Source organism: Lethenteron reissneri, chromosome 64, assembly GCF_015708825.2.
Source record: "Lethenteron reissneri isolate LAM-NWPU_2019-01 chromosome 64, ASM1570882v1, whole genome shotgun sequence".
In the NCBI taxonomy this organism is placed as follows: Eukaryota; Metazoa; Chordata; class Hyperoartia; order Petromyzontiformes; family Petromyzontidae; genus Lethenteron; species Lethenteron reissneri.
The window spans coordinates 11186693-11246213 of NC_083842.1; the positions used below are offsets into that span (position 1 = coordinate 11186693).

A 59521-nucleotide genomic window follows, 5' to 3' on the forward strand; every position below is an offset into this window, starting at 1 on the left:
CATTACACACTACACTATACACTACATTGTACACTACATTATACACCACACTATATACTACATTACACACTACACTATACACTACACTATACACTACATTATACACTACATTATATACTACACTATACACTACACTATACACTACACTATACACTACATTATACACTACACTATACACTACACTATACACTACATTATATACTACACTATACACTACACTATACACTACATTATACACTACACTATACACTACATTATACACTATACACTACACTATACACTACATTACACACTACACTATACACTACACTATACACTACATTATACACTACATTATACACTATACACTACATTATACACTACACTATACACTACACTATACACTACATTATACACTATACACTACACTATACACTACATTATACACTATACACTACATTATACACTACACTATACACTACACTACATTATACACTACACTACATTATACACTACATTATACACTATACACTACATTATACACTATACACTACACTATACACTACATTATATATTCGTTACTAGTTCAGCACACCGGTGCGTTGGAGAAAAAAACCTCATTAATTAGCTGTCGGGTGGTGGCGGGTTTAATGACACATTCATATTTACGCGATCTAAAAAGAAAAACACTTATGGATAATATCGGTAGCGAAAGTCATAATGCATTAAACCCAAAAAGCAATCGTGTTAGCACTAGACAAGCCGGAAGGCAGCAGTAGCAGCCATCCGATGGTGGCGAGGAGATGTTAACTACCTCGCCTGGGATGCAGGAGGTCGTGGGTTCGATCCCGATCCTGACGATGCCTGCTGCTGTATATTTGGAGTTTGCGGTGTCTCTCTCTCTCGCGTGGTCACGCGGATTTTTCTCCGGGTCCTCCGCCTTTCTCCTCCACATTTAGAATCAACATCACGCGTTTAGGGTTATTTTTAAATCCTTTATATTAAGTTCGCTTGCTTGCTTGCGCGCTTACGACCGTGCAACTCTTTCGGTCGTTTTTTATTTAAATCCTTTATATTAAGTTCGCTTGCTTGCTTGTGCGCTTACAACCGTGCAAATCTTTCGGTCGTTTTTTAACCCACTTCCCGTGATCCAATCGAGCTGGCATTTTCCACACAAACTCGTTGTGCGTGACAATTAATTTTCGTGAAATTTTTTTCCCAAAATGTTACACTTTTTAGGAACAAAAAATTATATGTAATTACCAATTGCTTAATGGTGGCAGACAATCATCTGACCCATAGGTGGCAGCCATCTCAAGCCAGAGGACGAGAGGACTCTAGCCGCCACGCATATAAAGGATTTATAGTGAAAAACTTTGTTTTTACGGGTTATACTTGTTCTGCTGTGCGTTTCCACGTGGCGATAAGCTCCACTTCGTTGAGCCATCATTTGCAAGGCCAGGTCGCTTCTTAAAAATTAACCCGTAAAAACAAAGTTTTTCACTATAAATCCTTTATATGCGTGGCGGCGAGAGTCCTCTCGTCCTCTGGCTTGAGATGGCTGCCACCTATGGGTCAGATGATTGTCTGCCACCATTAAGCAATTGGTAATTAAATATTTTTAAAAAATCCTAAAAGGTGTAAAATTTTGGAAAAATTTTTTCACGAAAATACATTGTCACGCACAACGAGTCTGTGTGCAAAATGTCAGCTCGATTGGATCACGGGAAGCGGGTTAAAAAAACGACCAAAAGATTTGCACGGTCGTAAGCAAGCAAGCGAACTTAATATAAAGGATTTAAAAAGAGCTACGTCGCTCTGTGGCCTTAAAAATTATAATATTCCGACTGATGCTCCTGCTGTTGTGGGGTGACTCATGCAGCCAGCTATGGCTGCAGGGTTTTGGTGGTACATGTTGTTTATGTCGTTTATTGTGAAAATTCCGTCACAGTTCCTATGATCACTGTTTCATTGCTTTCATGGCTTTATTTTGGTGATTTCGAAAAGTGTATTGGTTTGGCCATGTTTGTTTGTTGTAGTACAGAGTTAGACTGATGGCCTTAATCTAAGTTGTCTTGTGGTTGTTGTTGTTGTTTGACTTGCATCCCGCTGGGATTTGTGCACACAGCGTTGGTGTACGGTGTTTTTTTCTGCAATATTTTTCTGTCTTTTCTTGGATTTTCTGTTTGCACATATTCACTTTAAGATGTTTTTTTTGTTCATGTTTTTGTTTTTTGTTTGTTGCGGTTGCACCCGATTCAAGAGCCGAATGGCTCACAGGGCTCTATACCTAATAAGTGAACATGAACTTGAACTTACCTTGTGAAATAAAAGAGTTTAGATTAGCAGGTGCCAACAATCGCCAAAAGCTCTGCGGTCCTCTATATATATCAATTCGTCGTCGGCCAATTGATGAGTATATGTACATGTGGGAGGAAACCGGAGCACCCGGTCAAAAAACTAAATCACGCGTGCGAGGGGGAAGCACTCGATCCCACACAGATGGAACACGTGGAGGCCACGCATCTTGCTGCGCTGACTTCTCCTGGCATGCCTCGGGGTTACGGCCACCTTCTCGGCGCTCATGCGAGTTTCACAGCAACGTCCGTGTGCGGTGATCCATCAACCACCCTCGCTGCTTGCTTGCCTCCACATTGCGCTGGATTGCGGGCAGCAACGTGGAGCAATCACAGCCCCGCTCTACCCACCAGCGCCCGGTTACACTGCCGCTTCAGTACTCTTAGGTTTTTTCGGTAAAGTCACGTCGGTCAAAAATTTAAATTAATACAAGTAAAATAAAATAAAATTCACGACGTTTCGGAAGCAACACAAGCCTCCGTCTTCAGGTGGAACCATCACAGCCACGACAGCTGTATCAAGTAAATGAGAGATCACAAGAAATACCACCCCGTATATATAATGGTTAAGGGGGGAAGGGTCAGGTAAGGTGAGGCTTAAGACCAATTTTTTAATTTGTTTTATTTTACTTTTATTAATTCAAATTTTTTACCTACGTGACTTTACCGAAAAAACCTAAGAGTATGAATCCTTGCAGTCACGAAAGCTTCAAATCTAGAATTGCTGCTTCAGTGCCATCAACATCGAAAACGGACGATGGGCAAACACGCCGGCAGGAGGCAGTAGAACACAGCACGGAGGACGCAGACTCGTACCACTGATCAGTTTAACGCGTCGGCTTTTGCGATCAGAACTATTCAATACACTGGTCAACAAAAAGAAAACATTTTTTTCTGGCCTGGACTTTTGCAGCTGTTTTAGACTAATTTCACAGCGTGCCGATTCCAAATCGGATCTCAGATTTGCTCCATCACATCTCATTTTGATGCTATCGGCATACCCCATTTTCATTGATTTTACCCGAAATTAACTCTGTCGCTTACGATTGCAAGTTGTTGCGAGTCAGTGACTGCTTTAGTGTTAAAATATGGTGCTGTATTTTTAGGATAGTGTGTTTATAATATAATTTTATGTAGATATCCACATTTATTTAATATTTTTCTTCTGCGGTTTTGATTGAAAATGCAATATTTGATATCTCAAAAACCTGATGTGATAGACAAAAACTGATGCCATATTTGGAATGAGCACCCCAAAATTACCTTATAACCGTTGGAATACCTTATGCCAGAAAAAAAGTGTATTGACCAGTGTAATAAAGGTGTTTGGGTCAGATCGCGTTATTTATAAATGTGTCGTAACCCTCCACCACCCGACACGGCCAAACAGCAAAAAAGTGTCACGTTTTTCAAAGAACAAAATAATTCACTTATTTAGCCCAACGGTGTGTTGAAGAGAAAAGCTGATGAAGCTGATTGTAATCACCAGCGAAATGTCGTACTACTCAACTTTTTAAAAATGCTGTTGATTCTCTCTTCAACACACCGGTGGGGCTAAAGAAGTGAATTATTTTGTCCTTTGAAAAACGTGACACTTTGTTTTTTTGCTTTGACCTGAGAACCACGTGGTCTTGCTTTGACCTGGGAACCACGTGGTCTTGATTTGTGTGACCTTCTCACTGCAGTGTTCTTTGCTTTCTCTAAGTTGTCCCCACCTGAAGAAGGACGCTTGTGTTGCGCCCGAAACGTCGTGATTTAATTGAGTTGTTTTCATTTATTTTATTAGATTTTTTACCTATACGCGACTTTACCGAAAAAACCAAAGAGTACGTTTCTTCATCTTCATGACATCCATTTCGCCCGTGGAGGCGATGGCAAGCCACCGTTCGTCTGCGCTCTTGCAACGGATGAGTAACAGCAAAACTACACCAACTCTATCTCTCTCTCTCCTGAAGCCATCTCGTCCTGGCTGGCAGAACTTGACATTGGCCACGATAGAGGGTTTTTTTGGGGGGTTAAATCGCGTAAATAGAAATGTCTCGTTAAACACGCCACCACCCTCGACGCAGCCAATGAGTAAGGTTTGTCACGTAAACAGAAGGTGCCAATTCGTTACTAGTTCAGGACACCGGTTGTGTGTTGGAGAGGAAACCCACAACATTTACAATCCGTTTCGCCGGTAATTAATTAACCAGCCTCATCAGGCGACAGCCAGAGGTGTGGAGAAATCCTCCTGTTTCGGAATTTTGCTCCTAAACCATATCGCCATCTTACGCTAGGCTAGAATGAAAAAAAAAGCGGAAATGAATGACGCACGCACATTCTTACAAATTACTCCAAAAGTGCTTTAATTACAGGCATAATATGTAAAAAATTTGAGTCTTCACAAACACAGTAAAGCATGTGTTTAACGCGTTCACAATGACCACCGGCACAAGATTCATAGACAACCCCGCGGGTTTCAGCATCTTCCCCGAGATTCACTCATACGACTTCAGTGTCTTGCCAACCACTGCACCACCGATCCAACCCACGCACCACTTGCTTACGAAGCCCAATTCTCATGGGCAACAAGGAAGGCCCAAGTGGGATGCTACAGTGGTGAGATGTTACTGGTAGGAACCTCTTGGTTACACACAGCCCACAGGGGATTATTGTGTCCGTCCGTCGTGCAGGGAGGGGCTGGGTGGGGAGGGGAGGGTGGGGAGGGGCTGAGTGGGGAGGGTGGGGCTGGGTGGGGGATGGAAGGGGTGGGGCTGGGGAGGGTGGGGCTGGGTGGGGCTGAGTGGGGAGGGGAGGGTCACCCCGTGGTGCCCTTATAAAACTCAAGGTTTAACCTACTCACGCCGGCTTGTGCCCGCCCTCACAGTCGGGCATATTTGCGGAATACACCACGCCGCCGTTGACCCTGGCCATTGACCGAGCAACCCAACGTTCCTACCAGCTCCCTCCGCAGTGTTAACTACCTCGCCTGGTGTACAGGAGGTCGTGGGTTCAATCCCGACCCTGACGCCTGCTGCTGTATATTTGGAGTTTGCGGTGTCTCTCTCTCTCCCCGTGGTCACGTGAATTTTTCTCCGGGTCCTCTGGCTTTTCCCTACACGTTTAGAATCAACATCACGCGTTTAGACAGGATGTGGCTGCTGCTGCTGCTGTAAATGTCCACGTGATAAGCCACTTCCGTTGGGGCTATCATTTGTGGCCAGGTCGCTTTAGAAAAAAGCGCTACGTAGCTTAGCTGATGAAAGAAAAAGTTTAAATAGTTTAAATAGGAGATGGATCGCAGCAGCAGCAGCAGCATTGGAACCGTGAGGAATCTGCAGCACCAGCGCTGGTCTGGCAAAGTCTGCCGATCAGCCGTGATAATCGGATGTTTTTCTTTCGATTTAAAGCTTCTTTCGTGACTGCAGGGATTCATCTTGTTGGTTCTTTCGGTAAAGTCACGTAGAAGGGAAGTAATAAAATAATAAACATAAAACATAATCATAATTTTATTATGTTAAATAAAACATAATAATTATTTTATTATGTTTTATTTTTATTATTTTATTACTTCCCTTCTACGTGACTTTACCGAAAGAACCAAGAAGAAGAGTGGCTATCATCATCATCATCATCATGTGGACATTTATACAACAAACAGTACAAAAACACAACAGTAGTGCCAAGTGACAAGATAAACTAATCAAATTTTGATTTAAAGCTTTCGTGACTGCAGGGATTCATCTTCTTGGTTCTTTCGGTAAAGTCACGTAGAAGGGAAATAATAAAATAATAAACATTTAACATCATAAAATAATTCTCACGACGTTTCGGCCACAACGCAAGCAGCCGTCCTCAGGTGAAACCTCGACAGACCTGGTTTCACCTGAGGACGACGGCTGCTTGCGTTGTGGCCGAAACGTCGTGAGAATTATTTTATTATGTTTTATTTTTTATTATTTTATTACTTCCCTTCTACGTGACTTTACCGAAAGAACCAAGAAGACGGATGTTTTTCGTTGTTGCCGAATATGGCGCGTCATTCATCTTGAACCGATCGATCGATCGATTGCGATTGAGGAATAGAGACAGCGAGGGAAAGCCTTCAACGGGCCCTGGCTGACGACGATCATGAAAAAGATCCAAATGTCATCGTCATAAATTGTAACAAGTAAACCCGTAAAAACAAAGTTTTTCACTATAAATCCTTTATATGCGTGGCGGCTAGAGTCTTCTCGTCCTCTGGCTTGAGATGGCTGCCACCTATGGGTCAGATGATTGTCTGCCACCATTAAGCAATTGGTAATTAAATATTTAATTTGTTTTCCATAAACAGTGTAAAATTTTGGAAAAAAAATTTCACGAACATTAATTGTCACGCACAACGAGTCTGTGTGGAAAATGTCAGCTCGATTGGATCACGGGAAGTGGGTTAAAAAACGACCGAAAGATTTGCACGGTCGCAAGCAAGCAAGCACGCAAGCAAGCGAACTTAATATAAAGGATTTAAAAAGATGCAATAAAGCAGGGGAGAGTTCGTCACGCACCAAGCATCGGAATGACACAATTCACAATAAGAGAAAGCGATTATCCCACGCTACATCGTAGATAAATGTCACTTCTTGCGTGACAGAGTTGCCCGTGGGGGAAATAAAACAATTGCTGAAGTGGGAAAAAAAAATGTTTCTTGCTGCGGTTGTCCCACCCTGATGACGGACGCTTGTGTGTGCGCCCGAAACGTCGTGATTTAATTTATTTAATTTTTTCTACATACGTGACTGTGATATTTGTCTGCTTATATGTCTGTCTATGTTTCTGTTTTATCTCTCTCTCAAATGTAGCATTCTCAGGAAGAACGTAATCAACCAGGTAGGGTGTTGACCGTTATGTTATCCAACTCTCTGTTGTATTACATTACATTTCTAAGTAAACTAGATTTGTGTTTCTATTTCATTTATACCTGATGACGATTGGTTGTGTTGCAATCGAAACGTCGTATGCTAGTATTTAATTTATTATTTTATCTTTATACGTCACTTTACCGAAAGAACCAAAGAGTATGAATCCCTGCAAGTCACGAAACTTCAGATCTAGATGAATACGAAGGGAGCGCTACGAATCAGTGGCACGCACGCACGCACGCCCGCCACCCTATCCGCCACCAAAGAACGAATCGCCCACACCCAGTGCAGTATTTCAAAGTAGCACAGTCTTCATATTCTTAGGTTTTTTTCGGTAAAGTCACGTAGGTAAAACATTAAAATTAATAAAAGTAAAATAAATATTAAATAAAAATCACGACGTTTCGGAGGCAACACAAGCTTCCGTCTTCAGGTGGAACCGTCACAGCCACGGCAGCTGTATCAAGTGAGAGAATGAAAATAATATTCATGGGCTACCTTGGCTCCTCCCACCCTCAACCGGTATATATACGAGGACTGTTTTCTTGGAATTTATCTCACTTGATACAGCTATCGTGCTGTGATGGTTCCACCTGAAGACGGAAGCTTGTGTCGCCTCCGAAACGTCGTGATTTTTATTTTATTTTTATTTTACTTTAATTAATTTTAATTTTTCACCTACGTGACTTTACCGAAAAAAACCTAAGAATATGAACCCTTGCAGTCACGAAAGCTTCAAATCTAGAATCACAGTCTTAATGTCTAAAGCACCGATGAAACAATCCCCCCAACCCCAACGTGAAAAGCACCGTAGTTCACGCTTTGTAAATATATATCCAGTCACGTGCGTTTGTGTTTGTGCGATGGGAAAACTGAAATTTACATGGAATGAGTTTGGAGTGGTTAACGGTACCCTGCGCTACGAACCCGGCGACCCGAGTTCGATTCCCGCTCACGGCCAACACCGCCGGTGACGATTGTCTGAACCGGTCCCGGGCCTCCCCTAGGTCGACTCAGCCTCAACGAGTACCTGGTGCGATGTGTAAACATCGCCGCTAAAGAGACAAAGGCGGCCTGGCGTGGTGCTGGCCACCCACCCCCTAGTGTGCCGTGCCGGCCTTCATAGGCGCTCGCTAACAGCACTTGCGCCAAAAAGGTCTGTTAAGGCTACACGGGGGATCTTTGTAATTTCCATACATGCATGTTCACATGCGTGTGACCTTATAACACATTGCTAGCTCGTTAGCTAAACGTACATCAAGTGCCCGGCGGGTCGGACATGTGCGAAGTTTGTCACTGTGCACATTATTTCCGGCAAATGCGAACGCTGCCACCACCCCCCCCTCCCAACACGATGGGTTTTCTTCACCAAATGCCAACGTGGCATATTTGCTGGGTTGTGGCATTGCCACAACCCAGCAACCCGCTGAGGTTGTGCAAAGTGCGGGGAGTTTTAATTTTCACCGTCGATCAAATTGGGGAGACGCATTTTCGTCTTTCTTCTTCCTCCTCTTTGTCTCCGTCACGTATTGGGCACAAAAACGTAGATTTTTTTTTCAAGTTTGAAAGCGAGATCTATATTTTTTTTACGTAAAAAAAAAAACCACAAAAAATTACGAGTTCAATTTACAACACCACGAGCAAAAAAAGAAAAAAAACAGCAATTTTTTTAAACAAAATTTTTACCCGACATGATGATGATAGCACAAAGAGCTTTTGTGGGAATCTCAAACAGGCGAGGGAGGGAGGGACGGGGGGGGGGAAGCTCATTAAAGCTTCACGCGACCCGTCCGGACCTCTCCACTGCAAAATGAGAATAGAGCCACATTTGGTTACTCTCTTAAAAGTGAAATGAAGGGACATCGTGAACAACCGACGATTACTGTTTGTGTGCTTGGTTCTTTCGGTAAAGTCACGTGGAAGGGAAATGATAAATTGATATAAATATGAAACAATGAAAATTCTCACGTTTCGACTGCAACACAAGCAATCATCATCAGGTGTGAAATCCACGGCAAGAATTTTTTTTAAAAAGTGGCTTTTCAAATTTTTCTAATTTTCTTGCCGTGGATTTAACACCTGATGATGATTGCTTGTGTTGCAGTCAAAACGTCGTGAGAATTGTTATTGTTTTATATTTGTAAATTTGAAAAAACAACATTTTTCAAATTTTCTTGCTGTGGATTTCACACCTGATGATGATTGCTTGTGTTGCAGTCGAAACGTCGTGAGAATTTTATTGTTTTATATTTGTAAATTTGAAAAAAACATTTTTAAAATTTTCTTGCTGTGGATTTCACACCTGATGATGATTGCTTGTGTTGCAGTTGAAACGTCGTGAGAATGTTTATTGTTTTATATTTTTAGTATTTTATTACTTCCCTTCTACGTGACTTTACCGAAAGAACCAAGAATATGAATCCCTGCAGTCACGAAAGCTTTAAGTAAAAAGATTACTATTTGTTTTTAATTTGCGGAGTCTCTCTCTCTCGCTCTCTCTCTCCCCACGGCCGCGTCGATTTTTCTCCGGGTTTTCCCCGGCTCCCCACGCGTTTAGAATCGACATCACGCGTTCGTTCGGGGGGCATTTGGCCACCGCTAGCAATTTCCGCGCGGCGATAAAGCAGCTTCATCGTTCGCGATGGCTTCTGACGAAACAGCTACCGAGCTCATTTGGGCCTTATCTGCTAAAATAAAAAAAAATCGTAGAGTTTAATGGTTTCAGTTTATTGTTATTTGGCTTGCAAAAGCATAACGCGGTACGAGCCAAGATGTACATTCATCACGTTGGTGGGCTACCACGCTATGATGATGGGTCATTGCCCGAGATGTCGCCTGTTTTATGGATATCTTCTTAATTTTTCAGGCCACGCAAACGCACACGCGGCGTTTCTGCAGCTGCCAATCGCAGCTGCAGATTGCCAAAATTATTTTTTTTTAAATCCTAAATAAATTAAACTGAAACTGATCAAAGCTGTGTTGGCACGTGACAGCTTGCAAAAAAAACTCAACGTCGTGGGCCTTAATAGAAATAAATTAAACAAAAAAATATCATCACAGATGTGTCCGAGAAATGCTTACCCCATCTCAAATCTGGCACTTGCCTGGCACACAGGAGGAACGTGGGTTCGATCCCGACCCTGACGATACCTGCTGTGTATTTGGAGTTTGCGCGTTCACTCTCCCCGTGATTTCCCCCCCCCACTCCACATTTAGAATGAACGCGCGGTTAAAGTGCGCGGCCACCGCTATGAATTTCCACGCGATAAGCCGCGTGGAAATCGAGTTACGCAGTTCAAGTGGGGCCCCTTACCTGGTAAAATAGAAACAAGAGTGGAAATATTTCGATTTAAAGCTTTCGTGACTGCAGGGATTCATCTTCTTGGTTCTTTCAGTAAAGTCATCACGTAGAGTGGAAATAATAAAATAATAAAAATTAAACATCATAAAATACAATTCTCACGACGTTTCGGCCACAACGCAAGCAGCCGTCCTCAGGTGGAGAACGGGTCTGTCATTCAGACTGTCTTTTCGACAGATAATAAAAATAAAACAATTTTCACGACGTTTCGGCCACAACGCAAGCAGCCATCCTCAGGTGGAGAACAGGTCTGTGTCATTCAGACTCTGTCTTCTCGACAGACCTGTTCTCCACCTGAGGACGGCTGCTTGCGTTGTGACCGAAACGTCGTGAGAATTATTTAATAGTGTTTTATTTTTATTATTTTATTATTTCCCATTCTACGTGACTTTACCGAAAGAACCAAGAACAAGAGTGGAAATAGTTCGTAGATTCCCAGCAGCACGACCCAAGCGCCGCTAGTGGGGGCTGGATTGTGAGAGAAGTTCAGTGCAAGGGTTCACGAACCCCCATTAGTGCGTTCGCGTTCGCTCGGCACCGTGGCAGGACGCGGCGTCGCACAGCGAGAGAGAGAGAGGGTCGTCAGACCAGACATCTTCATTGACCCGCCGCTGATAGCTAGTTACCGCCGCCGCCACCACCACCCTCTTTAACCTTCCATAAATATTCTCGCAGCCGGGCCGTTTGAGGAGTCTTAGGGACATGTCCCACGGTTCCACGCCAAGAGCCGCCCCCAGTTCGCGATCGACCGATCGCCGCAAAAACTGAACACGACGGGGCGTTTTCCGAGCGACGCCGAAAAAAACAAGGCGATGCGTTCTACTGGCGAGGTCGCGTCCGTCCTCGTCCGTTCACAGTTGCGCGCGACTGTTGGTGGTGTGTGCGCGTCGCAGTGTTTTTCAAAGTACGAAAGAAAAAAAAACGGTACTTTGCTTGAAACAAAAAAAAAAACTCGCGGAAAAAAATACATCGCAAAAATATAAATATATCGATAGAAAACCTCTCTGTCTCGTTTTCACCCGAACGACGCTCACCCACGACGCTCATCCTAACGCAACTCTCCTGTCAGGGTTGACCGTGCGACCGCTCGCGGCGCGCGGGAGGGCACAGCAGGACACGCTCGGACACAATCCCGCGGTCCATCCCTCCAAGCGGAGCAGAACGTCCGACAATGCCGTCATGAACAACGCCTTGTAACCGAGACGTGCTTGTACGCACGTGTGTGTGCGTGTGGGTGTAGATATATGTAGCGTAGGCTAACGTTTCAGGCATCGGCCCCCCTTTTCATAACTCCTAGATTTGCGGAATAGAATTTTTTTAGTTTTTTTACAAAAGAAGGCGGAGAGCCTTGACAACAACAACAACAATAACAACAACAAAGAACACTGTCGTCGTTTTCTTGAGATGGGCGTAGTTCTCCAGACGCAAATGCAAAGACAGCGAGCGGTGGTACGGTGGGTGGGGGGGGCGGCGAAAACGTGAAGCCCCCTTCCCGATCAGCACGGCTTGCTACGTACGGCGCGAAAGAAGCCAAACGCACGTAACGCAAGCCCTGCTCGCGACGCGCTCGTTGACCCCACGGCTCGAGTGGGAGGAGGGTGGAGGTCGTGAAGGGGTCGGGATGATGGAGGTGGGGGGCGAGGGATCTTCCCCGACCCGCGCCAAACTCCGCGTGAATTCTCTCCCGTGGGGGAAAACGACGACCCCACCCCCCCCCAGGGCCCGCTCGTCATTTCACGAACCCCCAAATCCCGCGCCCCACCACCACCCCTCTCACTGTGCGAGAGTCCCTGTCCGCGTATAACGGCGGCAGCAGCAGCAGCAGCGGCGGCCGTCGCGCCCAGCCCGCGGGTCAACGCCTCTCCGCTCTCCTCCGCGTGTCTCGACGTCATCTTCTACTGCATCGTCACCGCCACCGCCACCGTCACATCCTGCGACGTGTCCCCGCTCAAGAGGTGATGGACCCTGAACTCGATCCCTCCTGGCCCGGCCCACCAACCCCACCCCCCCCAACCCCACCGGCCATCATCACATGGGCGGCAGCTCCTCGGCCTTGCCGCCGCAGCGGATGCGGTAGCGCACGTTGCGCCAGCCGATGGTGGACGCGCAGAGCGCCGACACGAAGATGAAGACCGTCATGGACTCGCGGATGAACCAGGCGAGGGTGAAGTCCACCTTGGAGAAGGGCAGCGGTCCGCCCTGCAACGCAACGCGCCGACGGGAACGACGGCACACACACCCCCCCGACCGACCGACCGGTTAGCGTGGGGTGGCTACGTGCGGCGCGCGAAGCAAATTCCGCTCGCGTGTCCTCTGGGTCTTTCGGTAAAAGTCGCGTAGATCGGTTCAAAGAAAATTACAAAAATAAAAACGACGACGTTTCGATCGCAAAGCATCAGGCTGATGATGGCCGCTTGCTTTGCGATCGAAACGTCGTAGTTTTTTTTGTCATTTTCTTTGAACCGATCTACGTGACTTTAACCGAAAGACGTCATCAGGCTGATGACCGCTTGCTTTGCGATCGAAACGTCGTCGTTTTTTTTGTCATTTTCTTTGAATCTATCTACGCGACTTTTACCGAAAGACGTCATCAGGCTGATGACGACCGATTGCGTTGCGACCCATCTAACGTGACTTTACCAAAAGACCCAAAGAATATTAATTCCTGCAGTCACGAAAGCTTCAAGTCGAGATTTAAGTTCTACTTACGTGCGTGCAGTCGTGAGCGTGTGGTGCGACGGAAGAAACGCGTGACGGTGTGCCTGGGAACAGCGCGACGTTGCCTGGCAACGCACAACGGTGTGCCTGGGAACGCGCGACGTTGCCTGGCAACGCGCGACGTTGCCTGGCAACGCGCGACGTTGCCTGGCAACGCGCGACGTTGCCTGGCAACGCGCGACGTTGCCTGGCAACGCGCGACGTTGCCTGGCAACGCGCGACGTTGCCTGGCAACGCATGATGGTGTGCCTGGGAACGTGTGACGTTGCGCGGCAATGCGCGACGTTGCCTGGCAACGCGTGATGGTGTGCCTGGGAACGTGCGACGTTGCGCGGCAATGGTGCGCCCGGCAACGTGCCGCTGCTGCCCAAGCTGCCGCCACCCCTGCTGCCCCCGCCGCCTGCGTTACGGGGGGGGGGGGTTGGGTGTGTCGGGGGGGGGTGTCGGTGGGGAGGGGGGCTGGGTGTGTCGGGGGGGGGGTGTCGGGGGGGAGGGGAGCTGGGTGTGTCGGGGGGGGGGGGCGGCACCTGGATGAGCCGCAGGCGCAAGTAGTCGAGCAGCATCCATGCGAGGCCGTGCGCCGCCAGGAAGACGGGCACGGGCGCGCCCAGCGCCAGGTTCGCCGCGGCGCTGGTGATCATGCCGGCCAAGATGCACTCGGACACGGGCTCCAGCAGCACCGTCTGCGGCAGCATGTGGAAGCGCAGGCGGGCCCACCTGAACGCAAGCACGCACGCGAGACCACGCACGCATCACACCGAGTGCGTGGATGTGTGCATGTGTGTAGAACGTCTTTGGCACCACACGTAATTAGAAAAAAAATTAAAATATATTTTTAAATTTTTTTAATTATTATTTTCTATCTACGCGACTTTACCGAAAGAACCAAGAATATGTAGTTATGAAAATACATTTTTTCATGTAATATATTGTATATATAAAGATATAACTACGGAGAGTTATTATAAATATAAGCCTATTAATATAGTAAAAAAAAATTCAACTTACATCAATGTTTTTTTATAAACGTAGTTTACATATTAATATATATCTTTTTGGTTCTTTCGGTAAAGTCACGTAGAAGGCTGTCTCCTCGACAGACCTGGTCTTCACCTGAGGACGGCTGTACCGGGGGGAGGGGGGGGGGACATCAAACTGAACGCAAAAATGCTGTTCTAAGCGAATGAGTTTGCCAATCCAGATGATGATTTAAACGTTGCACAGCTCCGGTGGGCTTCCAAACATCGGGGGGAAGAGAGCGTTCCAGACGGCTGCGGTAGCGCGGCCTCAAAGCGCCGCGCGATGCGGTGCCCAGGTACTCATTTGAGGCCGAGTCGACCTAGGGGAAGCCCAGGAACCGGTTCAAACGTTCGTCACCGATGTTGGAATCGAACTCGGGTCGCCGGGTTCACAGCGCAGTGCGCTCACCGTCACACGCGCACGCCCCGCGCGAACACGCGTGTGTGTGCTGTGTGCGTTTCGATGACACGCGTGATGGCGTGTGACGTATCGATGACCTGCGAGCGTGCGCGTGAAGTCTGCGCGTCGATGTTATTAATTTTCCCATTGGGCGCGGCGATGTACGTCACGCAGTTAATTAAAAACACAGACGCACACGCAACCGGTTTCCCCGCTGGAATACCGCAGGGACACGCTACCCACCACCCTCATGCGTGCAGGGCGGGGGGCAGGGGTGGGGGGTGGGGGGTCCCCTCTTGTCATCTGCCATCAATAGGGCCTATCCCATATTCACAAGCCTGGCAGGTAGAATTAGAGCGAGGAATTCCATTCTCTCGCCCCGGCCTAATGATGTCACCCTCCCCCAAACCGCAGCCTGCCTCCTCCGCTCCCCCCCAAGTCTCTGGAACACAATGCATTTCTCTAATAATAAATCACACCTCGAAGCTCTGTGGGAGTGATAAAAAAAAACGTATATAAGTGTAAAAAAAACTACTTGGCGCTAAGGTGCCGTGGTGCATGCCGCGAATAGCACCTCCACCAATCAGCGCGGTTTTGCTACGTGCGGTGCGCACTCACGCACCGTCCCATGAACCGCGAGTTTGATTCCTGGGACACGGGCCAACATCAGCGGCGAGAGCAAAATCTCAACCGGTCCCGGTGGTCACCGCACCGCGCGCACTTTCAGATGCGCTCCCGTGGCCTTCTGGAACGCCCTTCCTTCCGATGTCAGGAAGCCGCTGGGTCGACGCACTTTTGAATCCAAATTGAAAACGAATTTCTATAGAACTGCTTTTTTGGCGACCGGCACGGTCGGCTACGTATGACGTGGCGAAATAAGTTACATCCGTAGATACGCGAGGGTTCGTACCTCTATCCCTTGTAAATTTCGATTTGAAGCGTTCGTGACTGCAGGGATTCATCTTCTTGGTTCTTTCGGTAAAGTCGCGTAGAAGGGAAATAATAATAAACTAATAATAATGAATAAAACATAATAAAATACAATTCTCACGACGTTTCGGCCACAACGCAAGCAGCCGTCCTCAGGTGAAGAACATTTCTGTCGGAAAAACAGCGTCTGAATGAAATGTTCTTCACCTGAGGACGGCTGCTTGCGTCGTGGCCGAAACGTCGTGAGAATTAATTTATTATGTTATATTGTTATTATTTTATTATTTCCCTTCTATGTGACTTTACCGAAAGAACCAAGAAGAAATCTATATTTATACATGTATATATAAAAACAGAAAAAAAACACAAAATAACTCGGCGCCCCCCGCCCCCCCCCCCAATTATCAACAGCGTCACATGGGAACCTCCCTGGGGGGGGGGGGGGGGGGGGGGGGGGGGGTTGTCCCCGCGACCGCTCTCCGCTCTCTCCAAGCATGAGCCATCGTCACGCCGGGTGAGTGTCAGAGAGCTAGGGTGTTGGTGTCGTGCTGGGTGGGTGTTTGCCGGATTGGGGCGAGGCGTACCGGATCATGCGGGACTGGAAGAGCGCGATGGAGTGGGTGCCCGCGTTCTGCAGAGCCACGTCGTGCGCCATGGCGAACTTCCAGCCCCTGACGGTGGGATTGGCGCCAAGTCACAACGGGCACGCGGGCACGCCGCGCAACGAACACATGGCGCTCGCTCGCACGCACGGCGCTCGCTCGCACGCACGCACGCTCACACGCAGACACGCACGCACGCACGCAGACACGCACGCACGCACGCAGACACGCACGCACGCACACACACAGACACGCAGGTATGCGATCGTCGCAATCATCACACACCGCCACCGCCGCCACCGTCCAGTCGACGCTCCGTGCCGACGCAGAGAGGGGCCCGGCTGGGAGGAAAACCTCGGACCCGGCGACGCTTCCCGGGAACCAAACCCGGCACGACCTGCACCCTGATCCCGTAACCCCGACCCCGTAACCCCGGCACCGTAACCCCGACACCGTAACCCCGACCCCGTAACCCCGGCCCCGTAACCCCGACACCGTAACCCCGACCCCATAACCCCGACACCGTAACCCCGACACCGTAACCCCGACACCATAACCCCGACACCGTAACCTTTACCCCGTAACCCTGACCCCGTAACCCTGACCCTGCCATGACCCCATGAAGACCCCGTGAAGAACCCGCGTCAACCGCTCGCAACCCGGCGACGACCCCGCGACCCCGTGACGACCCCACGACCTCCCCCCACCACCCCCCCCCCCCCCCGCGGCTCACGTCCTGGCGACGGCGTCAGCGATGAAGTAGTCCTCGGCGAGGTACGGCGAGAAAGCGGCGAGGCCCCCGGCCTGCTGGAGCACGGCGCGGCGCAGCAGGCACGACATCCCCGTCACGCACTTCACGCCGACGGCGTGCGCCGCCACGTAGGAGCGCGCGTGCGCCGTGCCAAAGTACACCTACGGGGGCGGACAGGAGCGCACGCACACAGGAGCGCACGCGCACAGAGAGAGACTCAAGCGGCGTCCTTCTTCAACGCAAGGCCCCGCACGGCCGCCGACGGTCCCTGGTGGCCTTTTTAGTGCGGCCCACTGACGGGCTGCCCGCCCCCCCCCACCCCCCGTCATCATCATCGTCGTCGTTGTCGTGGTGCAGAGGTCGCAAACGGGTTTTGATTCCTTACCCGTACCCGGCCGCACCAGGGTCGCAATCAGGTACCCGATACCCGTACCTTACCCGATACCCGGCCGGGTATCGGGTAGGGTACGGGTATCGGGTAGCCGATTGCGACCTCTGGGATGAAGCCACGTTGCAGGCGCGGGGGTGGGTTGATTCTAGGAACTTGAATTGTGAGAAGAGACAAGACGTTGGGAAATGAGTGACAAACGGCGACTCACCGGTGACTCACGGCCTACCCGTACCCGGCCGCACCAGGGTCGCAAACGGCTACCCCCCGTACCCGGCCGGGTACGGGTAGCCGGGTATCGGGTAGGGTACGGGTATCGGGTACCCGGTTGCGACCTCTGCCGTGCTGTCAAACCCCCAATGGTTGCGAATGTGTGGCGGCCGTCGCGCACCGGTGATGTCTTATCGGCGGAAGTGGACCAGCTCCCTTTGAAAATGTGTGAAGAACTTTACTGGACTAAGCTCTGTAGACTAATGGGGCGCCGTGGTTGCTAGGAGATGTTCACTACCTCGCCTGGTACACAGGAGGTCGTGCGTTCGATCCCGACCCTGACGATGCCTGCTGCTGCTGTATATTTGGAGTTTGCGGTGTCTCTCTCTCTCTCATCATCACGGTGGCTAGGAGATGTTCGCTACCTCGCCTGGTACGCAGGAGGTCGTGCGTTTGATCCCGACCCTGACGATGCCTGCTGCTGTACATTTTGAGTTTGCGTGTCTCTCTCTCTCATCATCATCACGGTGGCTAGGAGATGTTCACTACCTCGCCTGGTACGCGGGAAGTCGTGCGTTCGATCACGACCCTGACGATGCCCGCTGCTGTATATTTGGAGTTTGCGAGTCTCTCTCTCTCTCTCTCCCCGTGGCCGCGTGGATTTTTCTCCGGGTCCTCCAGTTTATCCCCTCGACATTTAGAATCGACATCCACGTGTTCAGAGCATTTGGCCGCTGCTATGAATGTCCACGTGATAAGCCACTTCCGTGGGGGGTTATCATTTGTGTCGCCTCCTGGCAAAGAGCTACACTGCGCAATGGGGCCTTACCTGGGTTACAATAACAAAAATACTTGAGACTAGTTAGTTCATAGAGATGAACGCATAGAGATGCCCCCGAGACTACATTCAACTATCTTCTTGGTTCTTTCGGTAAAGTCACGTAGAAGGGAAGTAATAAAGTAATAAAAATAAAACATAATAAAATAACAATATATAATTTTATATTCTATTATTATATTATTTTATTATATTATTTTATTATGTTTTATTTTTATTATTTTATTACTTCCCTTCTACGTGACTTTACCGAAAGAACCGAGAAGATGAATCCCTGCAGTCCACGAAAGCTTTCAATCGAAAAATACATTCAACTATTTTATTCCACCAGGTATGGCCCACTGAGATATAGGGGGGTAGAGGGGCGGGTCAGGGGAGGGGGGGGGGGGAGGGGGGGGGTGGCCGGGGGGGGGGAGGGGCAAGGGGAGGGGCAAGGGGGGGGGGTGAGGGTCACCTGCTCCAACGTGGCGGAGAATCCGCGTCGGTCCGCTACATACGGCAGTCCGTGCACGAGCCCCACGCGCTCCGTCATGAGCGCGGCCATGCGCTGCAGCGACTTCTCTTCCACTGCGGAAAACGACAAAGGCAAAGATAAAGGTGCCCCCACAACGTACAGCCTCGGCAGTCTGTTGGGGCGAGTGCCGCGAGCGAGCGGCGGCAGCTAGCAAGGGCCCGGTACTGTGGCACACACGAGGCGTGCGGGTGGGTGGGTGGCCAGCGCCGCGTTTGTCGAGCGCTGGTGTTTACCGCACGCCACACCGGGTACTCATTTGAGGCCGAGTCGACCTAGAGGAGGCGGCCCAGGTCACACACAAAGACAAAGATCCCCCGTGTAGCCTTAACAAGTGCTGTTAGCGAGCAGCACCTATGAAGGCTACCGGCACTGTGGCACACGAGGGGGTGGGCGGCCAGCACCACGCCCTGACGCCTTTGTCTCCCCCAGTGGCGATGTTTACACACCGCACCGGGTACTCATTTGAGGCCGAGTCGACCTAGAGGAGGCGGCCCAGGTCACACACAAAGACAAAGATCCCCCGTGTAGCCTTAACAAGTGCTGTTAGCGAGCAGCACCTATGAAGGCTACCGGCACTGTGGCACACGAGGGGGTGGGCGGCCAGCACCACGCCCTGACGCCTTTGTCTCCCCCAGTGGCGATGTTTACACACCGCACCGGGTACTCATTTGAGGCCGAGTCGACCTAGAGGAGGCAGCCCAGGTCACACACAAAGACAAAGATCCCCCCCGTGTAGCCTGTAACAGACTGTTGGGGCGAGCGCTGTTAGCGAGTAGCAGCACCTAGGAAGGGCCCGGCACTGCGGCACACGAGGGGGTGGGCGGCCAGCACCACCACGCCCACGTACTAATTTGAGGCTGAGTCGACCTAGGGGAGGCCCAGGACCGGATAAGATGATCGTCACTGGGTGTTGCGGGAATCGAACTGCACACACGCGCTTCTGTGCCCGTGCCCATCAACGTCACTCGAGGCCGAGACAAATTGACTCCTGGCGAAAAATAAATTGCGGACGGCACCGTGGAGATATTTCCTTGGGTCTTCCGGTAAAGTCACGTAGATAGGTTGAAAGAAAACGAGAAAATGAGAAAATAACAACAAAAAAACGACGACGTTTCGATCGCAACACAGGCGATCGTCATCAGCAACGTGGCAATTCGTCACGAGCACAGCAGCGCACAGGCTGTGCGTTGGAGAGCCAAGCCACAACATTTACAATCGGAGCACGACGTTTCGCCAGTAAATGACAACCAGCTTCACCGGGCGATGTGTCATCACATCGACCCATCTCTGCGTTGCGATCGAAACGCCGTAGTTTTTTGGTTACTTTGTGATTTTCGTCGTGAGAATTGTATTTTATTATGTTTGATTATTTTGTGATTTTCTTTGAACCCATCCACGTGACTTCACCGAAAGAACCAAGAATATGAATTCCTGCAGCCACGAAAGCTTTAACAGTGGAGATATTTATAGCAGCTCGTGGGGGCGGGGGCGGGGGCGCTTGTGCCAAAGGTGAGCGCCAACACCGAAGGTAATAACGCCGTGACCAAGGTCCCCTCCCGCTCCGTGTTTGTTTGCGGCGAAACCAGCTCGGCAATAAACGCCGCAGTAAAAGGGGACGGGGTAGTCTGGGTCACCTGCGTGCGTTCGAGAGAGCGAGCGCGCGTGTCCGTGCGCGACCTGGGGTCAGGTCGCCGCCGCTTAGTGGCTAACGGCGGCTGTAATTGTCGTTGTTGCAGCGCGCGCGTGCGTGTGCCTGCGCGTTGATTTTGCCGACGGTACCAGCGGTGTCAAGGTCGGCTTCTGCGGAGGAGGGCTCGTGAAAGACGCTGCTGCTACTGGGCTGTTGGAGGCGGTCGCCCTCCAACAACAACGGAGGGCGGAGGAGCGACGCTCACAACAACGAGCGGAGCGCCGGGCGGTTAAAGCGCAGAGAGTTGGCACAGTAGGGGGCACAGCTGGTGCATCGGCCAGTCGTCTCAGTCGTCTCAGTCAGTCGACCCAAGGCACCTGGGTCTGTCCCGTGACCTCCTGTCAGCGGAGCCTTTGACACTTCACTTGGCCTCGGAGTGCACCTGGCCTGGCACAAGCGCCGTTGGTGATGTCACCGCCACTTAGTGGCGATGGCGGCTGATGTTGTTGTGCATGTGCAGGTAGAGATGGGCGATGCGGTTCGTGCGCTGCGCTACGAACCTGGCGACCCGAGTTCGATTCCTGCTCATGGTCAACACTAGTGACGATGATCTGAACTGGTCCTTTAAAATTTACACTATGAGACCTCATTTACCAGTGGCAAAATATAGTGATAAGTTTTTACCCTTTCAACTTACAAAAACTGACACCTTTATACAAGGCATCTTGTTTGCAATAACCACAACACAAGCAGTCAAAATGCAAACAAAAAGAAACAACTCTGATGATGATAATGATATGCACTGTCCTTGAAGTTGATTGGTCCACACCCGAGACAGCTTTTCTTAGAGCCGAGTCTCCATTGGTGTTGGACCAAATGACGCCAAAAGGCCAAAAGGCGTCATCTGGTCCAACGCCTTTTGGCGTCATCTGGTCCAACACCATGTGAGACTAGGCTCTAAGAAAAGCTGTCTCGGGTGTGGACCAATCAACTTCAAGGACAGTGCATATCATTATCATTATCAGAGTTATTTCTTTTTGTTTGCATTTTGACTGCTTGTGTTGTGGTTATTGCAAACATGATGCCTTGTATGAAAGTGTCAGTTTTTGTACCAGTTGAAAGGGTAAAAACCTATCACTGGTCCTGTAAAATTTTCAGTAGTGGGGAGGCAAAGGCGGCCGGGCGTGGTGTTGGCCACACACCCCCCTCGTGTGAAGTGCCAGCCTTAATAGGTGCTCGCTAACAGGACTCTGCTCCAAAGCGCTCCTCAAGGCGGAGGAATCTCCGCCTTGCAGCGGGGGCCCCAACTCGTGCGGCACAGGACGACGTGGAGCTGAGCGGACTTGCCGATGACCGGTACCAGCGGTGTCAAGGTCGGCCTCTGTGGGGGCTCGTGAATTCCCGCTAGCGGCCATTCGGAGGCAGCCGCCCCCGAATGCCTCCTCCTCCTCCACGCAAGCGGCGTGGTCGATGGCCGATGATGACGACGATGACGACAATGACGACAATGACGACAATGACGACGACGACGACGACGACGATGACGACAATGACGACAATGACGACGATGACGGCGACGACGACGGCGACGACGATGACGACGGTGGTAGCGACCGACTCAACGCCGGGGGGGGGGGGGGGGTCGGGGGTCACCTCTGATGCCGCTGTCGCAGATCCACACGAGGTCGTACCGCGCTGCCTCGTACGCCGGCATCAGGTTGTTGATCTTGGGGTTGATGCCGACCTTCTTTCCCCCTGAGGGTGCAAAGACAGAGGGCCCCCTGGGCAGCATAGCCTTTAGCAGAACGTTTGGGGGGGGGGGACAAGCGTTGTTTCGCAGCGGACGTAGCAGCCGTGCAGGCCGGCACCGTGACGCACGCCGCTGTTGGTGGGCGGCGGTTACTACGCGCCGCACCGGGCACTCATTCGAGGCCGAGTCGACCTAGGGGACGCCCAGGACCGGTTCAGATGATCGTCACCGGTGTTGTGCCGTGAGCGGGAATTGAACTCGGGTTGCCAGGTTGGTAGCGCAGCGCAATAACTGCTACACCACCGCGCACACACAATATGCACGCACGTGTACACACGCACACGTGTAACAACAACAACCGCCATTCGCCACTAAGTGGCGGTGACGTCACCACGATGCTTGTGCCAGGCCAAGTGCACCTTGAGGCCACGTGAAGTGTCGAACGCCCGCTGGCAGGAGGTCACGGGGCAGACCCAGCAGGTGCCACGGGTCGACTGACCGAGATGACCGAGATGACTGGCTGATGCACCACCTGTGCCCCCTACTGTACCAACTTGCTGTGCTTTAGCCACCCGGCGCTCCGCTCGTTGTTGTGAGCGTTGCTCCTCCGCCCTCCGTTGTTGTTGGAGGGCGACTGCCTCCAACTGCCCAGTAGCGTCCTTCACGAGCCTCCTCCACTGAGGCCGATCTTGACACCGCTGGTACCAGTCATCGGCAAGTCCACTCAGCTCCACGTCCTCCTGTACCACATCACTCCATCTCTTCTCCAGCCCGTGCCGCGCCCGTCTAGCCCCCTCGATCCGGCCGAACAAAAGCTGTTTAGGCATGCGGTGGCTGGGCATGCGGGCTACATGACCCAGCCAACGTAGCCTTGCCTGCCGGAGGAGCTCACTGATGGGACTTTGCCCAGATCTTTCAAGGATTTGTGAGCTCCTCACACAATCCAGCCTGGTTAAACCCAAGATGGATCGTAGGCAGGCCAGCCTAAATGTTTCCAACCGGCGAAGATGCTCCACTAGGGGGGTCCACGTTTCGCAAGCGTAGAGAAGGGAGGGAATGACCGTGGCCGAGAAGACCTGAAGCTTCGTGCGGAGCGACAGATCAGGTAGCTTCCACACAGCGTTACGCAACCGATGAAAAGATATTGCCGCTCGACTGATTCGGAGTGAGACCTCTGCTGATAAACTGGAGCCGGTCATAAGCACACTGCCCAGGTATGGGAAACTCTCCACTCTCTCCACAACTGCCCCATCACCAATTGGGAGTTGTGGGGGTGGAGTGTCCGATGGTACAAAATACCCAGGCAGGTGCTTAGTTTTGGTGGGGCTGATGGTAAGGCCCCACCTCTTAGTGGCACGCTCCAGTCTCAGCAGCAGCGTCTCCAACTCCTCTTCTGAATGAGCAGCTATTACCAAATCATCGGCATACATAACGTGGTTGACCAATAGGGAGCCATCCCTTGATCGCACCCGGGCATCGATCAGCCTCCCATTATATCTGTACCAAATGGAAATTCCCCCGGTACAGCTATTGAAGGCTTCACGAACTACGCGGTCAAAATAGATGTTAAATAATGTGGGAGCCAGAGGACATCCCTGTCGCACCCCAAGGTGTACAGGGAAAGGCTCCGACTCCCGGCCACGTAGTTTTACCCGGGCCCGCTCACCATCATGAAGGTCTTTAATGATCGTGAGCAGAGGGTCAGGGACTCCGAAAGCACGAAGAACAACCCAGAGCCCAGTCCTACTGATGGTATCATAGGCCTTGACCAGGTCAATAAAGCAGAGATGTAGGTCTTTTTGGAATTCCCTACACCTCTGCTGTAGCAGACGGACAGAAAATATGGCATCTGTGCAGGACCGCCCTTTCCTGAAACCGCATTGGGGCTCCCCAAGCCTCTCCTCAGCGTGCCTAGCAAGGCGATGTTGAATAATCCTTGCCAGGACCTTACCCGGCACACTGAGGAGTGAGATGCCCCTGTAGTTGTTACAGTCGGTACGGTCCCCCTTCTTAAAGAGGGGGACCACCAGGGCATCCTTCCAGTCCTGCGGAACCCGTCCAGTGGTCCAGACTGTTGTTATGATGTCATATAGGGCAGTCTGTGCACAAACGCCACCCTCCCTCAGCATTTCACTTGGGAGATCATCTCTGCCCGGTGCCTTCGCTGGTCTCAGACTCCGGATCGCCCTCAGTACTTCCTCAACAGCTGGCACCTCAGCCAGCCACTCACAGGGGGTGACCTCTTCCAATATTTGAGGCACCGCAGCCTCAGCAGGGTTATCACCACTTTGTGCCATGATGTTTTCCTGGCTGAGAGAATTTCCCTCCCCCAGGACCTCACAGAAATGCTCAGCAAATCTGCAAACCTGTTCCTGGGGGTCGGAGATTGGATCACCGATTTTTCCTCTAATGATGGTAATAGGTGTGGCGCTGCAGGTTACACACACACTCACGTGTACAAACGCACATGTACACACACACGCGCACACACACACACACGCACGTGTACACACACACGCGCACACACAATACACACTCACATGTACACACACACACGCACATCTACACACACGCGCACACGCACACACACAATACACACGCACGTGTACACACACACACGCACATCTACACACACGCGCACACGCACACACACAATACACACGCACGTGTACACACACACGCGCACACACACACAACACGCACGCATGTGTACACACACACGCGCACACACACACAACACGCACACACGTGTACACACACGTGTACACACACGCGCACGCACAACACGCACGTACCTATGAAGAGGCGAGCGTCAACGTGGGGATATTTGTTGATGAGCTTTTTGCAGACGTCAATGGCCGGGTCGTCCGAGTCTTGAACGCAGAGCAAAATCTCATACTGTACACAGAGACAAAGGCCGCCCGTTTAGCCTCAACAGACTGTTGGGGCAAGTGCTGTTAGCGAGCAGCGCCTATGAAGGCCGACGTGAGAAGGTTGGGGATGGGTTTGGTTGGGTGGGTGGGATGAGAGTGGTTGGGCGAGTGATTGTGTGGATGAGTAAGTTGAGTAAGTGGGTGAATGAGTGAGTGAGTGAGCGTGCGAGTGAGCGGGTGAGTGAGTGAGTGAGTGGACAGGCAAGTGAGTGAGCGGGTGAGTGAGCGGGTGGGCGAGCGGGTGGCCGAGCGAGCAAGTGGGGGAGTGAGTGAGTGGGGGAGTGAGTGAGTGGATGGGCGAGTGGACAGGCAAGTGAGTGGGCGGGTGAGCGAGCGGGTGAGCGAGCGAGTGGGCGAGTGTGTGAGTGGATGGGCGAGTGGACAGGCAAGTGAGTGAGTGGGTGGGCGAGCGAGCGAGTGGGGGAGTGAGCGAGGAGTAGGTGGCTGAGTGACTGAGGAGTGGGTGAGCGAGTGGGCGAATGACAAGCGGGTGAACTAGTGGGTGAGTGAGGAGCGAGCGAGCGGTTGACCGTGCGTGCGAGGAGCAAGTGAGTAAGCGAGCGAGTGAGTGGGTGGGCGAGCGAGCGAGTGGGGGAGTGAGCGAGGAGTGGGTGGCTGAGTGACTGAGGAGTGGGTGAGCGAGTGGGCGAGTGAGAAGCGGGCGAACTAGTGGGTGAGTGAGGAGCGAGCGAGCGAGTGGTTGAGCGTGCGAGTGAGGAGCAAGTGAGTGAGCGAGCGAGTGAGCGGTCAGAGCCCCGGTCGACAGGTGGGGGTGGAAGAGCCGAGGGGGGCGAGCTTGGCGGGCGGGGGGAGGCAGAACACGGCGTTCGAACCTCCGGGTAGTCGACCTCAAAGAACGTCTCGAGGTTGTCCTCCAGGTTGGGGTCGACGTCGCACAGCGGCTTGAGCAGCGAGACGCCGACAAGCGGCGGCTTCCCGTGCGCGGGCGCAGCCTCGGCGGCGGTGCGGCGCCTCAACCAGAACCAGCTGCACGCGGCGCACGGAGACAGACAGACGGGCGGAGAGACACGTGAGGACGAGGACGGGGGGGGGGGCGGTGCGGCGCCTCAACCAGAACCAGCTGCACACGGCGCGCGCAGACAGACGCGCGGAGACAGACAGACGCGCGGAGACAGACAGACGGGCGGAGAGACACGTGAGGACGGGGACGGGGGGGGGCGGTGCGGCGCCTCAACCAGAACCAGCTGCACACGGCGCGCGCGGAGACAGACGGGCGGAGACAGACAGACGGGCGGAGAGACACGTGAGGACGGGGGGGGGGGCGGTGACGCGCGGACGAACACGCGGATGGACGAACGTACGCGCGCGCCTGGGACGACGCGGGCAAAGATGTCGATAGATGTACACGGTCAACCGGCGGTGACCAGAGTGGTGAAGTATGGTCAAACTATCTTCTTGGTTCTTTCGGTGAAGTCACGTAGAATGGAAGTAATAAAATAATAAAATAAAACATAATAATTCTCACGACGCATCAACGTCACGCGTTTAGAGTATTTGGCAACGGCTATAAATGCCCACGTGATGATGAGACACTTTGTTGAGCCATCACTGTTGGCCAGGTCGCTTTCTGGAATAAAAAGCTCTATAACAGCCCGGTGGGCTTTTGCCGGTGAAATGAAAAGTAAATAGAAGTAGTCTTCTAGATTTGACGCTTTCATATTCTTGGGTTTTTTTCTGTAAAGTCACGTAGGTAAAAAATTTAAATTAATAAAAGTAAAATAAAAATAAAATAAAAATCACGACGTTTCGGAGGCTTGTATTGCCTCCGAAACGTCGTAATTTTTTAAAATGTTACTTTTATTAATTTAAATTTTTTTTTTTTACCTACGTGACTTTACCGAACAAAACCCAAGAATAGAAGTAGTCTGTACCACCGACGTGGGATTAATTCACACAATCTCCGACTCCCACCCACCCACACATGCACCAACAACACCAACAACACCAACAACAACATTCGCCACTAAGTGGCGGTGACGCCAACCACGGCGCTTGTGCCAGGCTGGGTGCACTGGCCAAGAGGAGTTCACGGGACAGACCCCAGGCGCCGCTGGTTGACCGACCGGAAAACACTCGCGCGCCGCACCCTTCACCCACGCTTCTCATCGCCTGCGCTGACCAGGATGGAACTAAAACCAATAAAAACAATTATTTCATTTTACCGTGCAAGGCCCCCCCCCCAACTGAGCTATGTAGATGTTTGTTTTTTATCACACGCGACCAAATTATAGCTCGGTAAGGCGGCTTTACCGTCGCCGCGTTCCTCCGTAGAGGCGTGACGTCGTTTCGAAATGTGGAGGGACAAAACGGTGGGAGGGACCGGAGAAAAATCCGCGTGACCACGACGCGGGGAAGAGAAACACCGCAAACTCCAAACATACAGCGGCGGGCGTCGTCAGGGTCGGGATCAAACCCACGACCTCCTGTATACCAGGCGAGGTAGCTAACATCTCCTAGCCACCGTGATGACGATGATGAGAGAAAGACACGCAAACTCCAGATATACAGCAGCAGGTGTCGTTAGGGTCGGGATCAAACCCACGACCTCCTGTATACCAGGCGAGGTAGTTAACATCTCCTAGCCACCGTGATGACGATGATGAGAGAAAGACACGCAAACTCCAGATATACAGCAGCAGGTGTCGTTAGGGTCGGGATCAAACCCACGACCTCCTGTATACCAGGCGAGGTAGTTAACATCTCCTAGCCACCGTGATGACGATGATGAGAGACACGCAAACTCCAAATATACAGCAGCAGGCGTCGTTAGGGTCGGGAATCGGAACCCACGACCTCCTGTATACCAGGCGAGGTAGCTAACATCTCCTAGCCACCGTGATGACGATGATGAGAGAAAGACACGCAAACTCCAGATATACAGCAGCAGGTGTCGTTAGGGTCGGGATCAAACCCACGACCTCCTGTATACCAGGCGAGGTAGTTAACATCTCCTAGCCACCGTGATGATGATGATGATGAGAGACACGCAAACTCCACATATACAGCAGGCGTCGTCAGGGTCGGGATCAAACCCACGACCTCCTGTACACCAGGCGAGGTAGTTAACATCGTGTGACCTGAAACCTCACCGACAGGTCCTAAGCTGTGGGGGGGGGGGGGGGGGGGTAGCAGAGGGGGTGGCAGGGGGGGGCGGTGGGGGGGGCGGTGGGAACGATTCACGATTGAGAGCGTTGTCTGTGCCGCACCTTCCACCCCCCCGAGTGAGGACACGGGGCGTGCGGGGACCTGTTGAGATTCGTCGGGCGAGTCTTTGTCCTGATGCTTTTGTTGTCAAGGCAGAATCGGGGGGGGGGGGGGGGTGGTGGGGGGGGGGTGTTCTCACTGCCGCCCCATGGGGAGTCGTGGTTTAAATTTACAAACCAATGAAACCGTTTTTTTTTTTCCCATTTTTTTTTTATTTTAACAGGCAAGGCCCCAAACCGACCTATTAAGAAGCGACCTTCGCGATCACAAACGATCGCTCAACGGAAGCGGCTTTTCCGTCGCGTGGACATTTATGGCAGCAGCAGCAGCAGCCAAATATTCTGGAAATGCGTGGATGTCGATTCTAAATGCGGAGGGAGAGACCCGGAGAAAAATCCACGTGACCACGGGGAGAGAGCGAGAGACACCGCAAACTCCAAATACACAGCAGCAGCAGGCGTCACGAAAAGCCACTTCTCGCTCCACGCGATAAGCCACTTTGTTGAGCTTTCATATGTGGCCAGGTCGCTTCTGAAACACATTACAGCGGAACGGGGAACGGTAACGTACGAACACCTTCTTGGTTCTTTCGGTAAAGTCACGTAGAAGGGAAATAATAAAATAATAAAAATAAAACATAATAAAATACAATTCTCACGACGTTTCGGCCACAACGCAAGCAGCCGTCCTCAGGTGAAGAACAGGTCTGTCGGAAAGACAGCGTCTGAATCCCTGCAGTCACGAAAGCTTTAAATCGAAAAAGTACGTACACCCGTACGGCCAATTTCTTTCGCACCGTGCGTAGCCATCCGTGCTAATCCCGGAGGAATCCGATGAGCTGCATGAAGCTCAGCAAGTTACAAGGACAAAAAAAAACACGTGGAAAAAAAACAATCCCCCGATAAGAGTGTGAAATAGAGAAACGAGTGAGCGAAATAAATACTAATTTATAGAAATCGACTTCCCCCCCCCAACCCAACACTTCTATCTGAGCTACGATTCGCCCCCACACACACACACACCACCACCACACGCCAAAGCAGCACGTGATGAAGTGTGTTCATCTTCTTGGTTCTTTCGGTAAAGTCACGTAGAAGGGAAATGATAAAATAATAAAAATAAAAACGTAATAAAATAATTTTTATTTTAATAAAATAATTATTATTTTAAAATAAAACATAATCAAATAATTATTATTTTAATAAAATAATTATTATTTTTTTATGTTTTATTTTTAGAAGATGAATCCCTGCAGTCACGAAAGCTTTCAATCGAAGTGGGTTAAGTTCAAATAACTCATCTCGTCAACGTGAGCTAAGACAAAAATCAACCCCTTGGAGACATTCACCGGCCCGCCGGGGTCAAAGTGATACGAAGAAAACCACGGCCGATGCTCGCACACAGCACTGGGTACTCGTTGTTTAATGCCGAGTCGACCTAGGGGAAGGTGGTCGCGGGGCGGTAACCGGACGCGGGGTCGCCGAGCTAGCCGACCGGCGCGCCACCACTCCCCGCGGAAAAATTAATTGACCCCCCCACCAACCCCTTTGCTGCACAACATTAACAGCACGGTGGCTAGGAGATGTTGACTACCTCCCCTGGTACACGGGAGGTTCCGTGGGTTTGATCCCCGACCCTGACGACGCCTGCTGTTGTATATTGCATCCTCATGGCGGTACCCGGGGGTACCAAATAGTACAAAATGGCCGAGGCAATTAAATGTTTTATTTATGAGACGATATTTTTTTACCCAGGGGTCTTACCTAATCCAGCAACTGGGGCACCAATCAATCCGAAATCGGTGCCACACTCCGTGGCTCCAGATTTGAAGCTTTCGTGACCGCAAGGATTCATATTCTTTGTTTTTTTTCGGTAAAGTCACTTTTATTAGTTTTCATTTTTTTTACCTACGTGACTTTACCGAAAAAAAAACCTAAGAATACACACTCCGTGATGTGGAGACGCCAAACATTAGCTTGATAAAAAAATCCGTTCTCGAATAATTCAACTCTGAAGAGTGCATCGTGCGCAGATCGTGGAGACGAGTCGATTGCCGCATCGCCGGCCATCACCGCAGACTAAAGATGACCGCATCACGCACATCGTGCCAGAGATTCGGGGTCCTGTGGTACACCGCCGGGTACCGCCAAATGACGTCACGCGATTTTGGACGATTTTTGACCCCCCCCCCCCCCCCCCCCTCGTCACACTATGTCACAAACGGCTTCCTGCATACCGGGCGAGGTAGTTAACATCTCGCAACTGTGATGATGATGATGAGAGACACGCAGACTCCAAATATACAGCAGCAGGCGTCGTCGGGATCGGACCCACGACCCTCCTGCATACTGGGCCAGGGAGATAACATCTCGCAACTGTGATGATGAGAGAGAGAGATACGCAGACTCCAAATATATAGCAGCAGGCGTCGTCGGGATCGGACCCACGACCCTCCTGCATGCCAGGCCAGGGAGTTAACATCTCGCAACTGTGATGATGAGAGAGAGAGACACGCAGACTCCAAATATACAGCAGCAGGCGTCGTCGGGATCGGACCCACGACCCTCCTGCATACCGGGCCAGGGAGATAACATCTCACCCGCCGCCGCGCCCCGAACGATTCAACACCGCCAGCGAAGCTAAAACCACTTGCGAGAGTCGTAGGTTTTAACCCTTTCAACTGGTACAAAACTGACACCTTTATACAAGGCATCATGTTTGCAATAACCACAACACAAGCAGTCAAAATGCAAACAAAAAGAAACAACTCTGATAATGATTTACAAATGCTTACCCCGAGCTCTCAATACTCTGATAGTGCGCTGTTTTTGAGTTGTACGCCTTTTGGCGTCATCTGGTCCAACACCAATGAAGACTAGGCTCTAAGAAAAGCTGTCTCGGGTGTGGACCAATCAACTTCAAGGACAGTGCATATCATTATCATCATCATCAGAGTTGTTTCTTTTTGTTTGCATTTTGTTTTGTTTCGGAGGTGAGGGGGGGTGGGGTGGGGTTAGGGGGCATTTATGGTAGTTTCATCCGGGGTAGTTTAAACATCGTAAATATCACGTTGCGAAAGAACAAGCATGAACCACTGTCGTCATTTCGGGCTCAACCCGAACTCGAATCACAGCCCCACGGACCACTCGTATCTACGTTCGTACGCTGAACTTCGTTCGCACCGCGCGCTTCCAGCAAACCGCGCTGATCAGAGGTGCAGCGTCGAGTCTGTGGCCAGTGTGCGCAAATAAGTTGAACTTATTTGTGCAACGTACCTGGATGAGACGGTGCTGAGATGCCGGGGGAAGAACAACAAACCAGACACAAAAAAGCGCTCAAGAAGAAACGAGCTTTCAAATCGGGATGATCGAAAAGTGCACAACGCAGGTGGGTTCCAGACGGCCGCCGAAGAGAATCTGAAAGCGCGCGACGATGAAGACCACCGTCTGGTGATGAAGACCGCCCTGTTTGCTCGATGGCTTAGCCAAAAGCTGCTGCTGCTGCGATGAGCGGAGTTCGCGTGACGATGGTTTGTGCACTTTGTGTGTCGTGAGCTGCAACTGGCTTCCAGAAGCCGATTGCAGCTCGGCAAGCACTGGACGTGCATGGGGGTCGGGATGTTGCAGCAGCCTTCGCGACACGTGCCAACGAGGTTTGTTGTAGATGCCGCCGCTTCGGGTCCTGCACGTTCCCTTCCCAATTGTTCTGCTCGTGGTTGTTGTTGTTTGTTGTTGTCGTTGTCCTCCACGGTTCTCCGGTTTCGTTCCCTCCTCCCATCGCTACAAAACCACCCAGCGGACGCGCGACGTGGCGAAGGAGGAGAGCGCGTTCCAGACGACCCCGCAGGGGCGCGTCCGATCAGCGCGGTGCGGTGGCCAAGTCTTCGTTCGATGGCCGCCCCCCCCCCCCAAAATAAAATAACTAAATATCACGTGGAGGACCGCTTTTTTGAGAACCACCGCGCTCGAAAGGCCTCCCCCTCCCACGGCCCCCCCTCCTCGTTTCGCCGACAAAGAGGACAAAGTCGTCGTCGTCGTCGCGAAAGGTTTCCACCAGCGGGAAGAGAGAAGAGAGAGAAACCACGAAGCCCCCCATCCCCAACCCCCTCAAGTGATTGGAGGAAACCCCGAGAACAGGGGGGAGAGCGGAGGGGGCGGCCCCCCCCCCCCCCAAGGGGTCCCGATCCCAACACCGGTGACGATCAATCCGAAGCGGTCCTTGGGCTTGCCTCTCCCCTAGGTCGACTCGGCCTCAAATGCGTCGTCAACATCGCCACTTGGCGGAGACAAAGGCCCGTGCGTGTGCCACAGTGCCGGGGCCGGCCCTTTCCTCGCTGCTGCTGCTTCTGCTGCTGCTTGCGAACGGCACTTGCCCCAACAGCCTGCCAAGATCATGGGATCTCCTTTGCCAGTACCAAAATATACTAATAGGGGTTTTTCCCATTTTTTTTTCTGGCAACAAAACTGACACCTTTTGCAAGGAATCATGCTTACATTAACCACAATACTTGCAGTCAAATGCAAACAAAAAACAATACTCTGATAACTTATGCATTGTCTTTGAAACTGATTGGTCCACACCAGAGACGGCTTTTTTTGTGGACCAATCAGATTCAAAGACAATGCATAAGTTATCAGAGTCTTGTTTTTTGTTTGCATTTGACTGCAGGTATTGTGGTTAATGTAAGCATGATTCCTTTCAAAAGGTGTCAGTTTTGTTGCCAGAAAAAAAGGGGAAAACCCCTATTAGCCTGCCAAGACTATAGGGGGGGGTATCTTTGTCTTTGAGCACGAGGGGGGCGGGTGGGTGGTTCTGGGGGCAGTGAGCGCGTGGTGGTGGTGGTAGTGGTGGTGGTAGTGGTGGTGGTAGTGGTGGTGGTAGTGGTGGTAGTGGTGGTGGTGGTGGTAGTGGTGGTAGTGGTGGTGGTAGTGGTGGTAGTGGTGGTGGTAGTGGTGGTGGTGGTGGTAGTGGTGGTGGTGGTGGTAGTGGTGGTGGTAGTGGTGGTGATGGTAGTGGTGGTGGTGGTGATGGTAGTAGTGGTGGTGGTGGTAGTGGTGATGTTAGTGGTGATGTTAGTGGTGATGTTAGTGGTGATGGTAGTGGTGGTGTGGGTGGTGGTAGTGGTGGTGGTAGTGGTGGTGGTGGTAGTGGTGGTAGTGGTGGTAGTGGTGGTGGTAGTGGTAGTGGTGGTGGTAGTGGTGGTAGTGGTGGTGGTGGTAGTGGTGGTAGTAGTGGTGGTGGTGGTAGTGGTGGTAGTGGTGGTGTGGGTGGTGGTGGTAGTGGTGGTGGTGGTAGTGGTGGTAGTAGTGGTGGTGGTAGTAGTGGTGGTAGTGGTGGTAGTGGTGGTAGTGGTGGTGTGGTGGTGGTGGTAGTGGTGGTGGTGGTAGTGGTGGTAGTAGTGGTGGTGGTAGTAGTGGTGGTAGTGGTGGTAGTGGTGGTAGTGGGCGGGGGGAAACGGCTCTTAAAAATGCTGCTCAGCCAGTTGAGTTGCTCACGACCGGTCACGCTCAGGTGGTGACGATGAGAGGAGGTGGGTGTCTCCGTGACGGGCAGCGCTCACCCGGCTCCCCGGCTCGCTCGCTCGCGAGCCAGCGGGTACCGGAAAATAACGTGTCCCCCTGCGCACGGATCGGACTCAAATTCAGCCGTTTGTGCCGTCAAACAAACATCGCCGTGAGCGTGTCGGATACGGTCCACCCGTTTAGTCGCGTGTACTTAGCCGACCGTGCGAATCGGAGGTGCGGTGGGCGGAGGGCGGGTGGGTGGGGGGGGTAATGACGATAAACTAAACGCAAAAAGCCGTTCTCAACAGAAGCATTTTCATCCTCGATGGTTGAGAAGTTCGTAGCCTCCCAGCGGCTTCGGGACGTCGGGAGGAAGAACTCTGCCGGAGTTGCCGCAGAAGCGCATCTGAAAGCGCCGTGCGGCGACGCGATGGCCACCGTCTTTGTCCGAAGGCCGTCGCTGCGAGGATGACCGGAGTTTGCGTGGCGGTGGTTTATGCGAGTTTAACGCGGTCGGCTTTTTCGCGGACCGATATCGTCCAAAATACAGGTTTTTACGCAACGAAACGGGAGCGTTTCTCCACGAATCTGGCGTACGGCTGCGTTAGCGTCGTTGTTCCGTTAACACGTAGCAAGCAGAGGAACAAACTCCGGATGTAATTGAACGAGGCTCATCCGCAGGGCGGAGGCCCGTGTAGCGGGTTCAACACGGAGTGAGTCTTTCGCGCCCCAATATCATCCACAATCCTGGGTCGGGTGTAAAATACCGTCACGCGCGTCACTCGAACTGTCGTCGTTGTTGTGGTGGTGGGCTCACTCTCCCAACACGCAACCGCTCGGTGACGAACCGGTGAACGAATTGGCTGACGTTGCGTTGACGCAACCATTGCCGATTGGCCGTGTGCCGTGTGTCGGGCGTCGGATTTTAACGACGCATAATCACGCGATCCAACCCTCAAACGCCGCCCGCCCGCCCGCCCCCCTCTATTATGCCCATTTAATACGCCGACATCGATAGAATGGCAGCAACTGGTTTGGATTGCGCAAAAAGAGGCGAGAAAAGAGACGGCCGGCTTCGGGTTTGACGGAAGGGGAGGGGAGTGGGAGTGGATGATGCACCACGACACCGCACCGTCACGATCTCCACGTGCGCCTTGCACGTCGCTCCCACAATGCCGCGCTGCGCGTGACACTCAGCCGGCAGATTTGTGGAGCAATCCACCCGTTGCATTGCTTAAGTGGAGAGGGGGTAGATGCGATGACGGATCGCCTGATGATGCCGGTTGCAATTAGTGGCGAAACGCCGTACTCGGAGTGTAAATGTTGCGGCTTTGCTCTCCGACACACGCAGGCTACCTCACGCGTCTCTTACACTTACCCTTATTTCTAGATTTGAAGCTTTCGTGACTCTCTGTCCAATACGTTGGCGTGTGCAACAATAGTTGCTTGCGCACAACCACGTCCACGTCGCCGACTCTCGCGTACCACTTCGTGCATTCTTTTGGCCCCGCCCCCCTCCCCCTCCCGATATGTTCCATTCATTGGCTACCACATTCTGATGAGCTCCCCCCCCGCCCTCTCCTCCCCCCTCAACTTGCATTTAAGGGATTACATCTTGAATCCCTGCCTCACTTGATGCAGCTAATCTGGCTGCGACGGTCCCACCTGATGACGGAGACTTGTGTTGCCTCCGAAACGTCGTGATTTTTATTGTTTTATTTTTATTAATTTCATTTTTTACCTACGTGACTTTACCGAAAGAACTAAGAGTACACTTACCCTTATCTTAACTATTAATCAGCTAATCCCCCTATCTCCCTGACTCCTTGGCTCCTCCCCCCTCCACCCTCTTACGCTATATAATCACGTGTCTCTAAACAGCTCCACCTGAAGACGGAGGCTTGTGTTGCTTCAGAACGTCGTGATTTAAATTAGTTGTTTTCATTTTAATTGATTTTATTTTTTGTTACCTACGTGACTTTACCGACAAAAAATTAACCCGTAAAAACAAAGTTTTTCACTATAAATCCTTTATATGCGTGGCGGCTAGAGTCCTCTCGTCCTCTGGCTTGAGATGGCTGCCACCTATGGGTCAGATGATTGCCTGCCACCATTAAGCAATTGGTAATTAAATAGAATTTTTTTTTCCTATAAAGTGTAAAGTTATGTAAAAAAAAATTTCACGAAAATAAATTGTCACGCACAACGAGTCTGTGTGCAAAATGTCAGCTCGATTGGATCACGGGAAGTGGGTTAAAAAACGACCGAAAGATTTGTACGGTCGCAAGCGCGCAAGCGCGCAAGCAAGTGAACTTAATATAAAGGATTTAAAAAAACAAAAAGTACGGTGTTGCTGCTGTACTATGTGGCAGACTTAGCGACACGTTTATATACAGGTCGTCCCCAAGTTACAAAATGTAAATATGGTTTTGGGGGGGGGAGGTGGGGGGGGTCTGACTTTTTGTGACGCCGTGTGACGAGGGGAGGGGAGGGGGGGATGTCAAAAATCGTCCAAAATCGCGTGACGTCATTTATGGACGGCCCCCCAAACACCAACAGACGAAATTAACGCGATTTTATTTCCGCAGGTAAAGCCCACGAGGCTGTCTCTATGGCTCAGCAGTGACCTTGCCATCACAAGTAATAATGGCCGAACGAAGTGGCTTATCGCGTGGCAATGGGTCGCAGCACAGAGATCATCCATGCAGACCCACGGACTAAAGTTCAACTATTTTACTTTGCCGGGTAAAGTGAAGCCGACGTCGAAAAACCAAATCGCCTGTCAACAAAAAACGGAGTTGGGGAGAGGGCCGCATTGAGCGATTGCCCCATCTCACTCCGGGGGTGGGAACGGGAGTTGACGGAACTAGAACAGAAAGCGCGCCAGACCGACGCAAGATGTATGGCTAATCGTTTCGTTAAGGGTTAAACATTCGTGTCAAGTTGAACATTGACTGAATCGTTCCGCCCCGCCCGCCCCCCCCCCGTGTACATATTTGCATGCCACCATCCCACCAAAGGCGAAGATCCCCCCCTCGTGTAGCCTTAACCAGAGGTGTGGACTCGAGTCATGTGACTTGGACTCGAGTCAGACTCGAGTCATGAATTTGATGACTTCAGACTCGACTTGGACTTGCATAACAATGACTTTGTCCCACCTCTGCCTTAACAGACTGTAGGGGCAAGTGCTGTTAGCGAGCGGCACCTGTGAAGGCCGGAACGGCACACGAGGGGGTGGGTGGACAGCACCACGCCCGGCCGCCTTTGTCTCCCCCAGTGGCGACACCGCACCAGGATACTCATTTGAGGCTGAGCCGACCTAGAGGAGGGCCCGGGACCGGTTCAGATAATCGTCACTTGGTGTTGGCCGTGAGCGGGAATCGAGCCCGGGTTGCCGGGTTCGTAGCGCAGCGTAGCGCTACCCGCTACACCACCACTCCCCACTACACCACCACCACACCACCACCACTACACCACCACCACCACCGACGACGACAAACATGGTCCGGCCACGGGATTGACTTCCAGGCGTTGCGAACTCACGCGTTTCTGGGCGCTTGGGAGGTGCTCGTGGAAGAATTGAGGGTGACGGAAAAAATCTGACATGTTTATTGAGGGATGCAGCGTAGATGCAGTGAATATTCAGTGGGAGATGCAGTGAATATTCAGTGGGAGATACAGTGGAGATGCAGTGGGAGATTCAGTGAATGTTCAGTGGAGATGCAGTGAATATTCAGTGGGAGATGCAGTGGGAGATTAAGTGAATATTCATTGGGAATTGCAGTGGGAGATTCAGTGAATGTTCAGTGGGAGATGCAGTAGGAGATACACGTGGGGATGCAATGGCGATGCAGTGGGAGATGAAACGAAACTAAACTATTTTTTATTTGACCCGGTAAGTCCCACCGAGCTCCATAGAGCTCTTCTTCAGAAGCGACCAGACGATCACAAACGATAACTCAACCAAGTGGGCTCATCATCATCATCATCGTCACCACGTGGAAATCTGGACCTTATCATCCAAACGCTCAAAACGCTTACCCGTACCCGTACCCGGCCGCACCAGGGTCGCAAACGGGTACCCGTACCCTACCCGATACCCGGCCGGGTACGGGTACCTGATTGCGACCTATGGGATAAAGCCATGTTGCAGGCGCGGGTGGGTTGATTCTAGGAACTTGAATTGTGAGAAGAGACAAGACGTTGGGAAATGAGTGACAAACGGTGACTCACCAGTGACTCACACGGCCTACACGTACCCGTAACAGTCCGTGCCAGGGTCGCAAACGGCTACCCGTACCCGTACCTGGCTGGGTACGGGTAGCCGGGTATCGGGTAGGGTACCAAGTTCAAGTACATTTATTAGGCGTAGCCCTGTGAGCCATTCGGCTCTTGAATCGGGTGCAACCGCAACAAACAAAAAACATGAACAAAAAAACATCTTAAAGTGAATATGTGACTGAGTGCAAACAGAAAATCCAAGAAAAGACAGCAAAATATTGCAGAAAAAAACACCGTACCCGATTGCGACCTCTGACCTCAAAAGAGTTTTCCGCGCTATCGCAAGTTCCCGAACCCTCGACCTCCGAGAGGCACACGAGTCGATCAGCTGACGCCCGCGCGCTAACGTGCGTCACCTGACATCCCACGGGGACCCGCGTGCGCTCCGGCACTTAAATGAACCCACGTGGCAGTCACGCAGTCGCCGCTCACCTCCCTCTCGTTTCGGATAACGAAAGACGAACGGGACTTCGACCCTTTCGGCAACATCACGGCTGTGGTGCGCGCGTGAAGATGTTCCCGACGCCAAGTCGAGGATGTCCCCATGAGCTGCTCGTGGGATATAAAAAAAACACGTAAAATTTACGCGCTTTGACGATTGGAAGCGATCGCTTTTTATTTTTATTTTACCGGGGAAGACCACACGGAGCTGTACGGCGATTTTTTCAGGAGCGACCCGGTCATCACGAACGATAGCTCAACGAAGCGGCTTATCGCCGCTTGGAAATTTATCTAAAACGCACGACGTCGATTCTAAAATGGGGAGGGAAAAAACGGGAGGATGCGGAGAAAAATCCACTTGAGCATGGGGAGAGAGAGAGACACGCAAACTCCAAATATACAAAAGGCATCATCAGGGTCGGGATCGAACCCACGACCTCCTGTATACCAGGCGAGGTAGTTAACATCTCCTAGTCACGGTGATGATGATGATGAGAGAGACACGCACTCAAACTCCAATAAACAGCAGGCATCGTCAGGGTCGGGATCGAACCCACGACCTCCTGCAGACCAGGCGAGGTAGTTAACATCTCGCAACTGTGATGATGATGAGAGAGAGACACGCACACAAACTCCAAATATACAACAGCAGGCATCATCAGGGTCGGGATCGAACCCACGACCTCCTGTATACCAGGCGAGGTAGTTAACATCTCCTAGCCACCGTGATGATGATGAGAGAGAGACACGAAAACTCCAATATACAGCAGCAGGCATCGTTAGGGTCGGGATCGAACCCACGACCTCCTGTATACCAGGCGAGGTAGTTAACATCTCCTAGCCACCATGATGGTGATGATGAGAGAGAGACGCTCAAACTGCAAATATACAGCAGGCATCGTCAGGGTCGGGATCGAACCCACGACCTCCTGCAGACCAGGCAATAGAGATAACGCCTCGTGACGGCGGCACTCCACTCGTTGTCAAGGACATCATGCTTGTGGCAAAACATGCAAATAAACACGCGTTGATAACGCACGCATTGTCCCTGGTACCGAATGGCCTACAATCTCTACGATGGCCTTATCTCACCCCCCCCGCCGCCCCCTCTCCCCGAGAAACGCCAAAAGGCGGAAGGGCGCAAAAGCGATGCAAAGCGGCAAAATTATCTCGGGTTGACCAGTTGCATCTGTGGGACCACTTTGTCTGCCAGCGTCAAGATGATGCAAAACAAATAAGACTTCAGCCTTTACCGGCGCACGCGTCACCTCGGTAACGCGTCGTATTATCATCGCGCGAGCACTTTTACAAATCGAGGTCGCGCGTTCAGAGTGTTTGGCCGCTGCCGGGGAAAACCGTCCACGTGGCGACGATGAGAGCCGCTTTCGTTCAGCCGTCCGTCTGTCTGATCTGTCCGTCTGGTCCGGTCACGTGGAGATTTAGAGCAGTAGCCAAACACTCTGAACACGAGTTTCTAAATGAGGGAAAAATCGGGGGGGGCCCTGGAGAAAAATCCACGCAACCATGGGGAGAGAGACACGCAAACTCAAAATCTACAGCAGCAGGCGTCGGGATCGAACCCACGACCTCCTGTATACCGGGCGAGGTAGTTAACATCTCCTAGCCACCGTGATGATGATGATAAGAGAGAGACACGCAAACTCCAAATATACAGCAGCAGGCGTCGGGATCGAACCCACGACCTCCTGTATACCGGGCGAGGTAGTTAACATCTCCTAGCCACTGTGGCACCCCTAAAATAAGTAATATAAAAAAAAAATTTTACACGCTTTAATGAAATGTACCGTACGAGTAATGGAAGAACTCCACGACTCCAGGAAGTGGCCCCGAGGCTTGCCACAACGTAAGGGGACCGTTGGTGATTTACAGCCAACGTGAGTTGAGCGTGGACAATTAGACCCAAGACCCGTCTGGAACGTTCTTCCCTTCCGATACGAGGAAGCCACCGGGAGACACGGCACTTTTAAATCATCGAGCTTGACGAACTCATTTCTCGCGAGAGCTGCTTTTCGTCTTCTTGGTTCTTTCGGTAAAGTCACGTAGAAGGGAAGTAATAAAATAATAAAAATAAAACATAATAAAATAATTCTCACGACGTTTCGGCCACAACACAAGCAGCCGTCTTCAGGTGAAGAATGAGACACTGCCAAGCTTGGAGCTTATATATAAGCTGGGTTGGAGGTGGAAGAAGAGCGCCTTAACAAAAGAATGTGCATATATGCACCGAAAGAACCAAGAAGATGAATCCCTGCAGTCACGAAAGCTTTAAATCGAAATTTAGCTGCTTTTCGTGTTAAGTTCGTTGTCCTTTCACCGCCTCCCATGAGCAGTCGGCTACGTACGGCCCTCCACGCAAATCCACGTGTACCCGTGTCAATCTCCGGGTTTCCGTGCGCGTGTCTGCGGACACACACACACGCGCACACACACTCTCTCTCTCTTCACAAGTGCGTGTGCGTGTGCCACTGCAAACATGCCACATCGCCGCGCCAAGACGCATTGCATGCGCCGCGCGTCGTTTGTACGGAACGGAAACGTTCGTTCGAGTAGGAAACGTGGATCTCTCGATACGGGTCCACGGTGGTCACGTTTCCCCAACGGCCCGGTCACGCGGACGTGGGTTTTTTTTATATTTTAAGGGTCTCTTTGTGAGTCTGTGTGGTTTCTATGCGAGTCGGCCGCAGGTATTTATACGATCGAGCGGATCTCTAAGTGTTCAGGCGGCGTCTCTCTCTCTTTCTCTCTTTCACATTAAATAATAAGACGCCGCGTCCAGGAGCAGCGTCCCCGATGCGGCCAAACGTGTCGCCAAGACGACCCTTGATCGCTCGCTCCGTTTCCCCCACCCCCCCTTCCCCGATCGGTGCGCATCACGTTGGCTTTCTTGTCGATTTAAAGCTTTCGTGACTGCAGGGATTCATCTTCTTGGTTCTTTCGGTAAAGTCATCACGTAAAAGGGAAATAATAAAATAATAAGAATAAAACATTATTAAATATTATGCAGGGATTCATCTTCTTGGTTCTTTCGGTAAAGTCATCACGTAGAAGGGAAGTAATAAGATAATAAAAATAAAACATCATAAAAAAATACAATTCTCACTGTTGTGAGAATTGGATTATTTATTATGTTTTATTTTATTATTTTTACCGAAAGAACCAAGAAGATAAACTAATCACTTTTAAAATATATCCAATATAAAAGTAAACTAATCTAAGCTCCGATTTAAAGCTTTCGTGACTGCAGGGATTCATCTTCTTGGTTCTTTCGGTAAAGTCATCACGTAGAAGGGAAGTAATAAAATAATATAAATAAAACATAATAAAATATGCAGGGATTCATCTTCTTGGTTCTTTCTGTAAAGTCACGTAAAAGGGAAATAATAAAATAATAAGAATAAAACATTATAAATATTATGCAGGGATTCATCTTCTTGGTTCTTTCGGTAAAGTCATCACGTAGAAGGGAAATAATAAAATAATAAAAATAAAAACATGTAGTGTATAGTGCAGTGTTATTTTATTATGTTTTTATTTTTATTATTTTATTACTTCCCTTCTACGTGGTGACTTTACCGAAAGAACCAAGAAGTTGGCTTTCTTGTCGTTCGTTCGTTGGTTTGCGCCGATCTGGTCTCCACGGCGGAGGCCAGATCCGGCGGGGGGCGAAACGCGCGGCGGGTTTTAACCGGCGGCAAAAAAGAAAAAGATTAAGATGAAACCGAATGAACGCTGAAGATCGCGCGAGTATAAATGTGTCGAAACCCTCCAACCAGCCGGCACAGCCAGTAAGCTTCGTCGCGTAAACAACGCGCCAATTAGTTACTAGTTTAGTGTATAGTGTATAGTGTAGTGTTTAGTAGTGTAGTGTATAGTGTAGTGTATAGTGTAGTGTAGTGTATAGTGTAGTGTATGGTAGTGTAGTGTATAGTGTGTATAGTGTAGTGTTTAGTAGTGTAGTGTATAGTGTAGTGTTTAGTAGTGTAGTGTATAGTGTAGTGTATAGTGTAGTGTATAGTGTAGTGTTTAGTAGTGTAGTGTATAGTGTAGTGTATAGTAGTGTAGTGTAGTGTGTAGTGTAGTGCATCGTGTAGTTAGTGTATAGTGTAGTGTAGTGTTTAGTGTAGTGCATAGTGTAGTTAGTATATAGTGTAGTGTGTAGTGTAGTGTATAGTGTAGTGTGTAGTGTAGTGTTTAGTGTAGTGCATAGTGTAGTGGTGTTAGTGTAGTGCATAGTGTAGTTAGTATATAGTGTAGTGTTTAGTGTAGTGCATAGTGTAGTTAGTGCATAGTGTAGTGTATAGTGTAGTGTATAGTGTAATGTATAGTGTAATGTATAGTGTAGTGTATAGTAGTGCGTAGTGTAGTGTTTAGTGTAGTGCATAGTGTAGTTAGTATATAGTGTAGTGTATAGTAGTGTGTAGTGTATAGTGTAGTGTGTAGTGTATAGTGTAGTGTATAGTGTAGTGCATAGTATAGTGCATAGTATAGTGCATAGTGTAGTGTATAGTGTAGTGTATAGTGTAGTGTATAGTGTAGTGTGTAGTGTAGTGTATAGTGTAGTTAGTATATAGTGTATAGTGTAGTGTATAGTGTAGTGTATAGTGTAGTGTATAGTGTAGTGTGTAGTGTAGTGTATAGTGTAGTTAGTATATAGTGTATAGTGTAGTGTATAGTGTAGTGTATAGTGTAGTGTATAGTGTAGTGTGTAGTGTATAGTGTAGTGTATAGTGTAGTGTATAGTGTAGTTAGTATATAGTGTAGTATATAGTGTAGTGTATAGTGTAGTGTATAGTGTAGTGTACTTCTTCAGCCCACCGGTGTGTTGGAGAGTAAATCCACAACATTTACGATTTGAGTATCATGACTGATAATTACAGCCAGCATCATCGCGGCGATTTGGCAGAATAGTGAAGCAATCCACCTGCTTCTGGTTTTAAATCGAGCCAGATGACTTCATCACCGTCAACCCATCAGGTGCAGAGATCAGAGGAGGAAGAGGGGGGGGGGGGGGGTTATTGTGAATCAGTTAATTAGCAGGGCTACGACGCATTTATACGCGCACGATCTAACCCAAAAAAAACCTTCATTACGAATAATATTGGTCAGCGAGGACGGCTGCTTGCGTTGTGGCCGAAACGTCGTGAGAATTTTATCTTATTATGTTTAATTTTTATTATTTTATTATTTCCCTTCTACGTGATGACTTTACCGAAAGAACCAAGAAAATGAATCCCTGCAGTCACGAAAGCTTTAAATCGAAATTCACTTTGAGATGTTTTCTTGTTTAAGTTTTTCATTTTTGTGTTTGTTGCGGTTGCACCCGATTCAAGAGCCGAATGGCTCACGGGGGCTATACACCAAATAAATGAAAACTGAAATGAAAAAACTGAAACTGCGCCGCGAATCGCGCCGGCGAGGTGTAACGCTGCACCAGGATCTCTGTGCTTGACAACGAGTGGAATAGAAGATGTATAAACTAAGCCATCGTTTTTATTTCACCGGGGAAGGCCCACCGAGTAGCGTAGCTCGTCTTCGGAAGCCACCTGGCCAACACGAATGACAGCTCAACAAAAGTGGCCTTAATCGCGTGGAAATTCACAGCAGCCAAATACTGTGAATGCATCGAGATGCATGACTGCCCGTGGACTAAACAGAACTACATTTCGATTGAAAGCTTCTTTCGTGACTGCAGGGATTCATCTTCTTGGGTTCTTTCGGAAAAGTCACGTAGAAGGGAAATAATAAAATAATAAAAATAAAACGTAATAAAATACAATTCTTACGACGTTTCGGCCACAAACGCAAGCAGCCGTCCTCAGGTGAAGAACAGGGCTGTCGGAAAGACATTCAGACGCTATTCAGACGCTGTCTTTCCGACAGACCTGTTCTTCACCTGAGGACGGCTGCTTGCGTTGTGGCCGAAACGTCGTGAGAATTGTATTTTATTATGTTTTATTATTATTTTATTATTTCCCTTCTACGCGACTTTACCGAAAGAACCAACAAGATAAATCTAACTATTTTACTTCATTTTATTTTATTTACAACCAACGTCACGCCGTTTACAGTATTTGGCCACTGCTATAAATGTCCACACGAGGACTGCGAGCCGCTTCTTCGTTGAGCCATTATTTGCGTTCGCCAGGATTTTACACGGCAGGATAAAAAGTAGTTTGAAACAAGTATAACCCGTAAAAACAAAGTTTTTCACTATAAATCCTTTATATGCGTGGCGGCTAGAGTCCTCTCGTCCTCTGGCTTGAGATGGCTGCCACCTATGGGTCAGATGATTGCATGGCAGCATTAAGCAATTGGTAATTAAATATAATATTTTTGTCCTAAAAAGTGTAAAATTTTGGAGAAAAAAATTTCACGAACATTAATTGTCACGCACAACGAGTCTGTGTGCAAAACGTCAGCTCGATTGGATCACGAGAAGTGGGTTAAAAAACGACCGAAAGATTTGCACGGTCCTAAGCAAGCAAGCGAGCGAACTTAATATAAAGGATTTAAAAAAGTGTTCATTGCTCCACGTGCCGTCGTTCTCCCCATCGCTCTCGTGGCTGCGAACCAAACGGAGGGGCGGAAATTCCACACTCCAATGCAGAGGTCGCAAACGGGTTTTGATTCCCTACCCGTACCCGTACCCGGTCGCGCCAGGGTCGCAAACGGGTACCCGTACCCGGCCGTACCCGTACCCTACCCGTACCCGGCCGGGTACGGGTAGGGTACGGGTATCGGGTACCTGATTGCGACCTCTGGGATGAAGCCATGTTGCAGGCGCAGGTGGGTTGATTCTAGGAACTTGAATTGTGAGAAGAGACAAGACGTTGGGAAATGAGTGACAAACGGTGACTCATCTTTTTGGTTCTTTCGGTAAAGTCACGTAGAAGGGAAGTAATAAAATAATAAAAATTAAACATAATAAAATAATTCTCACGACGTTTCGGTCACAACGCAAGTAGCCGTCCGTTGTGGCCGAAACGTCGTGAGAATTATTTTATCATGTTTTAGTTTTATTATTTTATTACTTCCCTTCTACGTGACTTTACCGAAAGAACCAAGAAGATGAATCCCTGCAGTCACGAAAGCTTTAAATCGAAACGGTGACTCACCAGTGACTCACGGCCTACCCGTAACCCGTACCCGGCCGCACCAGGGTCGCAAACGGGTACCTCCCGTACCCAGCCGGGTACGGGTAGCCGGGTATCGCGTAGGGTACGGGTATAGGGTACCCGGTTGCGACCTCTGCTCCCATGGCAAGAGGCTGCCCGAGCCACGCTCCTTGTGCCTCAATTTCATCCGCCGCCGAAAAGGAGGAGGGGGAGTGAGCGCATTCACGCTTGCGTAATGCCGCGTTATTCTCCACGCTCCGCAGGCCAAGGCATTAAAACCTTGCATTTATTAAGCCCTCGGGCGCTGCTCGAGCCCGCTGAAGCTTGGCAGCGAAGGCGACGGCTAGAAACCGAATAATAAAAATTGTCTGTCTCGTTAACGTGACCTCCTCCGGGCAATGTTTAACCCTCTCTCTCGAGGCCCAGTAGTTGCTTAACCTTTACCGCAGCCTCGCTTTCTCGGCCGTTAAACATTTTTTTTTGTTCGCAAAGTTAACGAGTGCGGGGGGTTTGACGAAACAAAGCGGTCGCCGTCACTCGCGCGCCCCCGTTGCTCGATTTGTTTTCGGCGATTAACCTTTGAAAGAAGCGAAATCTGGCCGTGTCTCGCACCCCTCCCCACCCCCCCCCCAGGTGATGAAAGAACCACTGCCATAGCCCCCCCCCCTTGTCCACACATCACTACTAGAAGTCACCCTCCATCCGTTGTCGTGGAGAGACGTAGCGCCGGTTTAAACATTTTAGCGTCTCATCAGCAGGCTGCTTCTCCTCCGCTTGCCCTCGCTTTCTGGAAGGCCACTTTGCAATTCCGCCTGGTCGTCCGCGCCCATGGCTCTTCCTCCGGCCCCATCTTTCCTCGTCAACTAACCCGCTCTTCTCCTGCGCGGTGGCCAAATCTTTCGCCCCCTTCTGAAGAGTGGTCCAAGGCTCGAATCCATCAAGTCCATCCAAATTCCGCGTGCGCACGTGCGCCTAACCTCCTTCGCCACCGGACGTTGACAGCCACGCTCACGAGAGGAGGCGCGGGAAACGGACGACAAACTGAACGCGAAAAAAAATCACGCGACAACCGCCGCTCCCACATGGCAGAGCGGGTCGGAAAGCGCTGCCCTACATTGAGCGCACGCACGTACGCCGAACTTATTTTGCACTGTACGAAGCCAAGGACAACAAACTAAACCCAAGAAGCGGTTCCAAATAAGCGAGTTTTTAATTTAGACGACGATTTAAAAGCGCAAAGCTCCGGTGGCTTCCCAACATCGGAGCAGGAGAGCGTTCCAGACGGCCGCAGAAGCGTATCTGAAAGCGCCGCGCGATGACGGCGACCGCCGGCTTTGCTCGGTGACTTGGCCAGACGCCGCTGCTGGGAGGATGACCGCCGGAGTGTCGCGCGATGGGTTTATGCTCCGGGACCAGATCGGCGAAGTATTGTGTGCGATTCATTTGTGTCGAACGGTCGCCATGCAATGGTGTCTTGAAGCAAAACGCACGCGCCAAATGAGTGGTAATATAATCGGTTGCCCATTCGCCAGAGGTCGCAACCGGGTACCCGATACCCGTACCCTACCCGATACCCGGCTACCCGTGGCCGGGTACGGGTAGCCGTTTGCGACCCTGGTGCGGCCGGGTACGGGTAGGCCGTGAGTCACTGGTGAGTCACCGTTTGTCACTCATTTCGGAGTGTCGCGCGATGAGTTTATGCTCCGGGACCAGATCGGCGAGGTATTGTGTGCGATTCATTTGTGTCGAACGGTCGCCATGCAATGGTGTCTTGAAGCAAAACGCACGCGCCAAATGAGTGGTAATATAATCGGTTGCCCATTCGCCAGAGGTCGCAATCGGGTACCCGATACCCGTACCCTACCCGATACCCGGCTACCCGGGTACGGATATGGGTAGCCGTTTGCGACCCTGGTGCGGCCGGGTACGGGTACGGGTAGGCCGTGAGTCACTGGTGAGTAACCGTTTGTCACTCATTTCGAGCAGGGTACGGGTAGGGTACGGGTAGGATACGGCTACCTGTACCCGGCCGGGTACGGGTACCCGTTTGCGACCCTGGTACGGCCGGGTACGGGTAAGGAATCAAAACCCGTTTGCGACCTCTGCCGTTCGCCACTGCGAACCGTGAACGTGACAGACTGGGGTCACCGGGGTCACTGTGTGTGTCACGTTCGCTGAACTTATCTTTCACACACCGCACGCAGCAAGTCGGGAGGTGCGTCTTGGCGAAGCCGCATTTCCAGCTGCACGCCCGAGCCAAGAACGCAGGCCGTGCCGACACCGGCCCATTCGCGGGTTCAGTGAGTCTCGTTTCCTAGGGGGGTTTGTGTGTTTTGTGTTTCTTTTTTACCCCCACTGGCACCAGCAGACGAACCGTACCACCAACAACGCCCCACGTCGCAATGGACATCCTGCAGCGAAAAGATTGGCGGTGCTGGACACGGCAAAGCCACATTGGCAAATGCGATTTGTAACTCTGAGACTCGCCAAATATGAACGTCTTCTTGGTTCTTTCGGTAAAGTCACGTAGAAGGAAAATAATAAAAATAAAACAAAATAAAATAATTCTCACGACGTTTCGGCCACAACGCAAGCAGCCGTCTTCAGGTGGAGAACAGGTCTGTTCGCGTTGTGGCCGAAACGTCGTGAGAATTATTTTATTATCTTTATTTTTATTATTTTATTACTTCCCTTCTACGTGACTTTACCGAAAGAACCAAGAAGATGAATCCCTGCAGTCACGAAAGCTTTAAATCGAAATATTAATGTGACATTTTATTGGAGGGACCTGCTTCGTGGCGTTGTCTTGGTGTGGTCTGGCACGGTTGCTGCTGTTGCTGAATATTTGGAGTTTCTTTGGAAGGCCCCAACTCTGATGGCAAGGCCCAGAAAGTCGTCAACTACCTCGCCTGGTACACGAAGTTTGCGTGTCTCTCTCTCTCCCTCTCCTCGTGGCCGTGTGGATTTTTCTCCGCGTCCTCCGGTCTTTCCCCACCACGTTTTCAGGATCGACGCTTTCAGATGCGACGGGCGACGACGAGATTAACGACAATGATTGTGGCTGCGGCGGCGGCGGTGGTAACAATCACCGGCTGACGATGACGTACGGCAATGGTCCATGGTGAAACTTCGTCGTTCGCACTGCACACAGCCGGGGGTCGCGGGACGGGGGGGGAAGGAAAGGGGTCACCGAGCTCGGCGCGAAAAGCCGAGGTCGGGAAGCTCTCCGGGAGGTATCAGGTGAACGGCGGCCATCGTCACCTGCCCCCCCACCACCACCACCGACCCCCACAGTCTCCCCTGGCAACCGCCACAGTCCAAACAGAAGGGATCAGCGGTCGCTAGGCGACAATTCAGAGCTCAAGAGGAGGATCACATTTCCACGAGTACACGGGCCGCCGCCCGAGCCAGCGCCTTGCTGGGTGCTGCTCTTAAGCAGAGGTCGCAAACGGGTTTTATTCCTTACCCGTACCCGTACCCGGCCGCACCAGGGTCGCAAACGGGTACCCGTAGCCGTATCCGGCCGTACCCGAACCCTACCCGTACCCAGCCGGGTACGGGTACCTGATTGCGACCTCTGGGATGAAGCCATGTTGCAGGCGCGGGTGGGTTGATTCTAGGAACTTGAATTGTGAGAAGAGACAAGACGTTGGGAAATGAGTGACAAACGGTGACTCACCAGTGACTCACGGTCTACCCGTACCCGTACCCGGCCGCACCAGGGTCGCAAACAGGTACCCGTACCCGTACCCGGCCGGGTACGGGTAGCCGGGTATCGTGTATCGGATACCCGGTTGCGACCTCTGCCTCATGATGAGGTGCCCGTCCGGTCGCCACCGACTCCCCCAAAGAGTTGTACACCAGCGAAACTCCCGCTTGGCACCAAAAGCAAAGACCCCCCGTATAGCCTTCACGAACTGTTGGGGCAAGTGCTGTGAAGGAGCAGCACTCGTGAAGGCCGGCCGCCTTTGTCTCGCTCAAGTTCAAAGTTCATTGATTCGGTGTAGTAGCCCTGTGAGCCATTCGGCTCTTGAATCGGGTGCAACCGCAACAAACAAAAAACAAAAACATGAAACATCTTAAAGTGAATATGTGACTGAGTGCTAACAGAAAATCCGAGAAAAGACAGCAAAATATTGCAGAAAAAACACCGTTACACACCAACGCTGTGTGCAAAAATCCCAGTGGGATGCAAGTCAAACAACAACAACAACCACAAGACAACTTAGATTAAGGCCATCAGTCTTACTTCGTACTACAACAAACAAACATGGCTAAACCAATAAACTTGTCGAAATCACCAAAATAAAGCCATGAAAGCATTGCCAGGCACTCGGCCCCTAGAAGATGCCCAGAATTAGAAAGATCCCCATTGTGGTCTTCAACGACTTCTGGTTGAAAGCGTCTCTTCGCGACAATGTTTCACACACCGGCACCGGGCAAGACTCATTTAAGGCTGAGTCGACCTAAGGGACCGGTTGCATCCATGTCAACCCCTTCCCGGTGCCCCTACCTTATTACCGACCATCTTCGTGGTTCTTTCGGTAAAGTCACGTAGAATGGAAATAATAAAATAATAAAAATAAAACATAATAAAATACAATTCTCACGACGTTTTGGCCACAACGCAAGTAGCCGTCCTCAGGTGAAGAACAGGTCTGTCGCTGTCTCCCCGACAGACCTGTTCTCCACCTGAGGACGGTTGCTTGCGTTGTGGCCGAAACGTTGTATTTTATTATGTTTTATTTGTATTATTTTATTATTTCCCTTCTACGTGATGACTTTACCGAAAGAACCAAGAAGATGAATCCCTGCAGTCACGAAAGCTTTAAATCGAAATTATTACAGACCAATTCAAAGTTCCCATCACAAGGGAGAAAGAAACACGCAAATAGACGAAACATTTTTTTTCCCGCATTCAAAGGGCTGTACGACGTACGGACCTGCAAACTCAATTTCCCTGTACGAGAATAACCAGGAACTGTGTGAAATGGGTGGGGAGTGGGGGGTGAGTTTCATAGTTCATCGGATTTTTCTCGAATACAAATTCTCATTCTCAACGTGTTCACCATCTCTGTGGACGGATGGTCAACGCCGTTCACGGAACAGCAACGGGGAGTGGGGGGGTGGTGGTCCACTTCGCGATGGCAACCGTACGCGTGAACTTATATTATCTCTCAACAAATGCTTATTGTGTCTCTCAGCAAACACCTTGCACAAGGGTCGTGTGCGAGGTGGACCCATTGTGCAGTACTCGTGGCCGTTTTAAGGCCGAGTCGACATAGGGGTGGCCCACGCGCAGAGCGCCAAGCACCGCGCCACCGCTCACCGCCACGCAGACACACAGAAAGACACAGAAAGACACGCAGAGACACAAACACATGCAGAGACACGCAGAGACACAGACACACACAAAGACAGAGACACAGACACACACAAAGACAGAGAGACACAGAGACACACAGAGAGAGACACACAGAGAGAGAGACACACATACAGAGACGCAGAGACACACAGACACACACAGACACATACAGAGACACACATACAGAGACACAGAGAGAGAGACACAGAGAGACATGCAGAGAGACACACAGAGAGACACAGAGACACACACACAAAGACACACATACAGTGACACACAGAGACACACACACAGAGACACACACACACAGACACACATACAGAGACACACAGAGACACACACACAGAGACACACACACACAGACACACACACACAGAGACACACAGAGACACACACACACAGAGACACACACAGACACACACACACAGAGACACACAGAGACACACACACACAGAGACACACACAGACACACACACACAGAGACACACACACACACAGACACACACACAGAGACACACACAGACACACACACACACAGACACACACACAGACACACACACACAGAGACACACACAGAGAGACACACACAGAGAGACAGACACACACACAGACACACACACACACAGACACACACACAGAGACACACACAGAGAGACAGACACACACACAGACACACACACACACAGACACACACACAGACACACACACGACACACACACACAGACACACACACAGACACACAGACACACAGACACACACACACAGACACACACACAGAGACACACACACACAGACACACAGAGACACACACACACAGCACCAGACACACACACAGTCACAGACACACACAGAGACACACACAGACACACACCACAGACACACACACAGAGAGACACACAGAAACACACACACAGAGAGACACACACAGAGAGACACACAGAAACACACACACAGACACACACACAGAGACACACACAGAGACACACACAGACACACACAGACACACACACACAGACACACACAGACACACACAGAGAGAGACACACAGAAACACACACACAGACACACACACAGTCACACACACACAAGACACACACACAGACACACACACACAGAGACACACACACAGACACACACACACAGCTAATGGTCGCCCGCTGTTGCTACCCCCCCCCACTCTCGCGGCGTTCCTCCGCGAGCTCGAGGAAGTCGTCTCCACTTCCTCGCCTTGCAGCGAGTTTAAAAACACCACAACCACCACCATCACCACCACCAACAACACCAACAACACCACCATCACCACAACCACCACCACCACCACCAACAACACCAACAACACCACCATCACCACAACCACCACCACCACCACCAACAACACCAACAACACCACCATCACCACAACCACCACCACCACCAACAACACCACCACCAACAACAACACCACAACCACCACCAACAACACCACCACCACCAACAACAACACCACAACCACCACCAACAACACCACCACCACCAACAACACCACCAACAACACCACCACCACCAACAACACCACCATCACCACCACCAACAACACCACCACCACCAACACCACCACCAACAACACCACCACCACCACCAACAACACCAACAACACCACCACCAACAACACCAACAACACCACCATCACCACAACCACCACCACCACCACCAACAACAACACCACCACCATCACCAACACCACCACCAACAACACCACCACCACCAACACCACCACCACCAACAACACCACCACCACCAACAACACCAACAACACCACCAACAACACCAACAACACCACCACCACCACCACCAACAACAACACCACCACCATCACCACCACCAACAACACCACCACCACCAACAACACCACCACCACCAACAACACCACCATCACCAACACCACCACCAACAACACCACCACCACCACCACAACACCACAACCATCACCACCACCAACACCACAACCACCACCAACACACCACCACCACCAACACCACCACCAACAACACCACCACCACCACCAACAACACCAACAACACCACCATCACCACAACCACCAACAACACCACCACCACCAACAACACCACCAACAACACCACCACCACCAACAACACCACCATCACCACCAACAACACCACCATCACCACCAACAACACCATCACCACCACCAACAACACCATCACCACCACCAACAACACCACCACCACCAACACCACCAACCACCACCACCATCACCACCACCAACACCACCACCACCAACAACACCACCATCACCACCAACAACACCACCAACAACACCACAACCACCACAACCACCAACCACCACCCTCACCATCACCACCACCACCAACAACACCACCATCACCACCAACAACACCATCACCACCACCACAACCACCACAACCACCAACCACCACCCTCACCATCACCAACCACCACCACAAACCACCACCGCCACCACCACCACCACCACCAACCACCACCACCATCACAACCACCACAACAACCACCACCACCAACCACCAACACCACCACCACCACAACCAACCACCGCCACCAACACCATCACCGACACCACCATCATCACCACCACCACCGCCAACCACCACCACCATCACCAACCACCACCGTCACCATCACCACAACCACCACCGTCACCACCACCACAACCACCACCAACCACCACAACCACCACCACCGTCACCATCACCACCACCAACAACACCACCACCAACAACACCACCACCACCACCAACCACCGCCACCACCACCATCACCACCAACACCACCACCAACACCACCACCGTCATCACCACCACCACAACCACCACAATCACCACCACAACCACCACCGTCACCAACACCGAGTCGTCCAGCCCGCCGCCGCGCTACTTACAGGTAGCCTATGGAGACGAGATGCATGAACCACAGCGCCGCGAAGAGGACGCCTCCGAAGGCGATGAAGGCCGCCCTGACGAGGGCTGCCATGTGCACGGTGGTCATCGTCATCGTCGCGGCGTGCATCTGTCCGGGAAGCGCCCAGTAGCAACAACAGCAACAACCACAACCACCACCACCACTACCTCCTACTACTCCTCTATAAAAGGTCGCCCACACTTTGATAAGTCACTGCCGCGTGACGTCACTCGCCCCCCCTCTCCCCCTCGCCCCCCCTCCCCCTCGCCCCCTTCGCCAGCCCCACCCTCTTCACCCCCCCACCACCCACCCACCCACCAACCCCACACTCTTTACCCCCCACCCTCTCTTCGCTCACTCATTCACCCATCCACCCTCTTCACCTATCCCCCCACCCTCTTGCCCCCCCCCCACCCCCACCCTCTTCACCTATCCCCCCCCACCCTCTTTGCCCCCCCCCCCACCCTCTTCACCAACCAACCCAACCCCCCGTCTACCCACCACCCCCCTCCATCTCCCCCACCACCCCCCTCCATCTCCCCACCACCCCCCTCCATCTCCCCCACCACCCCCCTCCATCTCCCCCACCACCCCCTTCCATCTCCCCCACCACCCCCCTCCATCTCCCCCACCACCCCCCTCCATCTCCCCCACCACCCCCCTCCATCTCCCCCACCACCCCCCTCCATCTCCCCCACCACCCCCTCCATCTCCCCCACCACCCCCCTCCATCTCCCCCACCACCCCCCTCCATCTCCCCCACCACCCCCCTCCATCTCCCCACCACCCCCCTCCATCTCCCCCACCACCCCCCTCCATCTCCCCCACCACCCCCCTCCATCTCCCCCCCCACCACCCCCCTCCATCTCCCCCACCACCCCCCTCCATCTCCCCCACCACCCCCCTCCATCTCCCCCCACCACCCCCCTCCATCTCCCCCACCACCCCCCTCCATCTCCCCCACCACCCCCCTCCATCTCCCCACCACCCCCCTCCATCTCCCCCACCACCCCCCCTCCATCTCCCCCACCACCCCCCTCCATCTCCCCCACCACCCCCCTCCATCTCCCCCACCACCCCCCTCCATCTCCCCCACCACCCCCCTCCATCTCCCCCACCACCCCCCTCCATCTCCCCCACCACCCCCCTCCATCTCCCCCACCACCCCCCTCCATCTCCCCCACCACCCCCCTCCATCTCCCCACCACCCCCCTCCATCTCCCCCACCACCCCCTCCATCTCCCCACCACCCCCTCCATCTCCCCCACCACCCCCCTCCATCTCCCCCACCACCCCCCTCCATCTCCCCCACCACCCCCCTCCATCTCCCCCACCACCCCCCTCCATCTCCCCCACCACCCCCCTCCATCTCCCCCACCACCCCCCTCCATCTCCCCCACCACCCCCCTCCATCTCCCCCACCACCCCCCTCCATCTCCCCACCCCACCACCCCCCTCCATCTCCCCACCACCCCCCTCCATCTCCCCCACCACCCCCCTCCATCTCCCCACCACCCCCCTCCATCTCCCCACCACCCCCCTCCATCTCCCCACCACCCCCCTCCATCTCCCCACCACCCCCCTCCATCTCCCCCACCACCCCCCTCCATCTCCCCCACCACCCCCTCCATCTCCCCACCACCCCCTCCATCTCCCCCACCACCCCCCCTCCATCTCCCCCACCACCCCCTCCATCTCCCCCACCACCCCCCTCCATCTCCCCCACCACCCCCCTCCATCTCCCCCACCACCCCCCCCATCTCCCCCACCACCCCCCTCCATCTCCCCCACCACCCCCCTCCATCTCCCCCACCACCCCCCTCCATCTCCCCACCACCCCCCTCCATCTCCCCCACCACCCCCCTCCATCTCCCCACCACCCCCCTCCATCTCCCCCACCACCCCCTCCATCTCCCCCACCACCCCCCTCCATCTCCCCACCACCCCCCTCCATCTCCCCCACCACCCCCCTCCATCTCCCCACCACCCCCTTCCATCTCCCCCACCACCCCCTCCATCTCCCCCACCACCCCCCTCCATCTCCCCCACCACCCCCCTCCATCTCCCCCACCACCCCCCTCCATCTCCCCACCACCCCCCTCCATCTCCCCCACCACCCCCCCCATCTCCCCCACCACCCCCCTCCATCTCCCCCACCACCCCCCTCCATCTCCCCCACCACCCCCCTCCATCTCCCCCACCACCCCCTCCATCTCCCCCACCACCCCCCTCCATCTCCCCCACCACCCCCCTCCATCTCCCCCACCACCACCCTCCATCTCCCCCACCACCCCCTCCATCTCCCCCACCACCCCCCTCCATCTCCCCCACCACCCCCCTCCATCTCCCCCACCACCCCCCTCCATCTCCCCCACCACCCCCTCCATCAGAGGCGTAGCTGGGGGGGGGGCAGGGGGGTACACGTGTCCCCGGGCGCCAAGGTAAAGAAAGGGGTGCCAAAATGAGGCTTACAACGTCACATTAGAACTTATTGCGGCGGGCGCGACAGCCTGAAACTACTGCACACATCTACACCGCAACCTAAACGTTTATATATCCCGCCACACACAGCCTGCATGTCATGTAATTACATTTTGGTATGTGATTAAGCGGGGGGGGGGGGGCAATTTTATAGTACGTCCCCGGGCGCAAAATATCCTTGCTACGCCACTGCCCTCCATCTCCCCCACCACCCCCCTCCATCTCCCCCACCACCCCCCTCCATCTCCCCCACCACCCCCCTCCATCTCCCCCACCACCCCCTCCATCTCCCCCACCACCCCCCCCCATCTCCCCCACCACCCCCCTCCATCTCCCCCACCACCCCCCTCCATCTCCCCCACCACCCCCCTCCATCTCCCCCACCACCCCCTCCATCTCCCCCACCACCCCCCCCCATCTCCCCCACCACCCCCCTCCATCTCCCCCACCACCCCCCTCCATCTCCCCCACCACCCCCTCCATCTCCCCCACCACCCCCCCCATCTCCCCCACCACCCCCCTCCATCTCCCCCCACCACCCCCCTCCATCTCCCCCACCACCCCCCTCCATCTCCCCACCACCCCCCTCCATCTCCCCCACCACCCCCCTCCATCTCCCCACCACCCCCCTCCATCTCCCCCACCACCCCCTCCATCTCCCCCACCACCCCCCTCCATCTCCCCACCACCCCCCCTCCATCTCCCCCACCACCCCCCTCCATCTCCCCACCACCCCCTTCCATCTCCCCCACCACCCCCCTCCATCTCCCCCACCACCCCCTCCATCTCCCCACCACCCCCCTCCATCCTCCCCCACCACCCCCCTCCATCTCCCCACCACCCCCTCCATCTCCCCCACCACCCCCCCCATCTCCCCCACCACCCCCCTCCATCTCCCCCACCACCCCCCTCCATCTCCCCCACCACCCCCCTCCATCTCCCCCACCACCCCCTCCATCTCCCCCACCACCCCCCTCCATCTCCCCCACCACCCCCCTCCATCTCCCCCACCACTACCCTCCATCTCCCCCACCACCCCCTCCATCTCCCCCACCACCCCCCTCCATCTCCCCCACCACCCCCCTCCATCTCCCCCACCACCCCCCTCCATCTCCCCCACCACCCCCTCCATCAGAGGCGTAGCTGGGGGGGGGGCAGGGGGGTACACGTGTCCCCGGGCGCCAAGGTAAAGAAAGGGGTGCCAAAATGAGGCTTACAACGTCACATTAGAACTTATTGCGGCGGGCGCGACAGCCTGAAACTACTGCACACATCTACACCGCAACCTAAACGTTTATATATCCCGCCACACACAGCCTGCATGTCATGTAATTACATTTTGGTATGTGATTAAGCGGGGGGGGGGGGCAATTTTATAGTACGTCCCCGGGCGCAAAATATCCTTGCTACGCCACTGCCCTCCATCTCCCCTCACCCCCAACACTCTCATCCCTATTCTTTGGTTCTTTCGGTGAAGTCACGGAGATAAAAAAAAAAATTCGAAATAAAATATTTGTCCCCCCACCCTCTCATCCCTATTCTTTGGTTCTTTCGGTGAAGTCACGGAGATAAAAAAAAAAATTCGAAATAAAATATTTGTCCCCCCACCCTCTCATCCCTCCCCACCCTCTGACCCCCCTCACCCTCTGACCCCCCTCACCCTCTGACCCCCCTCACCCTCTGACCCCCCTCACCCTCTGACCCCCCTCACCCTCTAAACCCCCTCACCCTCTGACCCCCCTCACCCTCTCATCACCCCCACCCTCTCATCCCCCCTCACCCTCTCATCACAGCCCCCCACCCTCTCATCCCCCCTCACCCTCTCATCACAGCCCCCACCCTCTCACCCCCCACACTCTCACCCCTCACCCTCTCACCCCCCCCTCACCCTCTCACCCCCCTCACCCTCTCACCCTCCTCACCCTCTCACCCCCCTCACCCTCTCACCCTCCTCACCCTCTCACCCTCCTCACCCTCTCACCCCCCTCACCCTCTCACCCCCCTCACCCTCTCACCCCCCTCACCCTCTCACCCCCCTCACCCTCTCACCCCCCTCACCCTCTCACCCCCCTCACCCTCTCACCCTCCTCACCCTCTCACCCCCCTCACCCTCTCACCCTCCTCACCCTCTCACCCTCCTCACCCTCTCACCCCCCTCACCCTCTCACCCCCCCCTCACCCTCTCACCCCCCACACTCTCACCCCCCTCACCCTCTCACCCCCCTCACCCTCTCACCCTCCTCACCCTCTCACCCCCCTCACCCTCTCACCCTCCTCACCCTCTCACCCCCCTCACCCTCTCACCCCCCCCTCACCCTCTCACCCCCCCACACTCTCACCCCTCACCCTCTCACCCTCCTCACCCTCTCACCCCCCCTCACCCTCTCACCCCCCTCACCCTCTCATCACCCCCACCCTCTCACCCCCTCTCATCACAGCCCCCACCCTCTCACCCTCCTCACCCTCTCATCCCCCACACTCTCACCCCCCTCACCCTCTCACCCCCCCCTCACCCTCTCACCCCCCACACTCTCACCCCTCACCCTCTCACCCTCCTCACCCTCTCACCCCCCTCACCCTCTCACCCCCCTCACCCTCTCATCACCCCCACCCTCTCACCCCCTCTCATCACAGCCCCCACCCTCTCACCCCCCACACTCTCACCCCCCACCCTCTCACCCTCCTCACCCTCTCACCCCCCTCACCCTCTCATCCCCCCACCCTCTCACCCCCCCACCCTCTCATCCCTCCCCCCCACCCTCTCATCCCCCCCCTCTCATCCCCCCCCCCTCTAATCACTCCCCCCACACTCTCATCCCCCCAACCTCTCATCCCCCCCACCCTCTCACCCCCCCCCCCACACTCTCATCACCCTCTCATCACAGCCC

The 59521-nt window shown here is 52.4% G+C and overlaps 1 protein-coding gene across 1 annotated transcript; it reads right to left on the reverse strand.

Annotated features, from left to right (window-relative positions):
* Positions 1–12584: 12584 nt before the first annotated feature.
* LOC133359152 (ceramide glucosyltransferase-like) lies at positions 12585–54351 on the reverse strand. Its single transcript, XM_061577552.1, has 9 exons — positions 54133–54351; positions 26097–26250; positions 25126–25228; positions 22234–22335; positions 18891–19003; positions 16983–17161; positions 16232–16318; positions 13826–14015; positions 12585–12779 (listed from the first exon to the last, which is right to left on the reverse strand). The coding sequence occupies exons 1-9, from the start codon at positions 54258–54260 to the stop codon at positions 12609–12611; spliced, it is 1227 nt and encodes a 408-aa protein (XP_061433536.1). The 5' UTR covers positions 54261–54351; the 3' UTR covers positions 12585–12608.
* Between the last annotated feature and the right edge of the window lie 5170 nt (positions 54352–59521).

Bases quoted from the DNA above. Each gene is read 5' to 3' on its own strand.
- LOC133359152 (XM_061577552.1), bottom strand. From the start codon at position 54,260: ATGCACGCCGCGACGATGACGATGACCACCGTGCACATGGCAGCCCTC. The intron at 19,004-22,233 runs GTGACCCCCGAC...CGTTTTCCGCAG, and splicing joins CTGCGACAGCGGCATCAGAG to TGGAAGAGAAGTCGCTGCAG. The intron at 12,780-13,825 runs GTGCCGCCCCCC...GTTGCGTTGCAG, and splicing joins TGCGCCTGCGGCTCATCCAG to GGCGGACCGCTGCCCTTCTC.